Raw genomic sequence first — 71,824 nt, 5'->3', positions numbered from 1 at the left:
AAACGCGCGAAAGCCGCCGTAGGTTACCTCGATTCCAGCGCCACAGCGCAGGGTTGAAACACCCTTTGAATGGTCCCGTGCCGTCGCAATTGGGTCAATTCGTGCTCAACGCATTGTTCCTTTCGTTTTCCACGAGACCAAGCAACGCGAAACAGATAAGATGATTCAAATTTTACCGCGCTTTTGATACAATGACCTGTTTCCGCGGCGAGCGAGTGACCCAAAATGGCGGCGCCACCGTATACGTGTCTCCACCCTGTAGGCTGCAATGCGGTCGGTTCCTGTGATGTCATTGCAGACCACGAAAACGGGAAAATCAAAATGTTAACTTAAATTATTTAATTTCTCAGTGAATGAAGCATCGTTTGTATCCGGACAAGGCTGGGGGGACAATAAAACACGAAATCTTTCGAATAAAACGCTAGTACTCGCAAAGCATGCATGCCCGGAGGTGTACCAAAGTGATGTGTGTGCGGTGTGCGGCAGGGATCGAGCCACCATGGTGCACATCTTATGGGAGTTCCAAGAGACAGACCCACTCACGGACACGCTGCCACCACGCCTTGCCAGTGCGGTGGCCAGCACAGACTGTAACCTACAGCGGGAGGCCGTTCAGCTTGCGCTGGCGGCCCTTGAATGCCAGCGGCTGAACACGCTGCCTCCCCTCCCCCCCTCCCGCCCCCCCCCCCCCACCCAGGAGGCCGGCGACCAGTAGGTAACCTCTCGCAGGCAATAAAGATGTTGTTTCTCTCTCTCTTGAATAAAACAATCTTGTATTTTGTCTTAATGGCTCCTTTCACTACTGTATTTACCGTTTGTACGCGTCGGAAATACGTAGTTATGTGAAGCAGTCACTGTGTTCTCAAATTAGGTGTATTTCCGACAGTGTAAATGTTCCTGACGCGATCTCTATAAGCCTCCGTTCTGTGTCACAGGTCGAAGTCGCGAAACCGGCAGATGAATGAAGCTGATTGCAATTACGCTGCACCGAAATTTACTAACAGTGTCTTCGTGAGCAGCGTTTCCTCAAATGGTCACGCTACGGTAATGCACTACGACGTAAATCAGCATAAATGGGAATCACTAAGCTCAAATGCCGGAATGTTTCGGTGTCTGCGCTTGTGTCACGCGGTGGTGTAGCCCCGAGCTACCACATCAGGATGGCTAGGTTGCGCTGTCTGCCCCCTCGAAAGACGCTCCTCTCTGTATTCTTTCCGCCGGCGCACGGCCGGGGTACAGCGGCGGCGTCCGCCGCTCTAGCCCGGCCGTGGCCGACTCTACTGCGTTCGGGATACCGCTCCCGCGAATTCCACGCAGCGGCTGGCAGGAGCTCTGGTTTCACTCTTTGTAGAGCCACGTGTGTGAATTGAAGTGAATTGTCCTTTAAAGCTCTGCTTTCTAATCACCTTCACCGCGGAGATTGGAGGCAATGTTTTTTTGTCATTCGGGGATTATGGAGTAAAATTACCCCAAGGTCGGGACAGCATCACTATAGCGTTCGTACAAAATGCTTGAGTTGAATTTTCCGCACCAAAAGTCGAATAAACGCTGTTGACTGAGACATAATACTGCTACGGAGGAGCCCATCGTGTTCCAGCAGTGTTTTCCTGCCTACTTGACACTATAATGCGCTCGAGGTATGCGTATGCCGTTAAACTTCCACGCATCCATTATTTGAGGAAAGGATGATATTTATTGCATACATTGGACGGAGAAGGTCGTCTCTGGGACTCACGTGTCGCAGCAGGGCCGGGGTTCCTTTCGCCGCGGAGAGGTGCTTCGAGGAGGAGCGGCGGGTGTGGAGAGTGACTCGTCCGACGAGTAAGCGTGGCCCTCCCGGTACAGCCACTGCAACAAGCCTCCCGCGTCGCCGTCCTTGGCTAGGCTGCGGTGGGCAGCCATTGGCGAAGATGAGCTGGCCACGGGTGCGGAGGCAGTCGCTCGGCGCTGTGTTCTCCCCGTCCGACACATCCAGGCGGTATAGGAGCGGGTGGCGCTCCATCGGCTGAAACCGTTATGTGTTCACTGAGGTGGGTGCTTATACGGTCAAGACGCACACTTCCCGCATAATGTGATGCGGGAACTCTGCAAGGTAAGTGTTTCGTTGAACGGCTAGTGCTAGTTCTAAAAGCTCAGATAAAATACTATGACCGTACAAACACGATAGGTCTTGCGGAATTGAGAGTCTATGGTCTGGTATACATTACCTGATTGATCATTTGTTTCGGAAAATGTGAGGAAATAAAGCGTGCAAGAATAGAGCTTCTAAGTTTAGTTTAACGGATAGCGTCAGTTTAGAATCAGGGCTCTCTTTTCGTGCTGGATTTTGCGTCCTAAATACGGCTGTACGGCGCTTATTTCAATTGCAGTGTGAGGCGAAACGCCTTTCTCTTCTTTGGCAAGCTATGCTTTTTTGGTATTTTGCTTTGTGGCTGACAATTGGTTGACGCTACGAGCTTTCCTCAATTTCACGCGAGATGTTCTTAGTCTTCTGGCGTTCTATCAAAAGGTTGAAGGTGGAGCACACTATATTCGTTCGCCTCCTAAAAACACTTGTCTCACTTTCTGCCTTAGACGTAGGCTTTAGTCGCAACAAATTTTTATTACCGGGCTATTACGCCAACCCAAACACTTAGGCGCACCCGTGAAGTCCGGCTGAATCACCATCCATTCTATGCAGTTCCATGTTGAAGTAATTTGGTTTGCCCATTAACACATAGAGTTTAATAATTTTTGGAACGTGATTGTGTGAACAGATTAGAGAATACAATGAATTAAACTAAAATTACCATTCAAAATTGAGCAAAAGTAAAAAGTTGTTTCTAGACGTCACTTCCAATTACCAAGACTCAGCGCATGCCTAGAAAAATATTAAGCCGTTCCACTCAATGTGAAAGCTGTCGGAAGTGCAGAACAGTTATTCACCATAATGGGCTATATCACCGTTTTCCACGCCGTGCTACCACCCATGACGGTCTTCGCCGCCTTGTCTCACTCCTCTCTTGATGAATCGTACGGAGGTTTTTTCCAAAGCAATTCAAATTTCCCGCCTTCGCAGTGATCGCGTGCCCCCTGCCTAAAACTGCGCAAGCAGCGTTCTGCTCTTCTTGTGCTTGCTTTTCCTCCCGTCCGTTCCGGCGTTGCACAGCCACGTTTTTTTGCTTAATATCGTAAAAACCAACCCAATGAGCATTCCTAACTAAATGAACGCGGGAGCTCCCGGTTAATTACGTATATTTTGCTTCAAATATACCAGTAGTTTCCGTTGCGCTAAACAACAGGGAGATGTATGACAGCCGCTGGCCGTTGACGAGTTTCGAACGGTTATGGCTATATTAATTCATTGGTTTTCGAAGCCTCTGTGGGATGCCGCTACGGCGGTACGCCTTGGGGCTCTACTTCGATCCAGCGAGCAAGCCCGCAAAGTGCTCTGTACCTAAAAAGGAGCAAGTTAATCATCCAAGAAACCGCGAACCTCATTTTCAATGTACCCACAGAAAGCCAGAAGCGGGACATGAATAAACCTTTGGGACTCTCTTATTTCTGTGTCAATATACGAGACGGGCAGAGTATCGGAACAACATCGCTCAGTACGCGTTCGCGAAAGGGAACAACTGGCTTTATTCCTGAGCAATAAATCTGGTCTCTTTTAACGACTCCAACCTGGCGTGCGTCCCCTCGTCACTGCTCTAGCATACCCCCAAGAAATATTACTCCCGATTCTCAACCGCATAGTGTCGCTCAGTCCTCCAATATCTGTGTTTCGCGAAGAAGTCTTAGCGTCAAGTTATCTGGCTATGCCATAAAACGTTGCACTACTGGAGAAATGCATCTACAATCCCATCAATGCGTCCTAGAAAGGCCTCGAAGCGCTGACACCCAACTGCCGAATAAAGGGCTTACCTGAGGCTGGCGTTGGTCAACAGAGCGTCCCGAACAAGTCGGGCGTTGCAAAATGTTGACAGCGCAGCAGGCGCAGCTGGCAGCAGAACCGCTGGCGGGTCTCGAAGCACGGTAGGCGCGCCTCTCCAACGGCAGGCAGAGGAGAACGGGTGGCGTCTCTCTTCCGAACGGGGGGCTCTGAGCGAAGCGCGTGTTGCCACCTTGGGCCCCGGTGGCTGCACGTGCTGAGCGCATTAATGCTGATAATGGTTCTCGCACAAAACGAGAACGAAATCGTGGCTGCATTTTTTGATGACCGTGCAGTTTTAGATGATGTGAAACCAGTATCTGGCGCTGCGGTTGTGTTTGTTCAAATGAATCATGGGCAGTTGTGGGGAATCGACGCCAGTGGCTTTGTCCTGGGGTTCTGAGTGTCTGTGCTTAGTGTTCTCTGGCACCATATCAGCATCATCATCTTTACCATCATCCCCATCATCTCTATATTTTGCAACCGCGCAGATTATCATGGCGACTGAACAAGCAACCTGGACATTTCTGAATGCGTGTGGCGATGCTGAACAGACTTTTGCGGCATATGCGTTCTGCCACCCGTCTGGAAAACACTGAATGAATAACTTGTCCACGCATTGCAGAACTACTGTGGGATCACATCATTCGTATACCGGTTTGCGTCGTCTGTTGAAAATTTCGGTTAGGCCGCTTCCATACAAAGTTGTTAGCCCTCCGGAACTATGAGCGTTTTACGTAAGAGCTGCCGGGGTGGCACTTAAGCGTGGATATAATCTTGTAATCGTCTTCGTGAACTCAAGAAAGCGACCATGAAGCTTAAATAAATTATGATGCCACCATCACTTCCGTGAATGTGTGGGCATTTAATATGTGTTCCCATCATTTTCGTTGTTGTATCTGCACTCAATATGCTGTGCACAGGTTCTTACGGCATTTCAAGCCCGCTGCGTAGATACTTCAGTTGTCTTTTTCGGAACAGGGGCGCTAGAGATACTCCAAGTTACGTGTCTGTCACAATATCGCTGTCGCAAATGACTTCGAAACATATCCGGTACGGTCAGCGGTATGTATACCGGCATATAACAAACGCAACACCGCTATCGTTACAAAGGAGGTTACAGGGCTAACGTTCAGTGCAGTTTTACTTGTCAGGAAGAAAAACGCCTTGTGGAAAAGCACGACTTTATCGGGAAAGCTTGGAGGAAAATGGCTGTAACCCTTGATTTAATAAAACTTTCCTAACACTATTTAAAATACAGCTAAATGCTAAAGCGAGTTCATCATTACCCCTACTTTCATTCAATTGTCATTATTGGTTCACCGCGAAGTTTTGAAAGTTCCAGAATCCCCGTTTGCTGTCCATAGATGTGCATTCACGGGACAAACGCGATTACAGAAAACTCTAATTTTTCCAGCACAAGATACACGAAAATTATCCGAGAAGGCGACTCTATCATCACACCGTTTCATTCACTATCAGCAACTAATTTGCAAGCAATAAGTTCATACGTGCGTTTCAAATTCATTGTCATGTCCGGAGTTGTCTGCTGAATAGCTTCGCGTTGTCCAAGTTCGCAGAAAGGTTCGCTCATACTTTTTCTCATCCGGAATGCGACTTAATTTTGTGTACGCCCAGCAGCTTTGGGAAGTAGTCCTCAGTGCAGAGAATAGTTTATCAGTGATGCATTCTTTCGTAACAATTTTGCAGACAAAAATATTAAAAATTGGTCAGAACCCCGCTGTGAGCGTGGTTCAATTGACAACGAAACAGGAATGGGTTCAAGCGAAGCTAAAAATAAAAGGGGATAGTTTGTAATTTGTGATTTGATGCAGTTTTAAGATAATTAGCTTAACAAAACTTTGAAGTGCATCCTTATCTTAGCAGACAAACTTTACGCTGCCTGTTCTGCGATGGTTAGTTAAGCTTCTGGAATAGTTCTGGAGGAAAGTCTTCATGCTGTTTGTATTGAAACTGGGACTGATAATTGTCCGTAATACGGGCAGATACAAAGCTTTCCACAATCACTGGGTCGTCTCAGTAGCCAAAGGTCTTAATACAATCTGTTCTTAGACGATTTGGTTAAATCTGAGTTACGGTAATCTGGTATTACAACGCCGAGCCCGAGGTCAGACAAACCAAAGGACTTACTATCACTGACACGGAACACCAGCTTTCGTTTGTCCTTCTGTTACTTCTTTCCTCGTGTGTTAGTGCTGATGTATCGGCACCAACTCCTTCAAATTGCTACGTTATTGGAGTTAGAGCCGCCTTCTGCAACCGTGCTCGTTTCCGTGTATTCTTACAACTTTAGTTTCATTTTTTACATCTCCATGGTGAACTGCTAAAAGTTGCAACTAAATTTATTAATGAATTTACTTTATTGAGTAGCGCGGCTCGTAGCCTAGGCAGGTAGCAATTGTAGGAAAAGGATGGGAGAGTGGCATGTCCTTGTGACCTAAATCGTGGGTGTCATCTTTGGTGATTCGTCAGATTCGTCTAAGACTGCTTCACAGAGATAGCTTACCGGAACACAATGGACAATTCCTCCGATCCCAGACGGTTAGCGAAAGAATAATTCAAGATAGCTATCGAAGTAAGAAGAGATTTACCATTTATTACGTAAGGCAGTCCTATACCCTTAATGACGGTTGTGCAGTGTCAAAATAACTAGCAAAAACTAGCACGTGCTCGTTATCTGCGGAATGTAAACATGGCTTCCGACGTCGAGAATGCGGCTTTATTGCACCATGTTCTTGTGGCGTGTTGTATATACTCTGCATTTGCCCAAGTCTTGTAAAGAGCTACAGCTTCTTGAATGTTGAGGGGTGTCTCACCCGGGAGAAACTACCGGGGGGGGGGGGGGGGTGCTGTATCTTGAAGTCGTTTGCGACTTTCTACCTGCAATATCTGTGTAAATCGGTGTCACGTTCTGGTGCGGCAGAGTGGTGGGATGCGAGGAAGAGTAAGTGCGGTAAGTTGGCACTCCTTGGCCGCATCAAGTTCTAGCTGTTTCTCGCCTTCGTCAACCGTGTGTCCCAATGTCCGCGTCGCATGCCTAGACTGGCGGCCTTGTTTCAGCCCATCGCATGGGACCATATGATGCTGGTGGCAGCAGTGGCGTAATCTCTGCGGGCAACTGAAGTCTGATTTTAAAGCAAAGCTTTCTGCCTCTGCCAGCCAACGTTTCTTTCGTGGCGTGCTGGACAATAAACCAACGCGGCGGACGCAGCGGCAGGAGAGGGGGGGGGGGGCAAAGGAGAGTTTTACTCATGAAGCACTCTGTAGACGGCGCGTCCAATTTACCCAGCTTTCCCCGCACGGAGGTGCCTGCTTGCCGGCGGGCGCGTCGGCAGTACGGTTTTGTTGTCTGCTTTAGCGACGGTTGTTTGGGGCCTGTTTTGGTGCAGCTTCGTGTGCATTGCGCGCTTCCTTCACACAGCTTGATTAGCTTATTCGACAGCACCTCCTGGGTAACTCGAATCCGAAGGAATTGGGTGGTCGAACGGCAGAGATACGCTAAGGATTCCTTTGCAGGGCGGGAAAACAAAATTTAGAGGCCACGTACAGACATCTGGCCGCTAGAGAAACGCTAACTTTTGCGCGCCGCTTGCCAAGAATGGGGCCCCGTTTTTTAAATGGAATTAATACCAATTCCGTTGTATTTTAGGAGGTATTACAAAAGGTGAAAGGAGCAAATGGTCATGAATAACAGCGATTATAAAAGTTCCCTCAGCTTTCTCGCAATGCTAAAACTGACGAAACTATTTAGTTTAAATGTGTTTAAATTGGAATCACTAAGCTCACATGCCGGATTGTTTCAGTGTCTGCGCTTGTGTCGCGCGGTGGTGTAGCCCCGAGCTAGCGAATTCCAAGTAACGGCTGGCAGAACCTCTGTTTTCACTTTTTGTAGAGCCACGTGTGTGAATTTAGGTGACGTCTCATAGGAAATCACCCGGATAGTTGCCTGATATAAATGTCCGGATACATGCTTAGGAGTCGACAATGGTTCACCTCTTTTGTGTAATATCTAGGTCCTTTGTTTAGATGATTCTATAACATTGACATCTTTGTTATCAGAACAAAACTCTTTTGAACAAAGCAGACTTCTATGTTGTCTTCGAGGCACCTTTAAACTCGGGTTCACTACTATCAAGAGACGCATTGCCAGGAAGGAATTTTTCTAGACGCCATGTAAGTACTTCGATGCCGAAATAGGAAGATCCAACGAATTTTCATTTAATTACTCCTTTAGGACCCAACTTATTTTTGCAGACTGCTATATTTCGAATATAGCTAGAAGACGCTTCACGATTAAACGCAAATGCTTTGCTAGAACGGAAATTTCAGGGGCCACACAAGAATTCATGGCAATGTCCCAGCCAATTTATGCTAATGGGTCCACAGACTGCAGGAATCCCTACGAACCTCTATGCACCCACCGTCTTTAAAAAGGGCTTAACGTCTTTGCAGTACAGAGTTCTGGAAAGTCTTCTCCCCCAGGGAAATATAGAGTAATTGCTCGTTAAGTCGAAGTCGTAAAATCGGCTAAACATTTCGAGATAAGCGGAGTTTCGAGTTAAGCGAAATGCCAAAAATTTGTGGTTAGGTTACTGAAATGTCACCTAATGTGGGTAACGAAAGCTTCACTACACAAAGGCGCTTTCGTAATAAAGGTAAACAAATTAGCAGTTAAAAAGAATTTTTATTATTGCGGAAGAAAGAACCGCGTGATGCTCGCCTGTTTCGCGTTCACATCTGGTTCCAAGAAAGCGTTCTCCAGCTGCTCCATCTATCGCATAATTTTTTTTGTCGCCACGGCTACATTGTAGCTCGTTGCGAAAGAGATGCAGCCTTTTTGTTGTTTCTGTCGTTGTAGACCCTTTTCCGGGCTCCTCCTTGTCATCCTGATCAGCTGAATCGTGCACACCTCTCTAGACCATGTAGGCGTCGTACAGCATTTTGGTCACGTGAACCTTGGCCTCGTACCACACAAATTTGCCATTAGCGATCGTGGTTGGCACGTAGAGGGAGCCAGGCGTTAGAACAAAGACCTCATCAGGTGCCTGTAGCGGACTTTGCCTTGTGTTCTTTCCGTCAACATTTCGAGGTATTAGCAGTCCCCCGAAAAAACATTTCGAGATAAAGCAGGGCAAATACATGGCGCATATGAGAAGTAAATGCATGGCGAGAAAAGTTTTCACTTAACAGATATTTCGAGATGTACGGGATCGAGTTAACGAAGGATTACTGACACAGAAAACGTGGAATGTATCTACAGTCAGTTTCTATGTTATTCCATCTAAGTACTTAATACTAATCTAGGTACTGGGCACACCTACCGACCATTTATAAAAAGTGTGAAAGAAATGTTACAGGATACCTTTTGTTCCTATAAACGAAGTGCAGAAACAGTCACTTTGAAGCATATCGTGTGAGCGTTAACCGGTTTAAATGACAGCGTCTTCGCGCGGCACTTTTTGGTCTGCCTGAAGAGTGGCATTACACGTGCTTCCGTCATCGCTGTAAAATGAGTTCACCCGTCGGCACCGATGGCAGCCACCTTTGCGTTTTTCCCTTATTCATTTGTGTTTTATTCTTCCTTGCCGACGTACAGGAGCGGAGCATGACAGCATCATATCGGTGTCATGGTTGTTTTCCTAGTTATTTTTGGCCTAAAAGTTGTGCGCTGTTAGTACATCTGCTGCCTCCGACAGGCCTAATGAATCAGTGTGGCTATCAAAACCAGTGACCGGTGGAGGGTAGAAACTATTACAAGCAATTGAAGCTAAGGTGAGCTCATCATCGTTAGTGACGGCTCGTCCACATTTTGTGAGCTTTAAAGCAACCCTGCAACACTCTTTGAGCAGTGCAAATAAATCTGTGCGAGGTCGAGAATACACTTCCAGGAATACCTGAGCCAAATACTACACGTGAACGTGAAGCGGTGAGCGCGCAAATCGCTGTGAAAGAGGCTGAAAAATCCACCGCGCTCTCTTCAATTTTTCTCATTACGCAGCCCTGATATGGCCTAAACGACGCCATTGAGGCCATGACTGTGCTATTGGCTGTCGCTGGTCACCTTTGCGGCTTATTTCGCGCATTTCGTGTGACAGTCCGCCCTCGTCGGCACTGTGTACCAACCTCTTCTATGCCTGAACTTGTACGCACAGTTTTGGCGTTTCTTTTGCGTTTTGAGTGCACGAGAAGTTTGAGTGACGAACTCAATACTCCCCTTTCAACCATACAACTAGAGAACAAACGTTTATTGCTTCAAAAAACGGCGTTCGCTGTGGCCGGTGGCCGCCCCTCGAGCGAAGCGTTTCCCTAGCGGCCAGCAGTTCCTAGGGAACCTTCGCTGGCTAGGAAACCTAGCGATTCCCTAGCTGCCGCAGCTGGCAGCGCCACTTGCCGGGCCAAAACGTGATAAATAACAGGAAACAAAAAATAAGAAAAAGAAAGGGAAACGAAACAAAGTATAATACAAAAAACCAAAATTGAAAGCACAAAAAAATAAAAATAAAAAAAGAGAAAAATCGTTATAAGAAGGGGCGGCTCTGTGGAATTCGTCGTCAGATATAGAACGGGTGTCGGAGAGATTGAAAAGAGCCAGGCTTCGTCGTTGGAACGAAACCGACAGGAGGCAGCGAGTCGAGGAGACGGAGGAAGAACGATCCGCACGCCTCGAAAAGACTCGTAACCTTACAGAGGACCAAGATAATCAATAACATTAACCGCAACTCTAGCTACGCATACCCAGGCATAACTGAGTTAAGCCACAGACAATTTTATTCGGTGCCCCGTTTAGCTTATTCGCTGATAGACTTATTCCATCTCTCTATGCGCACTTACGTATATGCGCGAGATAATGGTTTTTTGGTATTCCATTTCGTTTGTCGGCTTGATAGTTTAATGTGCGTGTTCTGGATCGAGAACAGCTAGTGTTATCCTGATCACCAGATGCTACCGTCACGTCGGAACCCATAAAGTGGCCGTCAGAGCAGGTCTACAATGAGTGAGCTGTGACCATTTGAGTTTCAGCAACGGTCAGCCGTTCCGTGTTCGGTCGAAATAGCAGCGTCCTAAGAAAAGTAAGTTTATTTTGCTTCTACAGTATGGGGCGTCTGATGTTTAGTGCTTAGAAATTCAGGCACGGTGACGTTGCGTGATCAGCCAAAATTCCCAACAACCTCAAGGAGAGAAAAAAATTGACCGCGCATCTGCTCCTTTCGTTGCAAATGTCGTCAAAAGACGATAGTCTTTGTAGACATTTTCCAAGGAAATGCCCCCCTTTGCTCTCCCGCTCACCTCTCATGCTGTTCCTGTGCCGTCGCGCTCATTCCAAGGTAAACACACTAAAGGTTTGCGCAAGGCGATTTGAATTTACCGCGTTCCACTGCCGCAGGCCGGGTTCCTCGATGCCAGCGCTGCAGTACGACGGAGACGCGCGTGAATGGAGGCGGCCGACTAGAAGGCTTGTAGAGCCGCTTGGCCGTGCTCCACGTGCGTTCTAAGCAGAATGTGGAATCTAGCTAGTGGAACCTTTCGTTGCTGTTGCCGCGTGATTTTCCATATGCCGCCAGGAGGCGGCGGTTTTCTGCAGTCGATGTAGAATATCATTTGCTATCGAAAAACCAAGCATCCATGAATTTTTTAAATAAAGGAACACTGTAAATATCCCTTGTGTACTAATTTCCTGTCTTATGTTTGCGTAATGTCTTGTTCTTGTTCAACAAAGTTGACAAGTATGAACATATAAACCGAGCTTAGACGTTTACATGTGGCTGTGAGTATATAAGGCTATTGCGCAATATCAATTTTACTTTGTCCGGGTGGCTGAATCGAGTCAGAAAGACAGAAGGACAGACAGACAGACAGAGAGACATACAGAGAGACCAAAATTTCTGGGTTTAAGTAGCCCTAGAAAGACTATCGTCTTTAATATCTCCACAGGAGCGTATCCCACCGCTGGCGTTTGTTGGTTTCCTCCTTTACGCTGCAGCGTAGGAGGTCCTGTAGCCTTTCTTTCTGAATGAGTTGAAGTGGTAGTGAAGAGATTTTCAGAAAAATTGTGTTGTGTGTGCGCTTATAACCGTGGAACCTTGATGAACAAACAATAAACACCCGTTTCGTTGCCCGATATCGGCAAATAGGAACACAAATGCAGTTACGGTTTCACCGAGGCTTTCCTCCTCAACTCGTGAAGAGACGTTTCAGCAAGCCAGTAAGAAGCCAATCACAGTTCTCCCTCGTCTGCACAATATGTCGGCATGGAGCGGGCTTATAAAGAGTCAAATAAAGCGACAACATCGGCGCCATGATGAAACTCGCCCTGCAACTGAACGGGAGATGTCTGATCTATGACACGACTGATCAACTTGGCCGAACTTTCAGTCAACAACGAGGGACAGTGGGGCAGGCAGAAGCAACCACGTTTAATCTAAACTGGGCATTCGCGAACTGCTTACGCTGTTTTGCACTAGTCTAAACTGCCATTTTGCTAGCCGATGTTCTTGCACAAGTTTCCCGACGTCTGTCTCACGTAGCCTGTAATGTGAGAAACGTGAAACTTCTGACGGACGGGATAAATGACCGAACGCTTAAAATGAGAATTTATTACAAAAGCACGTTTATCGAAGGAACTTCGACTTGTCGCAACTTAATACCCATCCATCATTTACTCATCAAGCCCAAAAATAACTAGCGAGAAACAACGATACAGCACCGAGTCGCCGAGTACGTCCCACCATCACGCAGTTCGATTGCTTTCCTAGCGCTGTTTCGTTGATTGTATACGCTCCCCTTTGGCTTACCGCAGAAGCGTTCAACGGTAAGTTGGTGGTTAAGGCTCTGGGTTGATTAGAATTTATGAAAACACGACAGAGTGCTGAGTTACAAATGCGAAGCGGCTTTTATGCAGCAGTTTTCGCTGCGCGGACTTGGCATGTCTATAGTGTATCGACTAGGCTGGCCGTAACGTCCGGCTGTCCTGGAGGCTCAAGTTCGAATCGCACACGGGGCACCTTTTTTTCTTTTTTTTGCTTGAGTGGTTTTGTGTCATTTCATACAAAAAAGGTAAGATAACGAAGAGAATTTGGCAAAACAACTCGAAATTTAGCAGGGAAACTGGCTACATACTGTACAAACAGCCATTAGGTCTTATAGTTCTGCTACAATGGTTGCAGGACAACTGAAGCGGTCACGACACCGCTCACGTGGATAGAAAACCGTTTTTGGCAACGAATAAAGCGCGCATTATTTTTAAAATACCTGGTTTGCAGCTTTGCTGAACAATATACACAAAGCACTTTGAATGCGTTGAACTGTCGAATGAACTTTACGTAACATCACTGCCAGTTGCGCTGCCGACTGGCGACGCGCGCATGGTCGCTTGCGATGCGCCTCAAAACGAGAATTGCAAAGGCGCCTCCTAAACTCCAGAAGCAATGAATTGTGAAAATATTTCGGATTTATGTTCTTAAAGGTCGTTCAAGCAGACAAAATTAGGCAAAGACAAATGTATTTTCTTTTCACGACCCATTTATTGCACGTTAGTCTTACTCCGTTTTTTAAAGAGCGCTTGTTGTTTGCTTTATTTTGTTCGTCATTTCTCGCAATACCCGTTTATAATTTATAAATTGATGACCCAGCTATTTTTAGTGTACACGCATGTTCCATTCAGACATTCGCCGATGGTGTAGCTCGCCTTCTTTTGCAACATATGAACGGTTTCTTGTTTGTACTGGAGCTGCACAAAAACAAAGAGAGAGAACATGTCAAAATAAATTGTCGTAAAATATTCGTTTATATCCCACCTGTAAAGAAAGACAGTATGCGGGTGCTTAAAGCTCAGAGCACTAAATATAAATGCATGGGGTTTATTAATGACGTTTTAACAAGAAATTGAAATAAACAAACATCAAAATTGATTTAGAATAAAGAGGACAGCATCCGTGGGGGAACGCCAGATTTAATTAAATTTGATCTTTAAAATTGGACCTTAACAGAATATTATACTCATAGTACGAGAGTGATACAGATTAATTAAGAATACAGACAGCCTTCAACACCCGCTCTAATGTCTTGGATACGGTCGTTTTCGTCCTCTGCCCCTTCAGGAAAACATCCGCCGCTGCCGAGAATCAAACCCTCTTCCTGTGCAACAATAGTGCAATGCCTCGGCGGTTGAGCCTCGAGACGAGCTCAAAGCAGAGGCACTGTCAGTACCATGACTAAACAGCTGACCTCATGTCGCACCATTATTCGTGTGTCCAAAGGCAGTATAGCGAAAGTGGCATGCATGGTTGGTACCACACGGGATCCATGGCTGAAGAAAATGATTGACTTTTTATTAAACTAGGGGGAGTGAACTGACAACCTTTTTGAGCAAAGAATGCTATGGGACGCATTGTAACAGATCATGGTAACAAACTTTTAAGGGCGATCGCTCCCAGGGTTACAGATAGCAGTGTCGCAGAAGAGACCATTTTGCCACAAGAAGACGATGATGACGAGAGTGGCAGGTAGCCTAGGCGGACGCTCTCATTGACGGCACCTTGTACATACATCGCTTCACCATCACCCAAGCTTCGTCGCATGTTTGTCCTAACGCCAAGGAACAAAAGTTCAAGTGTTCGCTGTGGTTCAGGACATAGTTGCAGCAGTCTTGACAACCCCACTTTTGTCTCGTAGAATTTGGTTTGGAAGGCAATCTCATTAGAAACGTTGCGGGATTGACATTCACACTAGCTATGCAAACTCGGCAGCCATCCGCGTTCAGCCAACATGATGTGCGAGCGCCGGATGCTTCGGATCCGTTCCTCGCAGAGGCAGAGGGTACAACGTTCACTGCACGGGCAGCGTTAATAGCACGTGCAACCCACGATACTGCGTGTAGGCTGGCTAACCATGGGCTGCAAGAATTACTTGGGTGTGAAACATTAACAGCCTAGCAGGTATCGAGACCTATAGAGTACAGATGATCGAGTGGCACTGGCCACCTAAGAAGGCGCCGCACGTGCAGCCTCGAACTTTCATTCTTGTTATTGGCAGACATAGGTTGAGGAATATCAGGCAGACCGCGTCATCAGGCACAAATGGACCTTTTCAGTTTTCCTGATTTCTGTAAGACTCGGGCCATGGTTACGTACTGCTGTTACTTTTCAGGCAAGAAAGGTTACCTCGCCGAACACAGAGAACCGGGACATGTTCCTGTCACGAGTCCGCAACACCATCGCCATCGAATCCTTGCTTGGAAAGAAACTACCAAAAGGGGCGCGTTGTGTATCGGTGTTCGTGAAGCCAAACGGAGTTCGCTGTGATGTTGCGGTCCTTGCAACGTCTTTGTTTAGGAAGCCGAATTTTCCACAGCTCGCATGGCAGGATGTTTATTAACGCATTGACTTCGAATTAGGCAATTTCGTAGACCCTCACTGCAACTGTGGGCCTACGGTCAAGCTGTAATTGCACTTGTGCTTCGGAGCGCTATTGTGCTTCGCTTATGGAAGCGATCTTCGGCTGAAAGAACCAGTGCTCTCTTCTTCCAAATCCAAGAGGCAAGCGGGTTCCCTTGTCTTGTGTGCGTACGCCCCTACCCGCTTTCGCATGCCGATGCGACGGGAACGCTCATGCGCCGTCGAGGCCTTAAGCTTGGACGACTGAACTCCATCTTTTAGGGCGAAACTTTCATGCCTCAGTTTTTCAGGCTGGTATGTGCGTGCTGGGGCATGGTTTAGAAGCAGCATATTGTAACCGAATCATCACACGCAGCTCCTAGGGTACATTGCGCAGTACAGCGTGGTGCTTACTGCGTGGTACAGCACTAGTAACTCTCTTCTTCGAATTAGGCAATTCGAAGACCACTGTTCGAATTAGGAAGACCACTGTTCGAATTAAGCAATTCGAAGACCACCTAGACCACTGTTCCGCTGTCCCTCTGCACGACGCGGCCGCTTTCTTTTAACGGACAGCCGTGCCACAACCCCGAGCCGACGTATCAGTGACCCGCCTCGCGGTGCTTACTTGTCCGCATCTTTGTAATATTGTCACGGGACACCTAGGCGGCCAATGCCCCATCATGGCTCATCACAGAAGACGACGAGGACGACGAAGAAGTGGCTGGCTCACAGCGCGCGCTGTTATGGCCGCATTGTAAATCCTGTAAATAGACCATTCCTCATCCTTCAACCATCATTCGAGTCTTTGGCTCTGCCGCCACGTTACATTTGGTGGAGAGTGCGGGTCGTCATCCTCGTCCTGGGCCCAGCTTCGCACCTCATCGGCATCGCTGTAATAATCGAGGGTGCGTGAACCGCATCGGGAAGCCCCAGCCCCACCGCTACAAGAACTCGACGACGTCCCACCGCCCCGTGTCCCCAGCCCGTGACGAGCCGATCTGACGACGACGACGTTTGACCTGACGACGACGACGAAGTGTCCCCAGCCCTGTGGTCCGACTTGGTAGCAAGCCATCACCGGTTCGTTATTCCTTTGTGGGCTCGTCGCTGCTGTGCGCCGGAGCTCACCAAACCCATCTCTTACATCCGTGGTGACAAGCGCTTCACTGTACATTCTCATCACATCGTTCACCTTCACCGAGCTCATCATGCTACTGCGGCCTCGACCGGGACGGTCGCCTTTGAGGAAAGGGGCATGTTACGCCATCAAAGACGATGAAGACAGCAGCCGCATGTGGCGTCACAAACAAGCATCTGCGACGACGACGAAGCTGTGTGGGGCATGCTGCCTGGCATGCGTGTTCCCACATTGCTCATTTGCGTCCCTATCATCACCGCGCTGCAGCTTAGACCGGGACGGTCGCCCTCGACCGGGGGGGTAATGTCATGGGACACCTAGGCGGCCAATGCCCCATCATGGCTCATCACAGAAGACGACGAGGACGAAGAAGAAGTGGCTGGCTCACAGCGCGCGCTGTAAGCCAGCCACTTCTTCGTCGTCCTCATCGTCTTCTGTGATGAGCCATGATGGGGCATTGGCCGCCTAGGTGTCCCGTGACAATATTGTCAAACCGCAGCTGTACGTCAGTACGTTATCATTTCAGTGATCATAGCATCCGCATTTGTCAGTTAGACGAGGGATTCCTTATTGCCTCAGCCTTCACTTTAGGACATCGTACGCGGTACCGTACATGTTTTTTTTTTCCAATTTTCCGTACACCCCGGTCATATCTGACGTTAGGGAATTGTGTGCGTGAGTGCTCAATTAGAGGCTGTAATTACCCGTCACTCGTACCCAGGTCGCATAAGCTACCATGTCATTACCCTTCCATCTCGCGCGCTCGGTAGGAGAAGGACACGCTTTTTGCACTTTATTTAAACGTGACCGGGCATGAACTCGGGAAACTTCGTGTTTATATATAACGCTATCAAACGACCATGCACAGACGCACGCACGCACGCACCTACGCACACACACACGCGCACACACGCGCGCACGCACGCACGCGCGCACGCGCACACACACATCCACTATCTAGGTGATTTCAAGTATAACATCAACTTAGCCGACCTTCCGAATTTGCTGCCAAGCCTCTCTCCCACACCATGGGAAAGCTTTTTTCTGTGATATCAAGGTGTGGTAATTAGACGCGCTTTTCGAAGTGTTATTTCGTCTATGTTGAGCTAAGTATATTCTTTTTTGTGTGTTTCAGTAAGGTTGCGGGAATCATGCATATGGGTGTTTTACGTAATAAGAAAACATATCAGGTGGATAAGGATAAACACAACACGTGCGCAACACTGGTTCCAACCCAGGCAGTGCCAAAACATATTTGTAATATCGGTGCCTGTGCCCATCTGCCTATGCAGCGTGGACATTTGTTCTCTGTTTCACTGTGAACTGTGCGCCATTGCTGTCTGTATGCCTAGCCACATGGTATTATTCGCGGCTCATGGGTGGGCACTTGTCACAGCTCGAATAATAGTACCTATAATAGTACCTAACTACGAACCACTTTTCTAGTAAGCCTAATCTATGCTAAGATGCATACAGAGCGGTCACAAGCCGAGAAGTTTTATGTCACTTTGACCACCGTGGAACTCAGAATATTCCATAACAGCCACCATTACCGGAATTTGGCTGTTAATTGGAAGCAAAATACCTCAATGATATTTCAAATAACTACGAAATTACGAAAAATACTGCAACCAACTCTTAGACCAACAATTGCCATTGGCACTTCCTAATTTGACGGCAAATCCCGAAGCAACGTTGTGGCAGAAAAAATTCTATAATTTATTTTCCCTATTCTGATGAGCGGGAAAACATCGCCATTTAGTTACTATTTATATTGAAGCAAATAAAACATTTCTGCCTACGAAGCATCTGTGCCAATAAAAGAAAAAAAAATTAAAATATTTTTAGGTCAATCTAGTTTTTAATCGTAATTAGTCGTCAAACAGATTCATTATCCGTTACAGGATATAACCAAATAGCATTATTTTGAGGCTCCATTATGATTTTGTAACAACCTTCATTGATTTAAACAAAGCAGGCGCAATGAACCAGGGTATACGTCCGATAAAAAAAATCACTTACAAGGCAGAGTATTCCGTCCTGACGAAGTTCGGTTTCATATCGTCGGCAGGTAGCAGAGCATCCTCCGGCTACTTTGAGCTGAAAAGAATGAAACATTACTTGTTTTGTGATTTGTAGTTCTACGCAAACAAAGTCTCAACATAAGTAAGCACGGCGTTCAGCTGGCTACATTTCCGCGAGTTTTGAATAAGTACTCTCCCATTCGAGACAACAAAGTATTATGCAGTGGGCAAGGGGTTATCCAAAGTCTGTAGCTGAATTAGAATATTGTAGCTGATAATTCGAGTAGACTAGGCTTACCAATATTTACTAACCTGCGGAGTAACCTGCACATCAACTGTCGCGCACTCCTTTCGGCTGAACGATTGTGGTGGAGGCCGGTCAGGTGCTGCATAACGGAAAGGACAGAAAATAGAGCCCGCAAACATCATTAAGTGTTACCACTAACCATCTCAGACATATTTCTGTTCTGTGCATCGAAACGGCGGCAACTATTCCTATCAAGAGGCTATAAGCAAGGTTTGCTAAAAGAGCGAAAAAAATTATGATACATTTTTTTATTAGGAAGGGGATGACCGGAGGTTGCTGATGTGGGAGGAGGGGGAATAGGGAGGGAGGTAGACGCCCACTAAATCACTATCGCCAGGCCGCGGGCAACGCCGAACTGGGCTAAGGTCACCAGTTTCAAGGATGTCGCTATGCAATGTTTCTATGCCTGAATTCTGAAAAATCATATGGTTTATTTTGAATAATTGATTGATCGATCGATTGATTGATTGACTCAATAATCGATCGATTGATTGATGGATCGATTGATTGATTGTGAAGTTTAACGTGCCGGGGCTACACAGGCGATGAGGCGGGCCGTAGTGGAAAATTCCGGATAACTTTTGACCACCTGGGGATCTTTAACGTGAGCTGAACTCCCAAACACACGGGCGTTCTCACTTTTTGCCTCCGTCAGAAAAGCGGCCGCGACGGCCGGTAATCGAACCCGCGTCCTTGGGTTCAACAGCACAACCCCTTAGCCACTGAGACACGCGGCTGGTAAAATTAATTGAGCGCGTGGTTACAGTGAGAACCGTAAATTCGAAATAGCCACGCTTTTTTGAAGTATTTAGTTGTAACAAACTTCATTACACAGCAAAATAGCTGTGGTAAAAATTCAAAGTATTTACAAGTATTCATGGGGGCATAGTCATAAATGTCTGAAAAATTATAATAATTCATAAATACTGAGCTTCGCAATGTACATATTGTGTGAACTGATGTCACAAAAATGAAAGCCGTTTCACTCGACGTGAAAGCTGTCGGAAGTGCAGAGCAGTGAGCCGCCATAATGGCTGAGGCACCGCCGTTCACTGGTACCACCCATCACGCTCTTTGCTGCCTTGTTTCGCTACGCTTTTGGTGAATGGAACGGAGGTTTGTCCAGTGCAATTAAAATATCCCGGTTCGCAGCGCTCGGGCGCCCCCCGCATAGAACAGCGCGAGCGAGAGTTCTGTTATTAAAGACGATAGTCTTTCTTGGGCTCCTTAAACCCAGAAATTTTGGTCTGCCTGTATGTCTGTATGTCTGTCCGTCTGTCTGTCTGTGACTCGATTCAGCCACCCGGCCAAAGCAAAACAATGCCTGCCCATTAGTCTTATATAGTCACAGCTAAATCTACCCGTCTATGTCCGGTGTAAGGTTCATACTTGTCGACATTGTTGAAGAAGAACAAGACATTACGCAAATATGAGACAGCAAATCAATACAGAAGTGATATTTGCAGTGCTCCTTTATAAAAAATCAAACATGCTTGCTTTTGCTAAATTAAATACTTCATCAACTGCAGAAAAAGAATTCACTTCGCCGTCGCCTACTGTCGCCCGCGCCACTATAGCTTCTTGCGCCATTTTAAGAAATCAACCGGCAACAGTTACGCAAGGTTCCACTAGATAGGTTCCACGTTCTGCTTGCAACGCACGTGGAGTAGGGAAACGCGGTTCTATAAACGTTGAAGTAGGGCGCCTCGATTAACGCGCGTCTCCGCCGTACAGCAGCGTTCGCATCGAGACACCCGGTTTGGAGCAGTGGAACGCGGGAAATTTAAAATGATTTAAGCAAACCTTTGGCGTCTTTACCTTGGGAGGAGCGCGACGCAAGAGGAACAACATGAGAGGTGAGCGGCAAAGCGAAGGAAGGCATTTACTTCGCAATAGCCGATAAAGACTATCGTCTTTTGACGACATTTGCAACGAAAGGAGTTTTGTGCTTGCTTTCATGTCGCACGTGCAGGCGCTTCAGTGCACACTTTGGAACGCGCCGTTTCTGGCGGCCACTTATACCGATTACCATCGTAAAAACAAACCCAATGAGCGTTCCTAAATAAATGAATGCGGGGGCTGCCGGTTAATTACATATACGTTTCCTCAAACGTACCTGCAGTTTTCTTTGCGCTAAATCAATGGGAGATGTATGACAAGCGCCAGTGGTTCAGAAGTTTCGAACGGTTATGACTGTATAAACCGCTCGGTTTTCGGAACATCTGTGGTACGCCATTACGGTACGCCGTCGTGCTCTACTTGGGTCCATTATCTCGCTGCGTCGCCTGATTCCGGCAGTCACTTGACATCAAAGCGTTACAGCGAGCGAGCTACGACGAAAAGACAAGCACCTAAACTGCTCTGCACTTAGAAACTTGCATGAAGCACAAACGCTACTTGAGTATTGCGTGCACAATAAGCTCCATCGACTAAACCGCTGATCAGACTAATATAGCCTCCGTACCTGCATGCCCGAAATTTTGCGTCCCTTGACGATTGAAGAGGTAGTTTTCGACTCATTCAAGGTTGTTTAAGGAAGGGTGACTGATACATATTTCTAGTATCATGCAAAATAGTTTCATAGGCTCGTTGCAGAAAGCTGACACGCGGAAATTCAAGCATTAAAAGCGGTCCTCTTAAGTTCCAGATAAAAGTCATAACGATCTATGCGCCGTTACTTGCGAATATGAATTACCTATATTATTGCTTCCGCTAAAAATTTTATTAGAGTCTTAGCTTTCAAGGGGAAACCTTGTTTTATGTGAGGTATTTATCATTCTGAAGTGATCGTACTGGCTTCTCAAACGATTTGCTTTTGGGTCTAAATAACCAGGGCTTGAGGAACATGTCATGGCTGCAAAGAGCGTATGTAGGCCAAAGCTGTGTGGCTAAAGTAATGTAACCTTCTGCATCCACACAAGCCCAGGAAATACACCTGGCTGACTCTATATTTCACTGCAGGCTACATAATTTCAGCGCCAGGCTGCATATATTGGAACTGCACAAATTATTCAGTTACCTTGCATTAAATTTCTGGCATTGGATATAAAACTTGACTTAGTACACCATCCAATACCTGTGCTACACGACAACTTTCGATTGGCAGTTGAGCGCTCACTGTCAAGTGCCCCCTATGTATTTACAATGGGGAATTCGATAGACAGTTGGTTCAAAGGCCTTCGGAAGGCCTTTGAAACGGCCGTGTAGCACAGGTGTAAGAAATCAATCGACAACTGAGAGGTGTCAGTTGTCAGTTGTCAGTTGTCAGCCATGCAGAGGTTCTTGGGGTATATTCAAAAATATTACGGCGCTCGTAAGAAAAAGGTCCTCACGGCGATCCTTGCATTTTCCGGCGTCGCAAACGCCAACTCTTCGGAGCATTTTCCCATCAATGCCAAGGGAGTACGCTACCTGTAAGCGTGGAGATAAAGTGTCATTGGCGGAAAAAGTTGTGCGCGCGTGTATTACACAAACACACACATACGCAGTGTATATATATATATATATATATATATATATATATATATATATATATATATATATGAAGAGCCTTGACGCAAGTGTAAAGGCAACCAGGCTCATTGCCTTGTGTTTTACTTCACATTTGTTTTTCCTGAAATGCTTTTCTTTTAATCTCCCTCTCATGAACTGACTTCCTTTTGGCACTCTTTGCCCTCAGTCGGCCTTGCGCAGTTAAAATGGACACATCATCATCATCATCATCACCAACACGCCTGAAGGCCACATTTTAACTAACATTTCGACGGGGGTGGGGTCTTCGCTAGATCCTGACACGATAATTTACCTGCCACCAGTTCTGTTTCAATGCGTGGTTTACACAAGTAAAGTATCTCGGGACCTAACTTTCAACTCCACATATCAGCAGTATCTATCAAAACCGTTTGAAAACACGCCGCTCCACCCTACGCAGCACCTATCCGGATGTGGCGTTATAGTCAGGTCTCCGGTTGTTACCGTCGTCTCTCCCCAGTAGCCCTGTCAGTGCGGCCTCACATGAGTGAGCAGCGTAAGTAGTGTCTCTTACACTATTAATTCCTTTCACGCATTTGCTAAATGCGAGAAGTACAGGGTTGCTGAGACTAAGAGAGCGAATTCCATAAGAGCCGGGGCTGGTGGACGCAGGCGATACGCCGTTGTCGAGCGAGTACACCGCAACTGCACAACCGCTGATGTCGTGGCCGCAACGTCGGCAGCAGCTAGGGTCTCGGTCGGCTGTACAAGATCGCGCTACGCGAGCCCGGTAGACGCGAGACGACACGCTATTAAACTCCGCTTTAGCGCACTTAAAATAATTTCGTGAATTTAAAACTGCAGCACATGTCTTGTACTGGAAAACACATGACCGACACTAACTGGACTTTATTAATTATTGGAGGGACACTTCTTTCCCGGTTGTTGAGTTTGATTATTCGTGAGCTATGCATGGCACATAGGCATACCTGCGCACTTTTCATGTGGATTGCCGAGTATACATTTAGGGTGAATGAGGGGCTGTCGATCCGAAACGGGACGTACGATGCCCTAATGCGATTTTTGGGGTTGTGTTACCGCAGCTATTTCCATTCTCGTTTTCATTACGGTCGTAAAAGTGGGTGATCGTAAAGGCGTTATCTGTTACGATTTCTTTGCAATGAAATATATTCCTCTGGTAGAATTTGACCCAGGGTTGCCGGGGGAGCTTCATCCCCAACACCAAATAATAAAAGACATTGATCAACAAGCATAAGCTACTAAATACTTCTGTTGAGACACATCGAAACGTCACCTTCCGCAGAAAGTCTACACGAGTGGTCATTGTTTATCATTTGGAAATTTTATAGCCGCAATATTGTTATTCAATGCAAAATATAATTTTAGTTTGATCTATATCGGTGTGTCGAAAGAGCGAACGACAGAAAAGTACACAAATATACAACAGAGAAAGCGCTTGGGGACTGCGGGCTTCGAGAAAGTGGAGAGGTGTTTTCGCAATGGTCCCGACACACTGTCAGGGTCACGTTAGGTCGAAGCATGTCTTGGCAACTTACTATGCGCAGGGTGGCAAAAAAAGGGAGGCCAGAAAAAGGATGACACATGGGGACGATCGTTCAGGGAACGGGACGCGGTGCTTCTGGTGTTTACTTTTAGGTCTTTAAGGATCCAGTTACTATTGTTATGGTACTTCACTCTTTTCTGTCTTGCCTTCGTGGCTCTAAGGAAATCGAAATAAATAAATAAATAAATAAATAAATAAATAAATAAATAAATAAATAAATAAATAAATAAATAATTGAATAATTCAAATAAATAATCTCGTCATCAGTAAATGCGTTTTCTTTTCTTACTTACGGCACATAGAGTCCCGTCTGGCAAATTATAACTTCTCCGTCGTTTATTGCAGGAACATTTTTTCACGATGGGTGCCTGTAAGCAATGAAATGTACAGAGAGCGTGAAGCCGGCGCATCATCTGCAGCTGAATTTTTAATAACTGCTGATCAGTCTTCCATGTGACCGATGATAGCAAAACATGGTGTATTACAGGCGCAACCACTGACTGAGGTCACATCATCACTGCCGTCCCATCACAATTTCCCTGCGCCAGCTGTCCAGCCTACACATCTGCTCGCCATTCTTCTTCAAAATCTACCCCCCCCCCCCCTCTCTTTTGAAAACTCCTTCTCCTTCATCACTTTCTGGGTGCTCTGGCTGTATCCACCACCGAAAGTGAACGTCCTGGCTGACCAGGAAGCTCTCCATGAACAGTGGTACCGGATCCGAAAAAACATTCGCTAACGCTACGTGGACTCGATGAATTGACGACTACGGTTAGGACCTGTACATAGGTCTTTTAGACAATTAAGTTTGTTCTCCTTCTCTCGCCTTCCCTCTCTCTCAATGGAGTCATATTTATTCGACTGCAGCGCTGTAATGACCACGTGCTGAACATTTTTGGGGAGCTAGTAATACTACACGCCGCTTTGCCCTTTTCTTGCGCATTTTGAATGGCGCGAAATTTAGCATTGTCGAGTTGATGCGACAGCTGTAGCAAAGCCTAGCGCTATGTACAGGGCTTCTACGATATCAATCATGAATAGGCATTCGTATGTAAGCGAGAATATATTTGATATCGGAGTGGCGCCTTAAGTTCAGATTTGTCAATGTGAACACCCGAGCATACGACCCTGAGTATTTCAAGGGCTACAATCCCTAATGGTGACATATCCTCGTCACTGGTGGTCGGCCGGGTGTAACGATCTATTTTCCCTTTGGACATCCCGTTACTCAAAAAAGAAAATTAACGGGGCACGGCCGCTGACGTCTCCCAAAGAGCAGAAAAGAAAATAGATGAAACCCCCCCCCCCCCCCCTTCCCATGCGAAAGTGGATGTCCAGCGCTGCTGTTGTAAGCCACTACACATGCTGATGGGGGACGGTATAAAATTTTCCTGGTTGTCTCCTGGTTGTCCTGGTTGTCACTTGCACTTGCACTAAAATTTTCCTGGTTGTCACTTGCACTGGGCTTCTCTGGTGGCAATTGCTGCGTCCTGATGCATGCGCTCGGCGTCTTGGGAGAGACCTCCTGGCCGTACCTAGGTTGAGGCATGCGCTATCGCTCAGTCGACGTCAACCCCTTCTCCTTTCGAGAGCAGCGGCAAACCTAATCTTTACCAGAACACATGGGAAGGGCCGGTGGGGTCCATTTTGTGCCGGTGCCTTATCGTCCGCAATGCTGTTTTGATGTTTGAAGGGGAACATTTTGACAGACCTCTGCCTGGTTGGGAAGTTACTGAACTGAGATTTAATTATGCTCCTACAAAAGAAACATCAAATTTAATTTGATGTTTGTTTTGTAGTTTTTTTTCTTTACAGGAATACTGAGCTCTATGCTGCACGCCTGATTAGCCTGATGTATGCGCTCGCCACCTTGGGTGAGAACGGCCGGGTTCTGCCGAGGTTTTTTGATTACGATGCGAAATTTTCCGACCAACGAAAGGATAACAGCTTCGCTGTAAACGAAAAAGAGGTGGAGAGGACAAAATTGACACAGGCGCATAGGTTCATCGCAAGTTCAAAGAGCTACCAATCGTGCTTCATGGAGGCGTCATTGTGAACATCTGAAACACGAAAAATTCGAGGTGATGCCGCGTAAGCGCGCACAGTCAACCGCCGATAAAGTAGACACCGACATCCCGCAAGGCACAGCTGGTTTACCACGAAGTAGGAACTATAGATAGAGGCTAACGAACGAGCAGCTCGACTCGCTGTTTGCGATCTGCACGGTAGCAGGCGAAACGCGTCGAACACTTCCGCATGCGGCATCTAGCAAAAATAATCGTGGGTGTTGCCTCGCGAAGCGTTTCTACTTTCTATGACCTTAATTGATGCATTCACACTACGACATATCGCTGGGTTTTATATTTCCCAGATAACGCAGTCCTTCGCGTACCGCAACATGGTACCTTGGAAGCAGTACCTCGCAGCTTCAGTTCATGAGTGTATCATGTGCTCTGTGCTCTTAATTGAGGGCGTCTACACAGCATGCCCCCCAAAAGTAGCGTCTTCGCTGTGGAAACCGCGAACGTAATCGTGATGGTGGAAGTTGGCCACATGAATACGACCCACACGCACAAAGTTTCTGATAACGAGGAAATCTACCTCTACCGTAAAACCATCCAGGTGAAGTGCAAATGGGCGCTTTACTTGAGTTGCAACATATGTGTTTGACCTGCCAACTTTTTCCAAGATTTTCTGTGAACCGTTCAGCTTTACCTTTGTGAAGATGCAGCATCTCTAGATAGAGATGTCAAAATACAAGCTGTAATTACACTTGCATTTGGTTGTAGGCGCCTCGCCTCACATGGCTACTGTTTCTCTTGTTATTGTGCAGCGTTCACTTGTTGCCGCTTTCAGGTCTCGCCGGACATTTTGTTTTAATAGAGAGATTTTGTGTGGATCGCCCCTCACCCAGAACATTCAATGTTCACCATGAAGATTCCAGAATTCATCGTATTCACCTTGAAAGGACGACACTAAATTATAAATACCAGCAGGCCAAACTACATGGAATTTCATTTGTTGACTGCCAGTTGGGAAAGCCAGTATATAAACGATTTTTTTAGTCGTATCTTGTTCTGTTATCTTACTGCTGCGCAGAAGGTCGCAGTTATAAACGTTAATTTGTGCTAAGACCTCACAATACCTCGCCCATCACGAGAATATACTTAGAACTTCACATACAATACAAACATAGGGTGAAGATGTGTACTATAATCAATGGAAGCTAGAATATTTGTACTAGTACCCAATGATAGTTAAGTATCGGTATTCAAGCAGTACCCTTACCGGCGACGTCCTTCTGGAGGTTGCAGTGCATCCATCAATTTCAACTATGAAGGAAGGAAACGAGAGTATCTTTAGGACAAATTTTCGTAATTTTTTTAAACGTTAGGCTCTCAATAGAAACTAAAAATCACACTGCGATTACTATACTCCCTAATGCGAAATTTGGATGCAGCGCGAACTGAGTCTTCTCGGTCACGGCGAATATCTGCTGCATCTATCTGCTGTATCTAAGCGGTACATTACTTTAGCATGAGTCGCGTTTACGTTACAAGCATTCAAATGGAAATCACGATGTTTCTCTCCAGGCGGAAGTCGTTTTTTATGGTTATCCGCGGTAGAGAAAATAATTACGACCGCTACAGTCGACTTCATATCTCCATTTCACGACTTTATGAGCTCTTTCGAAACAAAAGGTATTCCTTTATTTTCTTCCCTTACGCTTGGTTACAGCCGTTTTTCAAAATGTGTCTCAGCGTGTGTACTTACCAACGGGAGTACAGGTGCCCTTCTGACAGATTCCCACGATGTCTCTTCTGAGAAATGTTGTTTTGCTGAACTGAAAGCAAAAACGACATTATAGAGCAGAAGTATCTCCATAGAATGTGTGCTTTCGTCAAACGGAACTTACAAGGCACGTGATGTTGTCAGGGCGGGCTGGCTGCGATCTATTTGGGCACGTATAATAGCACACCTTAAAGGGTTCCTGCAGAGTCAGAACGTTAGATCATGAAGAGCCAAAGCTTTGGTTGTACACATAAATTAAAAATACTTGTCGATTTGAGAACGACTCCGATTTCAATTCCAACAAAGATGTTTTTGTGAACGAAGTGAAATAGTTTCAAAGTGTTCTTCCCGTTTGTGCACACGGTAAACAACGCCCAGAGCTTTATTAAAGTGAAGCTTCCTTCATGGTATAACAGCGCACGGAACGATACGAGGAGCAGAAAGACACGGGACGAGCGCTCGCCCCGTGCCTTTCTGCTGCTCGTCTCGTTCCCTGCGCTTTTATATCATGATTCCAAAGCAACTGGGCCAAATTTCCCTTTTGCTAAAGCTTCCTTTGCCTCGTTAAATGGCGAACGTCCACAGCAAAATTCTCTGCAGGAAAGCCAACTTTCTCTGACGAAGACGATGATCGTGGGTGAAGCCAACAAGAAAAAATGGCTTGAGCTTACTTTGGCTGGGCCAAGTTATGCAAACGAAAGCAGACGAAGCACAGCTTCTCAACCAAACGATGTGACTAATCGAACGTCACGCACTGCGAGCACTCACTACCGTCTTTTAAATGCAGAGCATTTCTTAGCCTCGCCTCTTCCTGCGTCGGACGGCGTCCACAGCTCCGCGTCCGCAGCAGGTGCGCTTCTCCTCCTTCCCTCCTCTCCCTCAACAGCAGCTGGCGCGCGCATGCGTCGTAGTCAGCCCGTTCGCTCCGTCGCGGTCTCGGCGTAACAGGTGCGTGATAGCAGCGCAGTGGGGCGTGGAAGGGCGTGCGCTGCTTGCGCATGCGCGCTCTCCCCCCCCCCGTACTGCTCTCCCTCTACTGCGCGCGCTGCAAATATAAAGCGGCTAGCGGTCGCTCGTGCTTCAGTCACAGCATTGCTCCTTCCTTCCTTGGTTGACGCTCGCTCCCCACTAACGCGACTTTACTCTCCTCTCTCTACCCCAAACCAACACCAACGCAACTACGACCCAACTACCCACCCTAACGCGACTTTAGCGGCGTTAATGACCCCCAATGCTCTGCATTTACTCGTGTTCCCCTCGCGGGAAGGCGCGGAAATTTTTTTTCCAGTTCCAAAGCCGTCGTCGAACGCGTGGCGTCCACCCCCGTTACTAAATACCGTGGCTGTCGTTCGTTGTCCCGACGCTTGCCTCACCCTAGTTCCCCTTTATCACTCGTATCAGAATGCCGTTTTGCACGCTCGTACTCACGTCCCTGTTCTCACTTATTAGCAAGCCTAGCGACATCTGCAGGATTCCCTTTCGCAGCTTGCCGCTTTCGCCACTATGACTGCGCAGATGGCTTACTACAACTTGCTGCAGACAACTTGCCTTGCGTCCTTGCTTCTTCCTTCCATCGCACAATGGATGAACTGAAACACTGGCCCCGCTACAACGTGAAACTGCAAGGCGGCAGTGAAAGCGGCGCCATCTACCATTTAAACGATGGGCGAGTCACTTAGTCACGTCGGCACGGGCGGGAGGCGCGCGGCTGATGTCCGGGCAGCGGCGGCGGCGGCGCATGACCTGGTATGACTTTAAGGTCAAACTGTCAGATACGGCGAAACTCACTGGACAAGGCCTATATGGCTTCCGCCATATTTTCCGTCGATCGGATTCGAACCTGGTTCCCTCGCGTTTCGAAGCCGACTTCTGTCCGATAGCGCCGTTATCGCATTCGGGTCGCTCAGCATTTTAAGTGCAATGCACTTCTTAAGCGACCCTGAACCTGCGTCCACCGGCGATGTCCGCGCACGTGGAGATGGGCGCGCGCAGCCTGGCCGCTGACATGGCACATACCAACGTGGGGGATTGGCCAAGAATCGGGCGTGAGAAGGGCTAATGCACCTGCTTAAAGGAGTACTGACACGAAATTTCAAAACTGAGATCCGCTCTAGCAATCAAGTACAACGACAACACAAATATGTGTCTGTGAATAAATGCATCTTTCTTTCTTTGAAGTTGTGTGTGTGTGTGTGTGTGATCTCTCTTTCGCGAACATTACCGAACCGCGCAAATTCAACTCGTGCATTCGCACTTTCACATTCTTCCCCTCGGGGAAATGCAGGGAATTTTCTTCGGGTGCATTGTGCGGTCGTTGTCTTGGCACATCGGAAGTTTGGATTTTAAACTTGGGGAGCGTGGATTCGGGACTTTGATTTGACTCAGCTTGCAAAGGGGTTAGGGTTTAAACCACCCTTCTCTTAAGAACTCGTCTTCCATTTTGGTCAACTGTTTGAGTCCGTATGTTCTTCAAGAGATTCACATCGTAATCACCATTAGCGTCCCGACCCATCTTTACTAATAGAGGTTGGCCTGCTCTCATTTCAATATTAAGTGAGATGATCCTCTGTTCGCGATTGCGATGGTGCCCATCAATGAGACGTGTTTCTGGAATAGTGACCTCACCGTCACCTCCGCATTATTACGAAGGACTGTGCCGAAGAGGAGTGGCGTGATCAGTTCCGTTAAGAGGGGTATGACCATATTCAACAGATTGAACAAAGGTATTTGAGTGTGCTTTCCAGCACATATTAGTCATTTCTCGACACCCGCCGCGACTCCTTGTGAAAACATGGATGTAACAAACCGGAAGCCATTGAACATGTTTTCATTGACTGTTGGGACGGGGTCTTCTTCTGGGATGTGCTGCAACGTACGCTGAAAAAAAGATCTGCCAATCGATGCCCATGGCATTCGGTATTTGTCCGTTGAGCCTGATGATGATGGCGTTCCTCTAGATCTAATAATGTTACTAGGTCTGCACAGTATATGGAGATGCCGAATGGAAGACCGCCACTCGGACATTGATGCGCGCTCAGTAAATGAGTATTTCCGAGAGGCCATTATCTCTTTTCTTGAAGTGCATAAGACACGCCAATGTGTTCAAGACTGGTTGTCACAAGTGGAGAAGTTAACAAAAACGAAAATATTTTAGCAGTCAGCACTGTATCCTAGAGTGTAACAGTGATTTTATGTATTGGAGTAACGGGTTTGTTTTGTTGTTGTGTATTATGTTTGTAACACCGGTGTTTGTCTGGGAATAAAGAAAAAAAGCGGTGGATCAGTGGATAAGGCGTTGTGCTGCTGAGCACGAGGTTGCGGGTTCGATTCCCGGCCGCGGCGGTCGCTTGTCTGATAGCGGCGAAAAGCAAAAACTCCCGTGTGTACGAGACTTCGGCGCACGTTAAAGATCCCCAGGTGGTCAAAATAAATCGGGAGGCCTCCACTACGGCGCGCTTCGTCGCCTTCGCTGCGTCGGCGCGTTAAACACTACAATCTATAAATCAGTTATTTCTCGACTCCCGATTTCGCGTCCGTTATCATCTACGAATACTTTATAAACGGGATTACAAATGAATTTTATCGTCCCCTACACGCAGCTGAAATAATATCCTGTTTATAACATTTTTTTTTCATGCTTGCTCGTTACATATTCCTGAAAAAGTTTGATTGCTTCGTAACATGGCTAATTTGGTTCTGTACCTTATGCAGCCTAATATGTTGTGTCTAGTGCGGACATTTGGTCGTTTATTCTCTCGTAACGAGGTATTATTCTTGTCATGGTAGCCTAATACTTGCACGATAAAGCGGTCCCTTCGATGTGAAAATGCGCTGTTATTTCTCAACGAAACGCATTAACTTAAATGTAAGGGACAATCAGGCGTGAGTCTTTCAACCTCTGCAAAACAGAAAGCCGGATTTTAGACATGAGGAATCTAATGTTTCTTACATTGTTATTGGTGTAGCGGTCACGGTCATAGCAAGAGTTCGTTTGCCTTGCTGAGGAGCTTTCTGCAAGAATACAAAAAATAAAAGGCCTTAAACGTCAACCGCCGTGCACGATTTCGTAAAGTCAATGGTTATTGCAGTACATGGGGAGAATTACCAGGAGCTTGGCAGATTCCATTGTGGCATGATCCCGTCAGCGTTACGACTGGCCTTTTGGGTATCAAACCTTGGTACCATTCATACTGAAAAGATATTGAAAGAAAAAGAGCACGGCTGATGCTCAATGCTCATCTTTTTTTTATAATTGTCAAGGCAAGCTGCAATGTGGCGCGGTTTGGTAGCAACATTGTTGAGAAAATGAAACAGCAATTATACGTGTTAATGCGTACGTATAATTTTACGATGTAATAAGTCCAACAGTGCTAAATGGTCCTCCGGCAATATTTTAAAAAATTAAGGCAATTTCATCATGCCGACAGTTCAAAGAATTTATTGATCAGTGTTGATCAACGCGGGCTACTTTCTGATGTGTCGCGCTGTTCGTCCCAATACCAGCGTGGGACCCGTCACCAGACGCCGTCTGCGCCGGTCAGGTTGGCGGCGCGGAGGTGCTTTTATTCCGCTCCCTTTTTTGGTTACTTGGCCCACGCGAGCACCTTTGTTGCTCAAACACCGTTCGGAAGCGTGCTTTTCTTGGGTTCGCTCTGATATTTCCTCTTTTAAATGCGTATTTTGAGTCCAAATGAGGCGACACAATTTGGATTCGCAGCAAACAACCTAATGTTTTTTTTTTTTCCTGGTTAAAAGAACAAAACGGTCCTTATGTTTTCGAGTTGTGGTTCACCCCACGTTTTCACGAAGGTTTCTTTTCGCTAAACAACGTTTGCAAATGAGCCGTACCACGTGTGCTGCAGGTTACGAAAAAATTGGCAGCTTTTCCGCTCCCATCGCTGAAAACATCGTCGAATGACGACAACCTTCTGCAGCATCTACCATTTACCTCCTTGTCTTCTGCCTCAGGCCGACATGTCACGCTGTGTTTTTTTCTTTGGTTTAGGTCCTCCCGTGATAGAAACAAAAAGGTTTGCTTATTACAATTCAGTTTTCCGCATGATGATGAAGATGATGATTACAGGCCCTCTTTTTCTATCGGGACGTCGTTTGCCGGTGTTATTCTACTTACTTGCCCTACCAGTAACTAACCTAATGGGTTAGCCCTAACATCGCTTCCGCCCGTCCCCCCCTTTCCTGCCTTTGCACACCTTTTACCACCCCCCAGCTTCTGTTCTAACTTATAATTCGGTATATTACTCTTCATACGTCCCATTCACTTCCCAACTTTTTCTTCCACTACCACTCCAGCCGCCTCTTCGTCACCTCTGTGGCCGTAAAGTACAGGCTACCCCTTACACCAAATCCCGAAGCCTCCATCAACGTCGCTTCCGCATCGTCCTGCCGCGTCGTATCTCTGTGCAGTCTACGACAATATGCTCTACAGTTTCCCGTTCCGTACCGCAGCATACACAAGTTTCATGTTGTCGGCTGCAGTTAGCCGTGTATGCCCGTGTTCTCGAGACACCCCGCCCGCGCTTGAAAGAGCAGTGCATCCCGAATCCCACAGCTTCTGCCCCATCTGGTGGATTCTTTCTTAACTGTTTCATGCCACAAGCCGAGGCTGCAGTGCAAACTCGTTCTGTATTTTGGTTAAAATATTCTTTGAAACGTGTTTCTGTTTGACATTGCAATAATTACGCCCACACCTTTTTTAATTCACGAAAGTGTTGAAAAATGCTCAGATTTGTATCAATATGTCGCCTCAAATATCCCACATGATTTCTTTTTTTGCTGAACAATGCTGACAGTGTGAAGTTTGGTACCAGATATAGTAGTTTGGAAATTATTCTGCATTTATAATCGTTTTGTTCAGGCCTGGCGCTCGAAACGAGGGACAAGCAGACAGACAGACCAAAATTCTCGCACCGAAGTTGTCGAAGAAAGACAGCAGTGTTTCAAAGTGGTAGGAGTAAGGGCACATGCCTTGTGTAGATCTCTTGCTCATGACAATCTGCTATGTCGCTTTCTTAACAACAGAGCTGTTTAACCTTTTGCTTGCGCCATCCAGCATTCTCCGAAAAAATACCAAGAAAAAAAAACTGCCGCCGCTTGCACTAGTGGCGCAACGCTCGAGAAACAGCAGAGCTGGCGGCTCCTCTCCTTTCATCTGAGACCGGGCTGTTGCACCTCACATGCACTTCCGAACATACCGCTGAACATTTTCCATGACTGGCAGGCCCGGTTCATTTTCTCCGCAGGCTTTCACATCTCTGACGAAGTGGACCACGCTAGCACGCGCTAGAACCTGCGGCAACCCGATTCACAAACTCGGCGCATTTAGGGCAATCTCGCCGTCTGTGCTTCTCACTCCAGGCGCCAACCCGCTTGAACTGGCGAGGAGAACAGCAGGACAGAGATCATGCCTCGAACGCAATTGCGTAGAAGACTTTCTTACCAAGCGAGGGACCCAGGTTAGATTCCGACCATGGAGAGCGTTTTTAGATGCGACCGCATCTCATTCACCCGCCTTGTCCCTGCATCCGGCGTCGTCGGCGTTGTCGTCGTCGGCGTCCGCCCCTCCCCATTCTCCTCGCCGCGCCAACTGCGCTCTCCGCCGCTCCTGTCCGATAGCGAACACTCTCTCGCGAGGGGCATTGGATTGGCTTGGCTCGGCTTGGCTTGGCTCGGCTCGGCTCGGCTTGGATTGGATTTGGATTGGATTGGATTAAAGTGGATTGTGTTGGATTGCGTTGCGTCATAGCCGCGGCAGACGCACTGGCGCCGGCGCATCCCCTCACCGTAATGCGCGCTATAAAAGGCGGTGCCTGCGCCGCTCCGCTCCATCGTTCCAGCGCCGTTCCTCCGCTATCCAACGCTGCAACGTGAACCCCCTATGCGTCGCATCTACACAGGGGTTCCCGCGAGGGGAGGTGAGAGTTTTTTCCCGGGTTTGACTCTTTTTGTTGCATCTAGAGGTGGTCTTTTAGTTGTTTTCAGTTGTGCCGACTTTGGGGGTTAGGCTATTGCGTTTTTGTTAGTTTATTGTGTATTTCCAACCTCCCAAACCCATGTGTGCATTTCCTTCCCGTCTCGTAATTAAGCGGCGGCTGCTTTTCTGATGGAGGCAGAAAGCAAAAACATCTGTGCGTGCGAGATTTCGGCGCAAGTTAAAGAACCCAAGGTGGTGAAAATTTATCCAGAGCCTTCACTACGGCGCACCTCATCGCCTGCGTTGCGTCGGTGCATTGAACCCTACAATCAATCAATCAATCAATCAATCAATCAATCAATCAATCAATCAATCAATCAATCAATCAATCAATCAATCAATCAATCAATCAATTCGATAGTACGGGGTGAATGAGCACCTTCGGAAGCTCCATTCGATACATTCGCTGAATACAAGCAATAATAAAGCCATAACTCCACTTGGCTACATCTCACCAGGTCCTTATTTCGTCGCAAGTTACCTTTAGCCAGCGGCGCGCAAGCTGCGTCCTATCGCTTCGCTTACTCGGTCCGTGCATCGTTACTTAGCAAGCGTGGATCGGGTGCTCCGCTTCGCTTGACCCACCAGTGCCAGATGCGTTGCCTGCGCCTGTGCTTCAGCGCAACTGAACCACGTGACTTGGAGAAAATTTAAGCGCTGCTTCGTCGGCGCTTGGTCCCGCAGTTTCTCCGTTCATAGGGCGCCAACTTGGTATTCTGTGCGTGCCCGTCTGCCCAAGGAACAGACTGAATCCAATAAGTCAGAAAAAATAGCCAGACGGCCAGCTACAAAAACTCAAGCAAAGGCAAACTTTCCCAAAGCACTGTATGCCCAGTCTTTGCTTTTGAGCGTGATAACTTGTTTTAGAATTGTTAGACCTGAGCCACATTTTTTAGTGTTGGATATGTTGAAATGTCTAATAAATCCGGCGTTGAAATTTACCTGATGGCTTCTGCACTCATATTCTCATAATGTTAAAATTTAGTAGTTTGTGACAAAACTCACAACACATGGTCGTCCGTCGTTTATGTCTCGGTTTTTTCTCCCGTAGCAAAAGAACTCGCATCCCATCGCGGCCCTCAGCTGGAGTAAGGAAGAAAAGAAAAGTACAAGAAAAACATGTTTATGCAATTTACTTTAGAGCTATAGCATGTGTTTCGCGAGGAGGTATACCGATCCAGAAACTTTATTCTGTGCATTGAAGAGCATTTTACGCTGTTCAGATACAATTTGCTGTTCTCTATCGCCTAATTAAAAACATACTGTAGCGTAAACAATGAAGCTGCAACAATTAGGGGGAAAAAACTGCTACGCCTCTATTCTTGTGCACGCAAACGGCATGTACAAACGTTCTACCCACGAAGTGTGCGATGTAAACGAGACTTTTTTTGTAAAAACCCCGCAAAACTACCGCCGTGGTAGATAGGCACATACGTTATTGTTTGGTAGTTTTGTTCTCGGCATCGCATTTAGTTGTGCTTTTGATATTAAATAAAACCTTGACCCATGTTTTTATGCACACTTAAAATAATACCTACACGCCTCTGCTCTCGATCATCAAAGATATTAATTTGCGACGGCGCTTTTGAAGCGTATTTTTGTCAAACCGTCCTTTGCAAATGCAACTAATTTTGCTGCCATCTAGACCCACACTCAGGGAAACCAGGCTCGTCTGTCGTTGTCTATATCCTATAACAACGAATACAATCAGTTGTAATGCCGTTTACGCAGCTTACCTCGGATGTAACACTCAAATTGACGGCTTTACAAGTAGGCCGGGCATATGCCTTCAGGTTATCTGAAAACAAAATATTTTGGCCTTTAAAGACATTGTAATGTGAAAGATCAGTTGAACGCAGACTAGACCCTTAGAAACGTTATTAACCACTGCTACGTCTGCCTGTGCAGATTAAAAAAATATAGCAGCTGATCAAAGTGAGCAGCGTCCACTCTATTTCTGAGGGGTGGTGATTGCGTAATAGCTTTAGCAAATTCCAGTTTGCATCCCCCGTGGCTCGCGTCAATACGCTTGCCCCTCATCGGCCACGGAGCAGGGGGGCCAACGCCGCCGGGATTCTAAAGCGGAGTTTCATAATTGGTGTATATTGAAGAACTTTGATTGGAAGCCTCCTGTGTGGCCCCTTTCACTATTCAGGAGATTTGTAGAAAGCGGTTTTGTTGCTTCTTCGCTGGTTGAGATATCACGGCAGATTGGGGCCGTCTTTTTCATATTAGTCCAGGTCAACGTAACTACAAATCCTGGTTAATTAACGTTCGTTAATCTTCCTCTCACATACTTTTTCTGTCTACTCACGCACAAACACGCGCCGGCAGAAGCGAAACTTATTTCGTGCGAGGTTTTATCAGACCGAATATGAATTTTTTGTAGAAAAGAAAGCACAAAAGCATAAAAGAAAGAAAAGAAAAGAAAGCATAGACAGCTTTTAAAATGTAGAGACATATACCGTACGTTTTATTCTACACAATTGAGACATACAGGATTGGCCTCTGCCATTAAGTGGGCCAATGCACTTACGATATTGGAGACCAGAAGTAACTTGCCTTCGTGTTACAACGATTACCTTTCCTATGTTCAAAGCCATACTTAAAGCACTATCCTACTTGCCAAAGTCGCCATCTCCGTGACTGCAAGTTTAACCCAACCACCTGTTTAAAATTTTTGTGCTTTCCGTACCACCGTCGCTTGTAACAACGTACCCACAAAATTCAGTTAGTCCTTTTATTAATGGGTAGTTGTTATCGGGGTCTTGTGGTTACCAATCAAGGTTTCTGATGCTTGAATGCTACTATCGCACACAAACTGGTGGAGTGAACATCGTACCCCTATAAACGGTGAGAAGCGGCAGGTGAGGAGCCTGGAATTGAGCGCCTGCTGTTCAATATTTCACCACCTGGGGTAGTTCTATATGTGCACAAACAGCAGCACCCAAGTAAACTCAATACAGTTTGGTGCGTCGATGTAGAATGATCGGAAATTGTAGCGAATAAAATAGGGCACTGCACGGCACGTGAATAGGTAAAACGTTTAAGTAACACATCCAAGGAGTTGGAGACGTTCGGGAAAAATACCGTGGCTCTGCCTATGTGCAATGCGTCCTGAAGGTTTCATTGCTACCCCAGAGCTGTTTGCATTTTGTGTTGCAAGTACATGACGATCATGCTTGTGTATATAGTCTGCAAGAATTTGTTTGTAGGAGATGTAAAAAATCTTTTGTCGCCTTCTTAAACCAAGTTGCAAGTGCCCTCTGTGGCGATTGCAAAACAGTCGTGTGTACGTTGTGCCACTATATTACTTACGCATCGGTTTAAGTTATAGCAGCACTAAAAACTCAAATGCGTTTCGTTTTTTGTGAAAGATCACTCCCTTTTTGGGTTTACAATTTTTACTTGACCACGAACATTGCTTATTTGCCCGAAAACAAACATTTAATCTTGAATTTCCGCCGGAACTTTCCTCATTTCTTCGCCGTGTAAACGCCCGCATCGCAAAGAAGGATGGCCAAGGCATGAGAAGGAGCAAAAGGCAGAAAGTGCCAAAATTAAGGAGCAAACCCCACTGTATCGTCGATTGTGTCTCCTTACTCGCGAATGATAACTTCTGTACCCTCGCAGTGAAATAGGCGGTTATACTGAAACAACATTCCAAAACTTTTTTAGCTAATCTCGTTTACCAAAGCAGAGCATCTGACCTGTATTGAAACACCTGGAAAACCCACCGTTCGTGGTAGTGAGGCTGGTGCTTTGTAATGTTTACTTTGCTAAATATGCGTCTTAAGCTAAAGCCGAGGGACATAATAATTTGCATATATGTCATCTTTACTTTCTGTTCGCATAAAAAACGCATAAAAAAGCTTACCAAACTTGTTTCACTATTCACAAGTTCTGGTGTCACAATTCGTACGGTGGAAACATTTATTATTACTCGAACAACTGTGGTTCCCGTAAAGTGCATTTTTGTACTATCGGAACTTCAATTTTTCTAAATCAGTAAAGGTATTTTGATGATTTTTAGTAGTTTTCATATCTTTGACATTACCTTGTGTTTCGGCTGTCATGTACATTAAAATCTAGGTCAGTGATATTTTGTTGCAATTGGGCTTCCGAAAACAATTTGTGAATACCCTGACACTAATTTTGAGTTCATCTCAATTGAAAGATCTGAATTCATGTTTTGAGCTAAATTATTGCAAGTGCACAGGATTATGCATTTATGATCCAAAGACTTACATGCGACGTAAATATCTCTTGCGTCCACTTCCATGTGATTTTGGAAATCGTAAGTGTGACACTTTCCAGCTCCGCACGTTCCTAGTGTGACGTTGACAGTATTGTCGTCATCGGTTCGACGTACATTGAACTGGGTAAAGAAATAGAGGTTTGTGTTATTGTCCACAGAATAATAATGCCCTTTTGGTCAAATATATCTGATCTAGCAACAAATCATTGCGTAGCAGTAAGTAATACTAGAGCACCTATAGCAGTGTTTTCAGGCGGGTGACACAAAGAGACGGCTGACGTTGTACTAATTATTCGCACTGTCTGTCTCCGTTGTGATCTGTAACACTTCCGCTGTCAACTACAGACATCAGAAAAGATAACGACGCAGACACCCTCCTGACTGAAAAACTGCTAGCATGGTAGGGCCTTCGAGTTCATGACAACGTCGGGGAGAATTACCTGCCGGCAACCCGTAATGAAGAGAGTGCAGGATGACGGCCCGCTCTACGGCTGAATTTGTCTGTGTCTCTCGATTGTTCTGCACCATTTACACGCTTCATAACTTAGGTACTTTGACAGTACGGGCCATTGCCTGTCCCAGATCCGCAGTTAAGATTTACCGCTTTTTCACTGGGTCGTAACGAGAGCAAATGTGGTTGCTGTACTAGTTCACGGAGCAAGAATAAGAAAGAAGGTAAACAAAGCCTCCTAGCACGGCCAGATAATATCACAAGTCCTCGTCAGAGGTTAAGCTAGCGGCATCTGCCGCGGGTGAAGAAACTGCGCGGAAACCGCGATCGTCATCGCACTGAGCCGCCACGGAATGAATTGCGGCCGCTATGATTTCGTCTATCAGGTGCCGCTACCCTCTCCTTCACCGTCGCAGCTACGAAGCTGGGCAACCTGCCTTGGTTTTCATTGGGACAGTAGCGAGTTTTAGCTGACCGTTTTTCCCGGGCCGCTCCACTCCGATAGCAAGGGGGAGCGCCACTGCGCCTGCGTGGTGCGCTTGGGCGCTGGCGGCATTGGCTCCGGATGCGCTGAGCCGGCCGCCGATAATGGAGCGGACCTTCCGAAACGGTCAGCTAAAACTCTATTATCTGGTTGCTTGCCCGCGCATGCCGCAATGGGCCGTTTCGCCTCCTATATATTTTTGCTCCGTGTACTGGTGGCGAACAGGAAGAATGCTATTCAAGACTTTGTTGCATCCACACGACCCCAAGAGTAAAGGTTTTTAACTGAAAGCAACTAAACCTATAGCGAAACAAGGGGGTGCAGGGTTGTTGACTACAAGGAGGTCAGTATATATGCGCGTGAATTACAATCCGACGAGAGCAGGAACATATATATATATATATATATATACATACAGCATAAAAGTCTATCGTGAGAATTTATTTCAGGTCGCTCGTTCTTATTTTCTTCGAGCAATTTGTACATTTAGGCGTGGTGATTCCTTCGGATTTACGTTTGCTTAAATAAATTTCAGGATTTCAAGCCGCTCGACTGATCCCAATAGGCTCATCTGGTTCGCGCGGGGATATCCACAACCAATATATTTCGAAAAAATGTGCGTGTATAATATGAACCAACTGGCTTCGATTTGGGGAAGTTGTGGGTCTGTTGCTCTAGAAAACGTTGTTTAATGAAAGAGAATGGCGGTTATATCAATTTGAAAACAGAATGATCAAATTTTTTTGTGTATGGTCTGGCATGTACCTAGTATGGCTAATATAGCGGGAGATATTTGCGTCTTTGTATACGTTAGAAGGCTGGGCGTGGCTGTGAGGCATTCATTAAGCAAATTCTCAATGGTGTCATCTTTTTCATGTTTTTAGCCAGGTTATTGAAAGCATTTATGCCATTAGAATAACGAAACAGGCTAGCCAGGTATCCGCTAACCACAGTACGAACAAAAATGAACCTACAAAATGGGTTCTACTAAGAAATTACAATTAAAATATTACGTTCGCTACATTCATTGAATTTATTATGATTAATGCGGTATCGTGAGTGATTACCCGCAGCCAGGCCGGTTATTTCACGGTTGGGACATTGTTGTGGTAGAAACTGCGTGCAATCAGTTGTACTAAATGCACCTTTTATGCATGTGACCTTATGTTTTAATTAAATCCCGATAGAGAAACCGGAAGGAAAACTCAAGGCATGTCGTAAAGCACAAGGCATAAATTTTGTTTGCAAACAAGTAAAATAGAGCGGTGATCTCATTTCGTTCGTACCACGCAATACTGGTTTCCAGATACCGAGTTGCCGTCCTGGCAAGTGCAGTTGGTCACAACGTGCTGAAATGAAAGAAAAGCAACTGCATCAGAACATGTGCAAGACCATTCTAAGGATGATTCAACGTCGCGCTATTGCGGAGCATTGTAAGCTCACCCGCCAGTTGCCGCATTTTTTAAAATCACATGATTCTACCAGCTATTTTTTGTGTGTTTTCGTTTCCTCTATGAGGAAAATATGCCTGTAACAAATAGACTGTGCCCGCTCCTCATAAATTGTGTTTGTTTACAATTAAAATGATTATTCCGCGAATAAATACAAACATTTGTGCACTATCACGACGTGGCTTGTTTCACAGGACAATAGCAAAATTGTAGGAAAATAGCGAAAAAAGTATATTAATCAGATATGACCTTCGGTTGATGTCGACTAAATCTCACTCTTCGAAATAGGAAGGCTTACTTTTTGAACAATTTCCTAGCCAATAAAACATGATAAGGAGATTCGAAGGAAATGTCTTAGGGCAGCAAGCCTAAATTTGTCATTACCATCAGTGGCTCCATGGCCCTGCCTACCGTTCTTTGTTGGCCTTAATCCAGGAGGCTAACCTAGTTTTCTGGATATAGAGCGGACTCGCCTAATCTATACGGAGCCTTGGGGCTACTAAATAAACGCAAATACCACAACAACTACGCGTATCTTCTATAGAATGACAAACGGAACACAGGCCCAGTTTAATTACAAGGGTACACTACTTCACTTGGAATTTTCCAAGTGCTTTATTGTTTCTGCAGCTGCAAGGAGGTAAATAACCGTGGAATGCTCGTTTGTTTACCGCACAAGACGGTATACATTTCAAACTAAAGCTACAAATACTTACGCAAAACAAATAGCTTGATCGCCTCTATCTGATAGGTTACATTTCAATTATGCAATGGAATATTTCCTTCAAATTTTCCAACGTACATTTTAAACCATGCACGCGTGTGACCATTCCTCAGATCAGGAATGTTATGTTGCGTGTCTTTTTACCGAGTGCGTTATTCTGTATCACTGTACTTATTCCTGGTTTCTACATGTTTCGCCGGTGTGAATTTGCTCCAATAGAAAAGATTTGTTTCTTCAAGCTTTTCATGTACGGACCCCCCACGGTGGCTCAATGGCTAAGGAGTTGTGGTGTTGAGCACGAGGTCGCGGGTTCGATTCCCGGTCGCGGCGGCCGCTTTTCTGATGGAGGCGAAAAGCAAAACCGCCCGTGTGTACGAGATTTCGGAGCACTTTAAAGATTCCCAGCTGGTCAAAATGAATCCGGAGTCCTCTAGTGCGGCGCGCCTCATCGCCAGTGCTGCGTCGGCGCGTTAAAACCTACATCAAATCATCAATTTTGCTGTACGGTTGATTAGGTGGTATTTACCCGCCGCGGTGGCTCAGTGGCTAAGGCGTTGCGCTGCTGAGCACGTGGTCGCGGGTTCGATTTCCGGCCGCGGCGGTCGCTTTTCTGATGGAGGCGAAAAGCAAAAACGCCCGTGTGTGCGAGATTTCGGCGCACGTTAAAAATCCCCAGGTGGTCAAAATTAATCCGGAGCCCTCCACTACGGCGCGCCTCATCGCCTGCGTTGCGTCGGCGAGTTAAACCCTACAATCAATCAATGATTAGGTGGTATTTATTACTGAATTGGCGTAGAGGATGCACTTAGAGGTATTGAGGCTCATTTTATTTGTTTTCTCTGGGTATATTGAGCATGAGCCTACTTGTCTTGATTTCTTGTTCCGCGCCAAATAATTAAGTACACTAGGGATGATGTGTAGTCTCAATTCCTTCTTAAGCCTGCTGCAGCTGTCGCCAGCAATGCCTATTGCTATTTAGATAACTAAAATACTGTGAACATAGTGTGGCGATTTATGTACACCCGTTGTTGGAATTACCACTAGGCAAAAAACTGCGAGATCCTTACAAAGACGCAGGAACTTGCATTTATTGGTCGGTTCAATTGCTACAATGTGAAACATCCGTGAGCGATGGTCAGATCATCCGCTTAAAAATTATGTCTTTGTGGCCTCATTCACAGCTGTCTGGCACAGAACACCGCGCATGAACATTTTTAAAATAAAAGGGGTCAATTAGCCTTAAGAGGGGCTTTTCTTGTTCTCCGTTTCTTGTCTTAAGTTCGAGCTGCTTTTCGACAGGATAGGACATGTTCAGGTGAAGCATGCATAATTGAGTAAATGTCGCCCGACAGTCTGTGAGAAGCGCTGATTTGGGATTTCAGGGGCTGAACACAACAATACCACATACTCTGTGGCAATGTCACCCGAAAACTGTCACAACCATCAGGGATCTAAGACAGCGCTTCAGGGGGTCGATTTTCTGTCGTCGTAGTGTTTGATGCGGTTGTCGTGAAGTTCTTACGAATTAGAAGCTGTCTTATATCTGGACACGGTTGACTATGACGAGAGTCATGATGCCTTCAAAGACGCTGTTACTTATACCCACAGGAATGGGTTTATCAGGGCTGAAGCATATCCTGCGGTAGTGTTGGAGGACCTCGGTAGAATTTACTCATAGACCCAAAAAACTAAATAGGCAAAGTAGATGAACGTTGTTGAGGCGTAATTAGGGATGAGCAGAAAATAATTATGGCACGTTTCACAACTCAGTCTGCTGTTGGAGAAATATAAATAAAAAAGTATAAATTTAGCATCGGTACGCGGATGAGGATCTTATTTGAGGTCACTTCGCATTGACACGAGATACGGACTTGATTCTAAGTAAAATGTAAATCATTGAACTCTGCTGGAAAAAAAGGGCGTTTCACGAAGCAGCGCCTAAATGCCACAGTTTCCTCAGCCTTGGCGGAGCAAAAAGCAATGTATGTTGAATCCCGAAGGGAGCTGGAACTCTGACAGAGAGATTTGATGCATAGTACGCCATTTCACAATCCCTGGGACCCAAATTACCGGCCCCGCTGGTATGCGTACAGGCCGGGAACAAAAAAAGAAGGCATGGGTCCAATCGTGTAGTATGCATGCATTTTAACTTTTGCAATTAGCTAGGAAGAGTACGGAGAACTAATTCATGCTTCGTTGTGCTGCAATTTACATGCATTTATAGCATTCGCCAGCATTTTCACATCAAAACTAGCCGGTAGGGTGAAACTTGTCATGATATATTATGTCCACAAACCTAGGACCTTTTAAAACTTACCGCGGTGACGCATGTAATGATGGGGACAATGAAAGTGACAAAGAAAACAGTTGACATTTCCAGTATTGAATTTTGTCGCAGACCACCTTTTTCTGGGTGTTTTTTATATCTACACTTTACCTGCAACAAATCGCCATTGTGGCAGGACGTCTGGGTGGAGCCAACTTGTTTTCTGTAGCTTGGGGCGCCGTTTGTAGAGCTCAGCCGAAATTGATTGCGAAATTTCAAAAAACGTTCATGGAAGGGGGAAGTACAGTAGTCGACAAATCGTATGCGAACACAAAATTATAAACCAGAACACGCAAACTTGGAACATACGTTTCGTTGATAAAAATAATTGCGCGCTATTAGTATATTTTGGAAGTCCTATTTCCCAACTTTGTTTTTGTAAGACCCGCGTTATTTTGGTTGTATGGAAAGAAATCGCGCTACTTGTGTATTCTGGTTCATATTTGTGTGGTCGCGTCTTCTTTGTACGTGAGTGTGAATTACTGTTGTTGTTTGCGGCAGGCTAGGAGTACTGGAATAACCTGTCTTGCTCCAGTGAACGGCCACCGGGGTGCCATCGCAATGGCAGTAAAGTCAATATTCTCACGTGGATATTTATCAAGCAGCGATCCCCTGCTTGCGGTGTGCGTGATCGCCGTGCAGTGTTAGTGTACAATCCCCAGCGAGTGTGACGTTCCCTCTCTTTGCCAGCCAGGTGTTCGAAGAGGACAACGCAAGTGTGTGGGTCCACCGCTCGCGGGCAGAACGATTCAGCCATCTTCACTGAGACTCGCCGTGCTGCCTGTACTCTTCGGTGTAGCGCTACGCCTAATAAATACGTACAACTCCATCCTGCTGTCTACACCTCCGTCTACTAAGACGCAACACTGGTGGCGGAGCCGGGTTTTCGGATGTCTGGATCCCTGTCCGGCGCCAGCCCAGAAAGGCCGTGTCTCATCAACACGCCGGTCCATCGGAGCAGTCGGCGCAAGCTCGGTCTCTCTCCTGAATTACCGGGCCTTTCCGACGTCCGCACCCGTAAGGCCTAGCAAGCTCTCATTATGGCCGCACCACAGGTGGTAATTCACCAGCCTCGCGAACCCAATAAATTCTACGGGGATGCCTTCGAGGACGTGGAAGACTGAGTTGCTCACTTCGAGCGTGTTGCCACTTATAATCAGTGGGATGATGCGCTCAAACTGCGGCAGGTATACTACTCGTTGGAAGACGGCGCTCGCATTTGGTACGAGAACCATGAGGCTACATTCACGACGTGGACCCACTTCCGCCAGGAGCTTCAGGAAGCCTTTTCCGACCCGGATTGTTCTGGGCACGCCCTGCGGTTGCTGGAGTCGAGAATCCAGAAACCCAACGAAAGTGTCACCATGTTTGCCGAGGACATGGCGCGCCTTTTTCGCCGCGCTGATCCTGCCATGTCGGACGCGAAGAAACTTCGCTACCTTATGCACGGCGTCAAGGAGAAGCTTTTTGCCGGCCTTGTCCGAAACCCGCCACGCACTGTGCAAGAGTTCATCAGAGAGGCCACGGCTATAGGCCTCCTGCGCTGCCCAGGGGGCGCTGCGCAAGCGGCTTCCGGGCAGTACTTCCGGGTAGTACAAAGCTGCGCGGGTCCCATAGGATCCCGTGCTGACAGAAGCAAAATGAGCTCGACGCTCCCGATTATTTTGAGACGTGGTCACCAGCTCGTCCCCGACGCGTCCGATCTATTTCAGCGACCAACTTGGCATTAGGGAAAAAAGCTTTGCAGCGCTAAACACGTTTACAGCGCCGACGAAAGTGCCGGGACCGTGACGGCGTCTGCTACTCGCAGGTTCACCGACCGATGGTCGTACGAAGTGAAATTTTAAGTGAAATTTCTAGTTTAAATTAATACTATAGGTGACAAAGACTTCTCAAAAACAGTTGATCAAAAAAGAAGAGTGACGCAATCGGCGATGATCGCGCTTTAAAAAGCCAGCGATTCCGGCGGACCGCAGGCTCGCCTGCTGCGGTGCGCCGCTCTTTTGCGTACCTGCACACTATGCGTGCACTTTCATTAAACAGTGCTCGTTTGCGTCGCCGTTACGAATACATGGTGAAGCGTTAGCTTGCTGTTTTGTTACGTGTCTCAGTGACAAAATGCCGCGACCGTCAGAAGCGTGAAATCTGTTTTGCGATTCCGAAATTAGTGGCCGTAAAACAAAGTGTTCGGGCGAACTAATTAGGCCGCTCGCTTTCCTTGTTTGCTCTCACTTTACTTAATTACGCTCTTGCAGCATACATTCCAAGTTCGCACTTAATAGCCTAGAATGAGGGTCAGCAACGCCCGAGTTCGATGCAGCCGACACGACGGAGGGCTGGACGGCAAATCGGATGGGAGGAGGAGGAGGGGGGCTTTGAATGCAAAGAGAAGAAATTCAGCGAATTTCTAATAATATTTGACAATAATGTGGCGAAGTGTGAAGATGGGGGGCATTCCAACTGGAGGAAGCCAATTCCCTGTTCTTGTCTCGCTGTCTAACTCCATTTGAAGTCAAAACTGGCGTTTAGGCGTTCAGATTCGACGACCCCTGCACTAAAACCAACACAGATCGTATGTAAATATCCGGGGCCCCGCGCCGTGTATGCGACTGTGTTATGTGATGTTATAGAAGTACACATCTCTGCAGGCAGCGGGCGTATGATTTCGTGCATGTTTTGCGTCCTTTAATAGCGCATAATTTGTTTATTTGGCGCTATTGCCCCACCTACTCGCTAATATACATGTACCCTGCCGTTCGTAAATCGTGCGGCGTAAAACGTTACGCAAGAATAATTTAGTTTGCGAAAATACAAAACAAAATTTCTACTCGTTTCAAAGGCGGTGCCAGGCCAGCAGTGTCAGCTGAGTCGGCTGCGCAATTCTTGCGTTCGCTTGCATGCTCCTTCTGAAGCAACCTTTTGCAGTTACCTCGAGATATAGGATGAGCAGCGTTCCGCTTTATGCTACCCGGGAACTTTCCTTTGTCGACCGAACGCAAGAAGAAAAAAACTGCAACTGTCATCAAACAGTTAAACCACCCGACCTGTCAATACTGTCCCACGCCGTGACCACCACGACAGCTCGCTCAAAAGAAAGCCGACAAATCGACTTCTTTTAGCGGATATTATATTGTTTAGCCTCTGCAACTACTTTAAGGGCTATTTCATACAGTATGCAGTCATTTAAACGCCCGACAAAGCGTCACAACCAACTTTCACTCTGGCTTGTAATTGAAAACACATGGAGGGCGGCGAGGGTCGTCTGCTTTTGTACTACCCAGAGGCATCGGCCGCTAGGGGCGCTGCATGTCGCCAAAACTCCAGCGCAGGAGGCCTATCGAGCGGGCTGTGCAGGAGCGAAGTCGTCAGTATTCTTGGAGGTCCGCCAACGCTCCCGTAACCACTGCTAACCTGACGATCGACGACAGCTCTTTGCGGGAACTGATTAAGTCGATCTTGCGCGAAGAGCTAGGCAAGCTTGGCATTGCGACTCCACAGCCGACACCCTCCATGGCCAGGACTGTGCGTGAGGAGCTGCGCCAAGCATTCTCGCCTCCCGACCCGCCCGTGCAAGAGAGCCCCGCAAGCTACGCAGCAGCCATGCGTCCGCAGCCACCAAACCTGCCGATTGTCCCTTTCCGTCAGCCACCCCCGCCTGTGCAGTCGTGGCCCACTTCGCAGGCGAAATTCCCACCGACCCGGGTTCGCAAAACGGATTTGTGGCGCACAGCTGACTGGCAACCCCTGTGCTATCACTGCGGTGAGCCTGGCCACGTCTACAGACGATGCCCCTACCGCGAGATCGGACTACGTGGCTTCTCTCCGGCTGCTTCTCCTCCTCGTCTTGACCAGCGGCAGACTGAAATCGCCGACCACCTCTCCGCACGCAACACCACGCCGCCTACTCGTCGATCCCGCTCACCTTCTCCGGCACCGCACCTCCCGCCGACCCGTCGCGCCCCTCGAGACGACCCCGCCGTCCGGTTTTCCAGCCCCCGGTGGGGGGGGGGGGGGGAAAGTAGATGAAGCGACCTCGGGAGGCAAGGTTGCTGATTGCAGAAGCTCGGAAGACCTCCCACCGCCGCCGACGTCAACCAATGGTTTTGCCGCGACCACTCGACGAGAACAAAGCGCCCATAGAGTTTTTCCGCTGTGTAAGCACACGACGACGACGACCCTTAAAGCCGACGAAGGCGCTAGTGCTGAGCTCAGCGTTACCATCGACGGGCATGAGGTGACCGCTTTGCTGGACACCGGAGCAGACTATTCTATCGTGAGCCAGCAATTTACCGAGCGGTTGCGCAAGGTAAAGACTCGGTGGGACGGGCCACCTGATGACACCAGTCGGTAAATGCACGGCCAGGATTCGTCTAGCAGGCACTGACTTTGTTGGCACTTTTGTCATTCTACCTCGGTGCTGCAAAGACGTAATCTTCGGCATGGATTTCTTGCGGGAATACGACGCCGTTATAGACATAGGCGAGGGCAGGGTGAGCTTATCGACACACCTGCCTCCATTACAGCGTACCGAGAACCGACGTCTACCGCTGCGTATCGCCGCTGACGACGTAAGTGTGCCGCCACGATCCTGCGCGTTTGTCGCAGTAGAGTGCGACGACCCTTGCACTGCCGATGGCGTTGCCGAGCTGCACACATCGCTCTTCCTCGACCACGGCTTTGCCATCGCGAGAGGCCTGCTGCACCTGTCCTGTGGCCGCGGAAACCTCCTGCTCACCAATTTCGCCAATGAACGCCAGCACATCCTGAAAGGGACTACTGTAGCCTTCTTCGAAGCTGTCGACGACACAGAGGGCTGTTTTGTGCTTCAAACTAGTGCCACCACAACAGCCAGCACTAAACTCGCAATAGACGTCAGCACCGACCTGCCATCAGAAAAACGCCGAGTGCTCCTCGACCTACTGAAAAAGTATGCAGACTGTTTTTCCTCCACGTCAGGTGTCCGTCAGAGGCATTTGACATAGCACAGAATAATTACCGGAGAAACGACGAGGCCCACCCGTCAGAACCCGTACCGTGTGGCCCCCAAGGAGCGCGATGCAATACGGCGGCAAGTACAGCAAATGCTGGAAGACGACGTCATCGCACCGTCGAATAGTCCTTGGGTGTCGCCCGTAGTGTTAGTGAAAAAGAAAGATGGGACAGTACGGTTTTGTGTGGACTACCGCAAACTCAACGAGGTAACCAAAAAAAGATGTCTACCCGTTGCCTCACATTGACGACTGCCTCGACAGACTACGACACGCCCGCTATTTTTCGTCTATGGACTTAAAAAGCGGGTATTGGCAGATCGAGGTCGATGAACGGGACTGCGAGAAAACCGCTTTCGTGACGCATGATGGGCTGTACGAATTTAAAGTGTTGCCGTTCGGGTTGTATTTCGCTCCAGCCACTTTTCAAAAACTGATGGACACCGTGCTGTCTGGCGTAAAGTGGCAAACTTGCTTGGTGTATCTGGATGACGTGATCGTGTTTTCCACTACGTTTGAAGAACACCTTGAACGCCTCACGTCCGTCCTCGAGGCAATACGATCCGCCGCAATTACGCTAAAGCCTGAGAAGTGTCATTTTGGGTACGAGGAACTCCTGTTCCACGGCCATGTAGTTAGCAGTGCCGGAGTTCGACCTGATCCTACTAAGACTGAGGCGGTATCCCAGTTCCCCGTGCCAACCAACAAGAAAGCCATGAGGCGCTTTTTGGGGCTATGCTCCTATTACCAAAGATTTATACAGAACTTCGCCCGCATTGCAGCTCCGCTGACCAACCTTACACGGGATGATGTGGCGTTCCTTTGGAATGACGAGCAACAGAGGGCGTTCAGAGAGCTGCGCCAGCGGTTGCAAACACCTCCTGTCTTGGCCCATTTCGACGAAAACGCCATCACCATGCTCCATACCGACGCCAGTAACGTTGGACTCGGAGCGGTTCTTCTGCAGTTGCAAGACGGCCTCGAAAGGGTGATAGCGTACGCCAGCCGAACGTTGCCCTCTTCGGAAGCCAACTACTCGGCCACAGAAAAGGAGTGCCTCGCCGTCGTTTGGGCAGTACTTAAATTTCGATTCTACCTGTATGGCCGTCCATTTACAGTGGTCAGTGACCATCACTCACTCTGCTGGTTGATCAGCCTAAAAGACCCGTCTGGTCGATTAGCTCGGTGGAGCCTTCGGCTTCAAGAATTCGACGTCAAAGTCGTTTACAAGTCCGGCCAAGAGCATGCCGACGCCAATTGCCTCTCGCGAGCACCAGCTTGCCCTGCGTCGGCGAATGACTATACCGATGACGACGCTTTTCTTGGAGTGCTGGACACATCCTCCATGTCAGAGCAGCAACGGGGGGGATCCGAGCTACGGCCGCTGATTGATTTCTTGGAGGGACGTTCATCCACTGTGCCGCGGGTGTTTTCAAGAGCGCTGTCATCCTTCAGTCTCCGCAGTAGTGTCCTGTATAAAGCGAACTTTTCTCCGCGTGGCCGAATCTACCTGCTAGTTGTACCTGCAGTACTTCGGAACGAGGTTCTGCAGGCTTGCCACGATGAGCCGACGGCGGTCACCTCGGCTTCACCCGTACCCTGACTAGGATACAGCAGTCATACTACTGGCCAAAACTTTCTGCAGCCGTGCGGCATTACGTGCGCACGTGCCGTGAATGTCAACGGCGGAAAGCGCCACCACTCCGGCGAGCGGGCCTCCTGCACCCTGTCCAAATCCCCGAGAAGCCGTTTGAACAGGTCGGGATGGACCTGTTGGGACCATTTCCGTCGTCGTCCGCTGGAAACAAGTGGATTGTAGTCGCTACCGACTACCTCACTCGGTATGCTGAAACAAAAGCCCTCCAAAGAGGAACTGCATTCGAGGTCGCCAAGTTTTTCATTGACAAAATTGTTCTCCGGCATGGTGCCCCGGCCATTGTTATTACGGACAGAGGCAAAGCGTTTACTGCTGGGCTTGTCGACGCAGTGATGCAACTCAGTGGTACAGCACATCGGACCTCAACAGCCTACCACCCGCAGACAAACGGGTTGACTGAACGGCTCAACAAAACAATAGCGGATATGCTGAGTATGTACACCGACGCCGAGCACAAGACCTGGGAGGCCGTATTGCCATACGTGATATTCGCTTACAATACGGCTCAACAAGACACGACCCGGATGACGCTGTTCTTCCTCCTTTACGGCCGTCCCGGGACCACTATGTTGGACGCAATGCTGCCTCACGACACCAGCAATGACAACATGCAGCTAAATGAGTTTACGGAACGAGCGGAAGAGGCGCGTCAACTGGCGCGCTTACGAACAAGGCAGCAACAGCGCTACGACACGCACCGTTACAACCTCCGTCACAGGACTGTCGTTTTCAAACTCGGCGAACGAGTCGTCTGGGTATGGGCTCCTGTTCGACGTCGAGGACTCTCTGAAAAGCTCCTCAAACGCTACTTCGGTCCCTATAGAGTTTTGCGCCAACTTAGCCACGTCACCTATGAGGTTGTGGACGACGGAATCGTTTCTCAACGCCGGCGTAACCGCCGCCCTGACGTCGTTCATGTCGTGCGTATGAAGCCCTACCTGGCACGTTGAGGGCAATGCCTGGAGCGCATTCATTTTTTTTCCAGAGCTTTGCACGCATGGGAACGATGCTCTCTCGACGAGGGGGGTAAATGTCACGTGGATATTTATCAAGCAGCGATCCCCTGCTTGCGGTATGCGTGATCGCCGTGCAGTGTTAGTGTACAATCCCCAGCGAGTGTTACGTCCCCTCTCTTTGCCAGCCAGGTGTTCGAAGACGACGACGCAAGTGTGTGGGTCCACCGCTCGCGGGCAGAACGATTCAGCCATCTTCGCTGAGACTCGCCGTGCAGCCTGTACTCTTCGGTATAGCGCTACGCCTAATAAACAGGTACATCCTGCTGTCTACACCTCCGTCTACTAAGACGCAACAATATTTATGAAAATAAGCGAGTTCCCGACTGACTGACCGACCGACCTGTCGACCCACCCACCCCCAGACTGGCTGACTGACTGGTTGACTGACTGATTGAGCAATCGAAGCCCAGCCTCAAGCGATTTTCTGTTATTTGAGTAATCAAGTAAGAGTTGGGGAAGTATATCTGCAATTGTGTAAATGAAAGCGAGTGTGTTGCGCTTCTACTTTTGTAGCAAAACTGTGCTTGACACTTCGAACTTATGCGAGATAGAATACTTGAGATATGAACTTACGGTATGCATGCTTCCAACTTACGACAGTTCGGAGCACAGACAAGGCAGGGCTCACGCGGCCTGCTAATTCGTCAGGTTGTGAAGGCACATGACTCTACGAAATTACCCAGTAGTAGTTAGAGAGGTTAGCGTTAAAATACAAATCTTGATGAAAGCGTGCGTTGAATCTAACTGGTTCTTTCAGCGATATTGTCGTATTTCGATCATTACGAAGTAGAATCTTTAAAACCGACATGTGTTCCACCATTATAATATATGATAACATGCCTACACTCTTTCAAGTCATGATTTGTTGCCCTACTGGGGTGCACTCTCGCGGTAAGAATTTACCTGCTTTACGAGGTCTACCAATTAAATACGGACTTTTCCAGTCTTCCTAGGCTTCTTTATGAATCATAGGAACTTTCTGTTTTCGTGGTGATAATGCGGGAAACAAATTCTCACACTAGTTGTGCTATACTCGATTTTTCACGACACCAGCAGACGCTATGCGCGCCAATTGTTTATCGAACTTTGAATGGAAGCTGAAATTTTAAGCGTGACGATGTTGCTCTCAAACCATATCACCACGTATTATCGTGAGGAATAACAAGAAACAAAAAATAAGCATGACCTCCCTGCTCTTTTTGACGGAATGCCCACTATCGACAAGTACACATTGATTCTCATGTTATTTTTAGTCATTTCGGTAATTCTATGTTTTATCCTTGAATACAAAAATACTTTTCGGGATTGCGTATACGTCAGAGAAATAACACAACAAAATACCTGGAGTCCTACACCGCATCTTGGTAGGAAATAAAACCTTTCTTTGATATCGTGTTACGGCGTTTCATCATTCTCTCCAAATAGCACTAGAAGCGGAAACATAATCGCTCTTCACGGGCTGTAAGTACTTGTGTCACCCTGCAGAATTCCACATTGAAGCTACGGTATATTATTACCCAGTAATACGTTAATCCCTATCATTTAAAACTGACCTTCGATTTTAAAATATCAAGAAATCGGAATAACTATACCAAGGTTTTTCATAACTTCGCAAGGGGAAATAGCTTCCGGTTTTAAAACTTTTTTGAAGATGGTTAAATATTGACAGACATGTTTTAAATTTCTTTCTTTAATGCTGCAGTCTTTGTTATCTTCTCATGCTATCACATCGGACAGTGTTACAACACATGGACGAACGCTATTGGCTTCGCTCGAGAAGTTTAGTGCTTTTCGTTATTGCCTACCGTAAGCTAAAGCATGGATTGAAATATTTTCTGCTCCATAGTGAAACATACAGAAGAAACAAATTTATCAGTGGCGCAGGAGCTCTTTGCACAGCCGAAAAATTTAGTATTTACGAAACCAGCTATGTACTGCTGACACAAAGGCACGACAAGATTCGACATCCCTCTGGCGATATGCCAACACAAGCCATGTTACTCAGTGAACAGAATTTAAAAGACAAGTTTGTCGGCTGGGGGTAACATGAACTAGTTACGCTTTTAACCCAAGGCTTAGTTTGGATACTCAATTACACAAAAACAAAGTTAGGCTCATTTAAGTCTCATTTAAATGCTACTCTCATGTAAGCATGGAAGGTACCGGCCAAAATTTCTTACATTATAAGCCTGTCTACGCCCATTGCAGGGTGAGCGGATTTCCCGTAGATCTTCAATTAACCTGGTCCTGTGCAAACTGCGAACAATTTATCCCCGCAAACTACTTGACCTCATTTGACTACCTAGCCTTCCGCCGTCTTTTGCCACGCTTGCCTTCGCTTTACATGCCCTCCCCGCCACCCCCCCCCCCCCCCCCAGGCTAATTTCTTCTTCTGAATTCCTACTAATCTGTCCTTAACACGTTCTTCAAAATAGTTACTTCGTATCCGATATTAATTCGCCTTACTGACCAGCCAATCAGTCGCCAACTCGAGTGTCGCTACTTGACTGAATGTTCGACCATTTGAGTAGTGTGGGTACGTGCCTCGTGTGGTCTGATGCGTTTGCAAGTATGCGGACGCCCATGCACCTATGGTTTTTTCTTCATTCTGTGGCGTTTTGACATCATAAACTGGTGCTAATAAATCCCAAAGAAGCACTTTGTGTTGCGACTTACCACAGAAGAAGTGCAGTTGCCAAGATTGTCTTGCAATTCCCGGTAATAAGGTGGTATGCACGTGGTATTGTCCTGCGCATTTAAATCAGGTATTCAGTAATTAAGCTGCAGTAGGTACCTCTGGATGAACGACAGGACACACGTACAATAAAACGAGCAAACATTCGAAATGGTCTATTTTTTGGGAAACACTGGCAGGTTCAAATGTGTACAGTGAAGTCACGGGCAAAAAAAAAATACGTTACGAAGACATCTAGGTGCTCATTATGATGCCGTGAAAACGAAAGCGTGATTATAGCCTCTATAAATTTATATAGTCTGCCTCCCGCCCCAGTTTTTCAATGCAACTACCTGTCCTCGCAGAAATAAAATGTTCGGAGAACCACACATTTACCCACCGTAACACCCTCTTATTGCATTTACCAATCTTGCCTTTTGGATATTTAGCAGAATAAATTGCTGTATGAATAAATATTTTTGCTTAATTTTTTGTTTCCTTACATTTTTGGTGCCCGAATGACTGGTTTGGGATTTAAAATAAAGAAAGTTGCATCGTCTGCATGCACAACGTTGCCGACTGTGCACACGATCCCAGACGTGCACAGTCCTAGTGTCCAGTTGTCTAAAGGGACGGCCGTCACTTCGAAACGGCGCGGCATCGGCATTGAAATGCATGTACTCTTGGTTTCGGAAGGGGCTGTAGAAAGGCGGGCAACTGGAAGTCGCTTGCTGTGCCAGAAGGCGCACCACCCGGACCTATGGGAGAAGGACGCGCGAAACGACGCTTATTCTGCACGCCGTTTTCCGCGACGCTTTGGGTCGTGGTGCAGAGGCTGCTTTGGATGCTAGATACCTTGATTCAACCGCCGCTTTGCAGCGATTTCCACAGTTTCCCGCCCTCCAAGGTCACTTTTTTACCTAAGAATACATGCATCAACATGCCGATACCGCGTAGTTTGGAAGTAGCAGCCGTCGCTTTAAAGAATTCAGCCCTGCTGACTCTTCAAAATAGCTATGAGGAACATTCAGATGAAAAACTGCAAACAAATATTCAGGTGAGAAAACTTTTGGAAGCACTAATTTCGAATTGACAAGCTTGGTTGAACCGCAAACATGGTACGTAAGTTTAGGGGGCGCTGCGGTCAAGCCGTTTTCTCTTCGCTGGATGGCTCTCATTGCAAAAAAGGGGACCTTGCTGAGGGAAACGTACAGAAGACTAGGGAATTTTCTAGAAATGATACCATTAGAGCCTAAACGCCAATTATAAACTCCAAACTAAAGTTTAGAATCTAAACTCTAAAGTCTAAACTCTAAAGTCTAAACTCTAAAGTCTAAACTCTAAACCCGCCACGGTGGCTCAGTGGCTAAGGCGTTCTGCTGCTTAGCATGAGGACGCGGGTTGGATACCCGACCGCGGCGGCCGCTTTTCTGATGGAGGCGAAAAGCAAGATATTTAACGCCATTCAACTGAATGTGAAAGCTGCCGGAAGGGGAGAGTCGTCATTCGCCATAATGGGTTGTGGTGCCATCATCCGGTCACTGCTACCCCCCATCACGCTCTTCGGCGTCCTGTCTCACTCCTCTCTTGATGAATATGCAATTCAAATTTCCCGCCTTCGCCTTGCTCGAGCGACCCCTGCCTGGAACTGCACCAGCGGGAGTTCTGTTCTTATTGTGCTTGCTTAATTTTGTGTGCTGGAAATGTTTTGCGTCATTTCGAACGCGTTAGTTTTTTCTTGCGCGGCTGGACCCTTTCTGCGTCATTTCGAACGCCCCATTTTTTTTTCTTGCGCGGCTGGAGGTTTTCCGCGGCATTTTGAAAGCGCCATTTTTCTTGTGCCGCTGGCGCCTTTCTGCTTCGTTTTGAACGCGCCATTTTTTTCTTGAGCGGCCGCTTTTTTCGCTAACTATCGTAAAACCAACCCAACGAGCGTTTCTGTCTAAATGAACGTGAGGGCTGCCGGTTAAATACACAGATTTTACCTGAAATACACCTGCAGTTTCCTTTGCGCTAAAAAACGGTGAGATGTATGACAAGCGCCAGCGGTTTACGAGGTTCGAACGGTTATGACTATTTAAACTACGTAAATTTAGAAGCCTCAGCGTGACCCCTGGACGACAGTACACCAGGCTCTACTTGGGTCCGTTATCTCGCTGCGCCGCCTTGATATCGCTTGACATCGACCGTTACCGAGGTGCGACGACAAGGCGAACCCATAGGATGCTCTGCTCTTAAAACGCCCATGTGTACGATATTTTTGAGGACGTTAAGGATCCCCAGGTGGTCAAAATTAAACCGGAGCACTCCAATACGCGCGCCCCTCATCGCCTGCGCTGCGTCGGGGTGTTAATCAGTGTCCCCTCATTGTCTAAGAATGTGCCGAACTTTCCATACAAGAAATGTGTTCAGTGGGACTGATTCCTGACGGTAGGGCGCTTGTTTTACAATTTTCAGAGAATTGGAGAATAACTAATGAGCGTCACGTGAAGTTACCAAGAATTGATTTCAAACAAAGAAAATTGTGGCTTCTTTTACCTTCATATCATCTAGAAGAGACAAAGTGAAACTTATCTATACGTCACCTTCAGCCCGGGCAAGCAAAATGAGCGTAACTAATTTTACGCGCAAACGACGTACAGCACGCTCGCAAATGACATTGGTTTACAAATATATAAGATAACAGAATTACGAAATTACCAGAATTCCCTTCAAACATTGCGAACATTGTCCTAGACTGTGTGCGCTCTCATGCCACATTGCACTAAAAGTATTAGGCCGTAGCATTTGTGTCGGGCAGTCGAAGTTGTTTAGCAGTTAACACAAACTCACCAAGAAAGCAGTGATAAAAAGTAAACAAACAAAAGGCTCACCAAAGCTGTTATGTCTATTCTTTGTTGACCACAGGTGGGATATTTTCTGGTTGAAGTTGTCGTCCCAACGGTACACACTGTGACCAAAAAAAGGGGCGCTTTGCTCAACTGTTTTCCTGCCATTTTTCCGTTACTGCCTACTCCCAAGTATATTAGGATTTATTTTATGAAACAACTTGTTACGATGCGAGTTTAATAGAAGAAGGGGTTCCAAGAACGGAGAAATCAAAACCAATTATGCGCTCTTATTTTTTATTAAACGTTAATATACACTGAAGCCGTTCGGGCATCCCTTTAATCTCAACCAGGAGAATTAACAAGGCATTTGCATCCAGACGAACTGAACTCTCGTTGATTTTTCTGGAAAGTCTGAGGCGCCCAGAACCACCCCTACAGTTAAGGACCCTTGTACAGGTTAGAAATCGCAATGTGTGTTCTGTAATAATGGAATAAGGTGAACTGTTTCGGAACCGCTTACAAGTGGAGTCACTTCCTCACTTACCTTGAAATCAAGAAATGATCACATATTAAAATGATTACACTTAAGGCGGTCATACCATCGAAGGGTCGGTCTCTAAGAAATTCTGCCCACATGAATATGGTTGAAAGTGCTACCACCCAGAAAACAATCACTGGGTGCGTTCACTTTTTTTCCATACGTGTACAGACAATCAAAGGCATATGTACAATCCACAACGACTTCTTGTTACTAGCTATGATGAGTAAGACTTGGAGTATTTAATGTTGCTTCTGAATTACTCATATTTCAAAGTAATACGCATCACCAGCACCAGTCAATGTCATTGTGAGAACACATGGGTTCCGGCCACATAGCTGTAAACATCGGGGGCAGAGCATACAGGTAAAAAGTAATTGTAATCCTCGCTCCTGTCTTGGCAACAAACAATGACATGTAAAAAAATGCAACACCCCATGTCAAAAACACCCATTTCCTTATGCCTGTGGTTAAGTTCAGTAATTTATCTCATGTAACGACATGAAGAACTAAGAGTAGTTGCATGCTATCTATTTGGCACGACTTCGTCGTGGTAAATAAGGCTAAAAGCAGCAAATGCGCCGCTACATTGGTGCAACATAGTGCCACTGTGCGAGGAATTTAACTAATTGGGCGCTCCCGGTTGTAGCTCCCTCCATAAGCTACAGCCTGGGAAAGCACTTCCGATGGCCGCTCATTAAATCATCCGCTCATCACCCACTCTTCGCGTACTCCGTCTTGCCGCCACGCAGCATGGGGACCTCCTCAACCCCTCATTTCACCACGACCTCCACCAGGACGATTGCAGCAGCACTAGGGGAGAAGCGGGGTATTTCATTTGATAAATACGTAACCAGTAGAACCCAAAAACAAATTTCCAAGAAAAATCAATGGTGGTGTGGCGCTTACTTCCTGCTGAGACGGCCGCTCATTAAACATTGACATCATCGCTGGGTAACATATTCACCTGCTATGCTCATTCCTTTGACGCGGCCTGAATAGGCACGGATAGCGTCGCCTCAAGACTATATTTTGGCATAGAAAAAAAGTGAATAGCACCATGTTCTCACACTACCTTCAAATAGAGTGAAGCGCGCTGTGCTGAAGTTTTTGTTCATGTGTTGCTGACGGACAGACAAAAAAAATGCGAATAATGAACCAATACCAGCTTCACTTGAATATATGGCTCCCCCATTTCGCTTACTTACCAAAAGTTGCGAGTAGTGCCAAATTCATTCGGTTTTCTGTATCTTTTTTTCCTCGGGTGATTGTTCGTCTTGCTCGTCAAGGGCCCTAGGGTAAAGAAGCCATTGCGAGAACATGTGTGTTCCATTGCAGAACGGGCCCTTTCATAACAATCGCCGGTTTTTAACTTTTGAGCGTTTTTCTTCTCTCCGTTAATAGATACGGGTGCACTTCGCCAAGCAGACGACATTATACAAGCACGTACTTTTCTACTGGCATAAATGCTACATTAGTATTTGCATGCACAAACAACGCGCGCAAGCCAAAGTACAAGTGTTTACTTTGCAAGTGTTTTCTAAATCAAAGGCAACAATTTAGTCCAATGTATTCGCCTAACTGTGGTGCCGGCACCCAAATTTGCCCAGCTTTCTTCAAACAGAATTACTTTCTTTTTTTCTTTAGTCGCCAGCCGTTTTATGTGCCATACCCCATCCTTTATGTGGGGCGGCTGCGCGCCAGACGCGGGATTAGCGACATGCAGAGAAACGATTGCTTTCGCGTACATAAATTGTTATCAGCTCGCAAGTGGCCTAGGGGGAAAAACCTTATTTAATATTCAAGTCAGTGATTTCATCCGTAGCTTGGAGTATTTGTGACCCAGAGAGTTCCAGTAAAGAATCCGTTATAGATTAGCACACTATTGTGTCGCAGAAATTAAGCAGGGGGCATAGAAAATTGTTCTACCCTACAGGAAGAGTGACAAGCTACTCAAGAATTGTTTGGACAGCGGCGGAATATGCGACGGATTCCCAGCTGAAGGTACTGAAGGGAGTGATTTCGACAATAAGCAAAGCGAATAAAATGAAAGGTACAGATGAAATCTATTCTTGTGACATAAGATTTACGACGAGTTGCTTTTATGCACTGGGAGCATTTTGATACAGAGTTTCTCTATTTGCGATTTATGCTCCCTGAGCACTGAACGTCAGCGAAGAAATAAAATAACAGTTACGTAAGCGACGCAAAGCCAGCTCACTTGCTTTGGTATAAAAGGTCGAGGAGAATGACGCCGCATGGCGTGAGCAGGATTAGTCGTTTTGCGATTCGTTCAGTCACGGGGAATAATGATACAAACGAATGTGCCTCAAAAGTGCCGCGCGCAAACAGAGCGAACGAAAGGCAGAAGCACAACACATCCTCTCCCGTACGTCTGCTCTCTGCTTTTTTGTGAGACACGCTTTACAAACTAACCCACCTTTCAGTTATGCTTCGTATCTCAAAGGAACATGGAAGTGATTTGTAAACATCGTGATATTATTTGTGCAGAACAAAGTGCGGAGTTCTCAGGTAGCGTGGATTAATTAACTAGAATAAGCAATTACAAAGGGCTGTTCTTTTTATTGCATTCCCCTTGCCGGTGTAGCCGCCTGATGTTTTCTATGATGCTCACTCTTGCACATTGGCTTCACTGCGTCGACTGTGCGTCCCACCGAACCACTCACAGATTGTGAGACGTCGGTCGCGAAATGAAATTAACGTTTTTCGGGGAAGCAGTATACACCTACCAGCTAATAAAATATTCGTGTCCGCGTCCGCAGAAACCGCCATGCTGAAATAAAGAAATTACTGGCAGCACCAAGAATCTAAGCTGGATCCGAACAGAGAAACGGAGGGACAGCCGGTCGGCTTACCGACTAAGCTGCGCCCACACGAGGAGACGAGGAGACAGACGGTGTACTCAACGAGCAGAGCGGCAGGTCTATTACCTGCGTTCATTCAAAGCCCCTCGTGTGAAGTGCAAACCACATAGTGTATGATAGTGGTGCCCACGTGGTTTGGATTAGCGGCGACGGAACAGCGTTTGGAGAGGGCGGACAGGGCGCTCCTTCGCGGCGGCGCGTGAAACAAGAGTGACGGGGAGGGGGGGGGTTGTGGTTTGCGACAGGAAAATGAAAGGAAATTCACTGGGGATATTTTGAGCTCGGCAGGGAGCTCACCTGCATACGACCCAGTGCAGGGGAAGGGAAGTAGAGGGGGAGTGATAGGATAAAGTAGAAAGAGAGAGAGAGGGAGAGAAAGGTATAAAGAGAGCTGTCAGTCCTAGAACGCTGTCAGTCCGGGCACACCAGTCAATCACTGCACTCCGGGCTACAGCCGCTGCGTGAGGCCGGTCGTCTCCAGGAAGTGAAGCAGATAAGTGAACACTTCCCGTTGGGTTGCCGCAGGTCCCTTCGGGAACAGAATGTCCTCCATGTCGGCGCTGGGAAGGCCTCGACGCTGGAGTGCTCGGTGGAGCTCGGCTCTCGGGCCTGCGTGGTGGGGGCAGAAGCAGAGTAGGTGCTCTAGCGTCTCCAGTTCGGAACAGTCCGCACATGTAGGGGAGTCCTTGCGGCCGTGTCGGTGCAGACGCTCCGCCACATTGCAGCAGTTCAGCCGCATGCGGAGAAGCAGGCAGCGGGCGTCCCTGCTGATGCGTGCGGGCAACGGTCTGGGCGCCAGGCCGCTCACGACCCGAGGGTCGGGGTGCATCGTCTGCACCATGCGGGCCAGGGCAGTGCGGGCCTCGTCGAACGCGGTGACGTCTTCGGAGACTGGGGTGCCCTCGTGGTGGGCCTCCCTGGCGCGGGCGTCGGCGTCTTCGTTGCCCCGGATGCCACTGTGGCCCGGCAGCCAGTGGAGCCGCAGGTCGAAGCCTCGGGAGGCCACAGTGCGCAGCTTGATTGCAAGGGAGCGCTCCGGGTAGCCGCTGCTGTTGGTGGGTTGATCGGCCGCGTGCAGCCGCAGCAGGGCAGTCCTGGAGTCCGTGAGGATGACCGCCCCGGGGTGGTTATGGGGCCCCCTTTCGAGGAGGAGGTCGGCGGCCAGGTGCAGCGCAGCCAGCTCCGCCCGTGTGGAGGAAGTGGGGAAGGGCAGGCGGCAGCTCCGGCTGGCTCAGTGAGAGAACCATAGCTGCGCGTGCCGCCCTCCTCCTTTTCGCCCTTCGCCGACGCTCCTTTTCGTTTTCTTTCTGCCGCCCCTGCTATTTCGGTTACTCGTTTACGCAGACGCCGCCATCGCAAAACCCAGGTTACTGCTGCTAGTCTCTGGTTTCACTCTTTATAGAGTTACGTTTGTGAAATCAAGTGATGTCTCAGGGGTAATCTTTGTGGGTGTCGTTTACAGCTTTGCAGTCCAGCCAACTTCACACAGTGGATTGGAGCGAAATTTTTTTAGATATGGTGAAAGCGTTGACGGAAACTGAGCATAGAAAAGGTTTGCGTTTAAAGGATATGGCTCTATTCTGTTTGCTCGCAGAGTTTTTTCAGAATAATGAAGTCCATTAGGGAAAATGATTCCGCACTAGCACACTACCTTTCTCGTTCAGTATAACTGAACTTGTAAGCTGCATATATGGGGGCGGCTGGTCCACGTGTAGAAAATGTAAGGTTAATTAGGGCCAAGGTAAGAGTTATTGGTGTTAATATAGGTGATAGGGAATTAAAATCAACTGAACCTTTTACTGTAAACCGTAAGATAAAGGTCCTAGAAACACTTTTTGCGCAGGGTGAAGTAGCAGGAATGTCGGCAGAACGACCACACATACGCGATCGCTTTTCTGCCCAACAAACGCCGTCGCTGGGGATAAGCTGTTTTTGTGGGGCGTGGAGGACCTTGATCGACAAGCGTTTTTCAAGACATGGAAATTTAAGCTTTTCGGAATGCTTCCACTCAGCAAATAACATGGAGGGTTAGCTGTAATATTTGTATACTAAGTATTTCCTCTTCCAGGCAACCACGCTGTTTTCGGTAAGTGGTCCAGAACGCGATTCAAATACCGCACGGGAGTTTTTTGTAGACTATTTCTATATTGCGTTCTTCACTCCGCATTCCGCGCATTCCGCTAATACCTCCATTTCTCCACGACAGAGTTGGCACACTCCGTGCAGACAGACAATGATGCACCGGCATGTGCTCGATGGCGTGGTGTTGCCATCCACACTACCAGCTTGCTGACACACTGCAGAAAAAGCTGACTGTCGAATTGGTGTGAAGGCGCCTCTTACAACACAGGAATGGGTAAGGCCTACTCCGAAGGTGGGGGCGAAACGCCTCGCAATTCAGTTTCTCAAGTGAAGCGTTCAGCATATGCCTACGCCTCGGCTAGTGTACCGTACGAAACTGAGCAGTGATGGCAGGCCTTTCTGACCACTAAAGCGCTAGGTTGGTCGAGTTGGTTACTGTATATTAAGGAATTCATCGTACTAGCGAATATTAAGACAGGGACACAGCTAAAGAGAAGACGAAACACACGCTAGAACTTCAACTCAGTTTATGCCACATAAACAGGAAAACACCAATAAGTACGTAAAAAAGGAATGGGTTATCGTAAAAACACGTAATAAAACACTATCACTCATATCATCGGCCACATTACAGCGCCGGTCCATATCACATGAGCTGAAGTTCTAGCGTGTGTTTCGTCGTCTCTTTAGCTGTGTCCCTGTCTTAATGTTCGCTAGTACGATGAATTCCTTTCTGACCAATTTTTTGCAGCCTACAACACTGCAGAAGCGCGGTGTACCGATGCCAGGGATATCTACAATGAGCGAATAACCGTAGGTTTATATGCTAAGCATGTTTTTTGCACAGAACCGAAACCGAAATTGGTTTAACAGCTCTCCCGAAATAACCCACACGAACTAGATTTCGTCTTATATGGGGGCTGCATATAGCACTGCAGTTGTTTATAAAGAAAAACATAACATTTACACAAAGGAAGTGCGTGTGCACAAACTTTCAACCTTCTACATCGTGCAGCCCCACCGCAAAACGATTCGCTTCATTTAACGTCGCGCCTGCCGTTGTCGCTGGCGCTGCAAACGTCGCACGGTTTTTTCTACTTCTTTCAGGATCTATAATACTGAATTTAGTGATCAGTAAACGTTTAAAGTATAAATATTTGGATCCTTCTTTGCAGTTAACACATCAAACAAAAGTCTGAAAAAGTCACTTCAATGTACTTTCAAGAGGAGCCTCTAAATCAAGCGAAGTCTCAGAAAAGCGTAAAAAAGCATCAAATTAAATCAAGGTGCCCCAAGAAAACTCTAAGAGCCGATCCTTGCTTATCATTCGTTAATGTACGGCTGCCAATGCAACTATTGTGAATGCGAGAGCTCACTTGGCTCATGACCGCAGTTACAATGACGCTACTAACGCAAAGTTTATTATATAGAACGACTCCCCCCACCCAACTACTTCAATGACTCAAGCACCCATCTCTTCCGTACTTAGAGGCTAACGAGAAAGTGTGATACTTGTGCAAGGAATACGAACAACATGGGTTAGGCACCGTGTTGTTGAACGTTTGCTTTAGTTTTGTTAATCCAGAACATTTTACAACTTTTTTATAGTACCTTTCTCTGGTAAACGTGCGGAGGCAAGCGCCTACGTGCATCGTAACTGGGATGCTGGTCGAACTGAGAGAATTGCATGCGAAACACAAGGAAATAAGCTTACTGCAAACGAGCCCACGGCGGTACTTTAAGATGCGTCACACCGCTGTCACAGCCTTTGCGGTCCCCGTCGCCGCTGAGAATAGGTCATTCGCACTTTCTTTCTAAGCGTCGCCAAGCGTGGAGGGAACGCACATGCCCTCGCCTCGATCACACGAGGAATGTGCGCGGCGGCGTGTAGTCAAAGAGTGATGAGACGGACAGATAGAAGAGCAATTCAGAAAAAAATCAGCTCTGCTCAGCAATAAAATTTAAACGCGGACATCGCTTTATATATATTCTTCTAGACATTAAACCGGAGAATAAAGAGCCAGCAGGTCAGCAATACATTGTATATGTGGACAATACGAGAAATAACAAACCAACAAGACAACCGTGTGACATTTATTTACTGCAGCTGTGCCGGCAGGAGTTCACTTTGAGATCGCTTGGCAACAGTGAAATTTATACGGCGGTGTGGCTTCTAACAACTCATCACTCTTGCAGTCTTCTGTGGCATTGTACAAGGGAAAAAAAAGATAACTTTTGTACGCATGATACGACTTGCTAGGCTTTAAATTAACCGCGCAAGGGAAGCTGACAGAAGGCTGCTTTTTGATACAACGCTTTCTGGTTTTTCTCGGTATACCTAGAAGGTGCGAGTCTGGCAGAGTAACCACACAAATAGACCGGGACACAGCGACTTGCTCTTTGCTGTCATAATTGTTTTATAGTCCCTGGCGTGTAATTTTGACGCTATTTTTGGTGATCCCATTGAAGTGATTTTTTAACTGAAAAGAAGCCCCGAATAGCCCAGATGCAGCCACTGGGAAGGCCTACAGCCCAAGAAAAAAAAATTCACAGCATATCCACGGGGTGAATGATGATGAGTGGGCGAAGCTCCTGAGGGGAAATCATCGGTAAAACCGTGACTCTTCAGTGAAAGTTCGCCCACTACATCTGTGTCCGAAGGTAACGTCTAGAAAGTCTCGCTTAAACCGCGCATCGGCACCTTGTGGCTGAGCTCGCCTGATGCGTTTTGCAGACGCCTCACGAGCTCTCACTGCATCGGGGTCTGCCTGCCGATACGCGCGCTTTCTCGCCGCTTCCCGTTCTCTGACGTTTTGGAGATCCTCTTCGCGCCGCAGCCGTGCCGCTTCGCGTACGGCAGGGTCCTCGCGCCGTTACCGTGACGCTTGGGCCTCTCGTTCTCGAACGCTGGGATCTTGGCGGCGTCGTCGCGCAGCCAGACGACACACTTCGGCCTCCCGCTCTCGTACGGCAGGATCTTGGCGGCGGCGTCGCGCAGCTTCACGGAGCGCTTCTGCCTCGCGGGCTCGCACATCTGCAGCCTTATCCATCGGGCGACTCCGAGCGCGCGCCAACAGCGAACGGATTTTATTACAACGCTCCCCGCCATCTAGTAAACAATCCAAGAACTAAACTAGAGGTAGCCACGCCATCTAGTAAACAATCCAAGCGCATCTTTTCATCATATACAAGTACCGCCATCTAGTAAACAATCCCAGAACTAAACTAGAGGTAGCCACGCCATCTAGTAAACAATCCAAGAACTAAACTAGAGGTGGCTACATACATACGTCGAGGATGGACAGAGCCACGCCTTAAGGAGCTTCGCCCCTAAAATGGCACCACTTTGACTCATCGTTTGTGCATAACGATTTGTCATGTATTGTGCTTAGAGCCAGAATAGGTCACTGGCATATATAAAACCTCATAGACGAAGATCTGCACTAAATAATTCACCCCTAACGTACTTCATTTCAGACATCCAGATGTTACAAAGTTCTAGAGACCTAAAGCGCTAACAAGCTGTCAGGCATTGGAAAAGATGACAAACCGCAAGAAAATGCATTTGTTTTAGAGGCAAACAGATTGCTAGATTCCTTCCTGTGTGACTTCAGAGAAAAACAATTTTACGTCTGACCAGCTGCTGCGTTGGGAGTACCAAGTAAGAAAAAATAATTTCTGTATAAACAGCATTCTTGCCGGTATTTTTGACCTAGAGGGTGCCTTTGATACCACGTGGCAATTCGGTAGTCTAAGAGACATTTGTACCCAAGAAGTTGAAGGAAAGAAGCGTAACAATTCCGAACGCGACCTCTCCGATTGGTCATTTTGTGTCAAGATAACAGGTACCCTATCGAAGCCTTTTACATAGTTGACAGGTGGGCCGCGGGGACGTGTTCTGAGCTGCACACTTTTTTTTTGTAGAAATAAACTCCATTCGCACTTCGATTCCACCGACTATGTGTAATTACTCTGTGTATGTTCACGACGTGAAAATCTTTTTGAAATCCTGACACCTCTTCTTTTGTGAACGCCAGATCCACATATCGGAAATAAAGTTTTAAAATGGGCCGACGAGAATAAATTCGAGCTCAACCCAGAAACAAGCGTCTGATTTGTATTTGACTGAAGGCTGTCCTCCATTCTGCACCTAAAGCGCCTAAAACTCAAACGCTTAACCACCATGAATGTACCTAAAGGGGCCCAAAATAGGGGTTTCGAAGGTTGCAATTTTACGCTCGCACTGGTTGGAGGCTGCCCAAAGAACATCTTCCCGCAAAGATGTTTAGAAAATGTTGATTATAAGCCAGGTCATTGGTTACTAAAAAGGGCCAGCCATAAGCCCCAAGGCTTTCGCTCTTTCCCCGCCCCTCAACCCTCAAAGCACTGCGGATGCTGCGAGCTCACCAGCTATAAGCAAGGCCAGAGAGAGACACCTGCCACGGCTATTGCACTTCGAGATACGCGCAGTCATTAGGAAGTTTTAGGATAGGGGGACCTTGCGTTGGGGGCCCAAAAAAGTTTAAGGAGCCCAAATGCAACACGCTGACTCACAATGAGTTTTAGAACAGGGCATTCGCCTAGAGCTCGCAGCTGGCTTTGGTTGCTTGCAAATTGGGAACTACTGGCTTAGCATCGGTTTAGATATTTAATCACCACTACCACTACAATTACGAATAAAAATCCCCACGCAACTTTTACCACAGCACCATCCCCTTCCTAGAATGTGGAACATTGTTCTTGCGGTGATTGCCATACCGGCCGTTGCATGTTTTCATTCTTCTAGAGTAGCCATATAAAGGATCTCAAATTCTTCCGTGCACGAAGCAGCATCTTTCCACCGCTCACAGCACCGCGCGTGAAGGGGCAGTATCTGTATCCGGGTAGGTAACCACCCTCCGCGGCCGGTCAACGCAGAAGAATGTAGGCTTAGCATCGCGGCAGATATATTTTTGCCTCTTTCAAACGCACCGCGGATGACAATCCCTGCCCAATTTTTAGCCCACTAACATCCACTTTCTCGTATGACCATTTTTTTTCGCGATCAGATTTATTTGTAGGAGCAGGAACAAGGTGCTGCTGCCATGGCCTGCGTCGTTTCGAGCCGCTTCGTGGACCCTGCTGGACGCGCGGGCCGGGTGTTTTCAGGCACTGCCGGTGTGTGTGTGGACCGTTTCTGAGTGCAGAAAATGCTTTATGGCTTCCAGCTTTATTATTTTTCTAGCGAAGTCCGCACAAAATCTGCAAATTTAGCTCAGCGATTACAGCCTACAATGCTGACGGGGAAAATGTGGCTCAATAGCACCGAACCAGTCCTTCGGTGCCTGTTTCCCATAGAGAAGGCCCATCATCGCCACAGTTTTTTGATCGCCGCTTTCACACGCCACTGCGACGGCAGTACTCAGCGCAATTTTTCAACACACAATCATCCTCTTTTACACATGTGTAAACAGGCTTTCTCCGACATTGCTGCTCTGGCGGTCAGCGACAATTTTTAGCGACTGCGACGTACGTCGATTCCTGCCCGCAGGTAGCCTATCGAGAAGGCAAGTGCTTGCGGTGTGCGCGCCGAGAGCGGTCGTGCCTGGTGAACATGCTTCATGCTTTTCAGTCATTCGTTTCTCGTAAACGATGCACCATACCTACAAACTCAGCTATGCTCGTGCGACGGATGGCGGAGGTCGACATGTGTCCCTCAAATATACGCCGCACTTGAGGAACGTCCTAAGTGCCGCCTGCCTCCCGAATCACCTGGAGCACCTGCGGCTGCCCCAGAAGCCTGCATCCGAAAACGGCAGTCTATTTCCGGCTTTGATACCGGAAAGAGGCTGCAGCATTTTACGGAACCCGCCAATAGCCGTGCCGTAGTCTTCAGAGCCAGCTGCGTAATATCTCCACAAGTGGGAAGGTGTGCCATCAGTGTTGGTAAAAACGACGTCCAGGATCCGCAGATACTGGAGGAAAGAAAGGAAGGTCTCTTTTACATGTTCTTGCCGCTCCTGCATTATACAGACGTATCCCATTTGGTTATTTTCAAGAATGTGCACTATGCCAATCTCGCGCATAATGTCGTCACTTTTCAAAGCCTTTTAGTGGCCCTTTAACATATTACCACACACAGAATAAGGCACCGAAACGAAATGCACAATAAACTTCTACAGAAGCCTTATCCTGTCTCGCTTGGGGGAGGGGTTCCTGGTGTACTGGTCAGCCTCTACACGGCAAAGAAGATGTTGGATCCCATAAACGATCTATTCATCAGGCTGTCCACAAGGATTTTCCGCATTAGTCCACTCACGAGAGTTCATGCTGAATATTAATAATAGTCTTTAGAGTACTAGCGCGTGTTCATAAGTGTTACTTGCGCCCTGAAGGTTACATCGCAGCCTGGGCACCCACGTTGTTCCCTGACAGAACATACCCCAAGAATGATGCTGTTCCTAACTCGACCTCCCTTAGCCCTGCCATTGTTATTCATAACAAACTCCATTGCTTCAAGATTGTCGATGCTGTTAAGTGGCGCTTAGAAAAAAAAACCCTCCTAATACGCGGCACCCTGGGACATGGCCCTAATCTTTTGTGGCACCTCACTGTTTACACACATACATTGTAAAGGCTCAAAATGTACATTTAAACAACAATTAATATACCGTAAATACAGGTACAAAACGTCATCTGTTTGAAGGCACAACAAGGACCTTATGTGCAGTGACCTGGGCTGCTGTTGGGCATCACCTTCTGGTCACAATACAATAGACCAAAACACTACGACATTTACAGTGTCAGCAGGCCGACTATACGTGCCTGTAGTCCACAAAATTCAAAATAAATCCCCCTATTTTGTTATAGCTACCGCCTCGCGCAGATTTGTCATGGCTCCGTCAACATAAAAGTTATGCAGGAACCTAACCTTCGTTGCTCTCCTGATAGCTCAGCCCACAGTGCACCAACTAAACCTCAAATTGGAGGCTGGTGGGTTCCTCGCCTAATGGCGCAGCTGGAAACGAGAAAGCACACCAGGCTGTCACCAAAGCAGATGGTCGAACGAGTATTGCGATCTTCCAGGCACCTTATCGAGACTTCAAACCAACAGTAAACAAACTGCTGCGTGAGCTGTGGCAAAAAATGTGAAATGAGAGAAACTGAAATTTTATTGAAGTTAAACAGACAGAAAGGTCGGACTCATGGTATGGGTTATGGCCAACTATTCTGGGGGTGGGAAGGGGAAGTGTAGGAAGCAAAATGGATAGAGAATGAGACAATTGAAGGTGGTGAAGTCAAAGTTGAAAGAATTGCTATATGGAAACGATTCGTATACTTACAGTTGAAGAGTTATAGTTCACCAAGGCGGGCCTCAACTACAATATCGGTGCCAGACCGCTGCTGCTCAGAAACTTCAGCACTACTTTGAATGCCTTGGGGTAACGCTGCGTGTCTCTCTTAAGACCGAGCAGTACTTCGTCAGACACAACGCGACAGTGCAAACGGGCCAATGATCGCAACAGTTGTTCTCTAGGATTCCCGTATCGTGGACAGTTGAGAGAAAATGCAAATTAGTCTCTGGTACACAGCCCATTTCACAATTGGAGTCACTCGTAACACCAATAAGGTGCTTGTAGCGACAGGTAATGGCTACCTTAAGCCGTAGTCGACGAAGCAGCGTGGCGTTGTTCCGCTGAATACTAGGAGGTGACCGACACTTACAGTCCGGATCCAGCCAGTGTAGTCTTCTGTCAGGCTGGAAACAGTGACTCGTCGACGCGGTGCGGAGAATGGCACACAGAAGAGTGGCCGTTTCCTGCCATGCGAAAGGCAGACCTACAGCGTCTTTGTTCGCAGAAACCTTGTTTGTCTCCTTGTCAGCCCAATAGTTACACGCTGGCCCGCGATGTCCTGGAGCCAACTGAATGGTGAGGACATGTCCTTGTGACAGTGCAAAGACGCATAACCCCATTACTTCCGCAGTAAATCCTTCCTTCATCACTCTATTGAAGACCTGGAGTGCGGCCTTTGAGTCACAAAACAGGGTCCAAACGTGAGGTGATTCACGGACCACTAAATGAATCGCCTCCCGGATAGAAACCAACTCAGTTGCAGCGGAGTTTGTCTTGTGGTCTAGTGTGAAGCCTAGGGTAACTCACAGGCTTAGAATTACCAAAGCCGCGGTATACCTGGATTCAGCCACAAAAGCATCAGTATATACATGTACAATTCCGGCGTATGTGTCTAGCAAGTACGGTAGAGTCAATTGTTAGAGGGCTACTAATGGCAAAGAAGACTTCTTTACAATTCCCGCGATGGAAAGGTGGATCCATGGTTTTGATATTATGCACAGAAGATTCTGTGAAACCCCTAGTGTGGCAAAACCTGATGGAATATTTTGTTAATGAAGCAAAATGGCTGCCGCAAAACTACTTCTCGAGCACGTTGTCGGAAGAGCGAATAGTGGATGATGACACATCAAAGGTAGACTCCAAGGGCTTCGAACCAAAGAAGGGCGTTCATTGTAAACGCACGTGCCTCCGCAGTTTTGCGGCTGTAGACGCACATGGTGATAGTCACAGGCATATTGTTAGGGCTAGCGCTTGCAAGTTCTCTAATGTGCGCCGGGAAGAAGTTAGAAAATTTGAACTGGCTGCCAGGCTGTAACAAAAATGTGACAAAAAGGCTCCGCTATAATTGGAAAAGAGTGCTCTAAGATGGGCCCTACCTCTTTCCCGCCACGAAGCCTAGAACATGCACCAGGCTTGCAAGTTTAGTGTTCATCGAAGCGATATGCTTCGTCCACGACAGACCGCGGACTTCAGTCACCCTCCAAAACTAATGGTGCGTGACGTAACGCACT

The 71,824-nt window shown here is 47.2% G+C and overlaps 2 protein-coding genes across 2 annotated transcripts; both read right to left on the bottom strand.

Moving 5' to 3' along the window:
- Positions 1-13,452: 13,452 nt before the first annotated feature.
- On the bottom strand, positions 13,453-27,884 carry LOC144144519 (uncharacterized). The gene is made up of 8 exons (XM_077676003.1): positions 27,748-27,884; positions 27,606-27,675; positions 27,120-27,163; positions 24,125-24,199; positions 22,108-22,186; positions 18,781-18,854; positions 18,467-18,544; positions 13,453-13,658 (listed from the first exon to the last, which is right to left on the bottom strand). The coding sequence occupies exons 5-8, from the start codon at positions 22,154-22,156 to the stop codon at positions 13,542-13,544; spliced, it is 318 nt and encodes a 105-aa protein (XP_077532129.1). The 5' UTR covers positions 22,157-22,186; positions 24,125-24,199; positions 27,120-27,163; positions 27,606-27,675; positions 27,748-27,884; the 3' UTR covers positions 13,453-13,541.
- A 3,598-nt stretch (positions 27,885-31,482) lies between these two features.
- Positions 31,483-64,975, bottom strand: LOC144146374 (uncharacterized). Its single transcript, XM_077678331.1, has 11 exons — positions 64,694-64,975; positions 59,221-59,305; positions 57,517-57,593; positions 54,646-54,717; positions 41,094-41,156; positions 38,863-38,992; positions 36,351-36,412; positions 35,620-35,697; positions 31,729-31,813; positions 31,573-31,634; positions 31,483-31,521 (listed from the first exon to the last, which is right to left on the bottom strand). The coding sequence occupies exons 2-11, from the start codon at positions 59,246-59,248 to the stop codon at positions 31,483-31,485; spliced, it is 696 nt and encodes a 231-aa protein (XP_077534457.1). The 5' UTR covers positions 59,249-59,305; positions 64,694-64,975.
- Between the last annotated feature and the right edge of the window lie 6,849 nt (positions 64,976-71,824).

This window comes from Haemaphysalis longicornis, unplaced genomic scaffold (genome assembly GCF_048455015.1).
Source record: "Haemaphysalis longicornis isolate Haplotype H1 unplaced genomic scaffold, Haemaphysalis longicornis Haplotype H1 scaffold_7, whole genome shotgun sequence".
NCBI classification, from domain to species: Eukaryota; Metazoa; Arthropoda; class Arachnida; order Ixodida; family Ixodidae; genus Haemaphysalis; species Haemaphysalis longicornis.
Note: the sequence above shows the minus strand (reverse complement) of the source record. Positions and strands in the feature narration are given on the sequence as shown.

Excerpts from the sequence above, each read along its gene's own strand:
- LOC144144519 (XM_077676003.1), bottom strand. The coding sequence starts at position 22,156 with ATGCTCCGAAGAGTTGGCGTTTGCGACGCCGGAAAATGCAAGGATCGC. Across the intron at positions 18,855-22,107 it reads CGGAAAATGCAAGGATCGCC|CACCTGACCGGCCTCCACCA; the intron begins GTGAGGACCTTT and ends TCCGTTATGCAG. Across the intron at positions 13,659-18,466 it reads AGGACGGAATACTCTGCCTT|CTCCAGTACAAACAAGAAAC; the intron begins GTAAGTGATTTT and ends GTTTTTGTGCAG.
- LOC144146374 (XM_077678331.1), bottom strand. The coding sequence starts at position 59,248 with ATGAATTTGGCACTACTCGCAACTTTTG. Across the intron at positions 38,993-41,093 it reads CTGGAAACCAGTATTGCGTG|TTCAATGTACGTCGAACCGA; the intron begins GTACGAACGAAA and ends TTCTTTACCCAG. Across the intron at positions 31,814-35,619 it reads ACGACGGACGACCATGTGTT|TATGAATGGTACCAAGGTTT; the intron begins GTGAGTTTTGTC and ends ATATCTTTTCAG.